A 72,089-nucleotide genomic window follows, 5' to 3' on the forward strand; every position below is an offset into this window, starting at 1 on the left:
GATTGACCTAGGCTGGGGTTCCTCCTTTTCATCCAGAAAAGAAACATGAGTCATAAAGACCACCCTAAGAAAGAGGACCCCTATCTCTATCCACATGAGACAATTTGGCTTGTCTTCCTAAGCAGACAACAAGACTGTTTCAAATCCCTTAGCACAACACACACACACACACACACACACACACACACACACACATTTAGGCATAACCATTATACCTTTTTCCCTGACCAGCTCATCTTTGCAGCCTGGGAATATAGCCTTAGTTCTCAGCCTAAAAACAAAACAAAACAAAACAAAACTGTAGGGTGTCTTGGTAAAATATAAAAGGTAGGGATTGATTATTCTCTCAATCCCACTGTTTAATCACATGTCTGCTTGTGACATTAGCCAGTTTGGCAAACAGAGGCAGCCACTCCCAGACCTTGCCATGTCTGGCTGCAGCCTGGAAGCCCATTCCTGACTCATGATGATTCTGCAGAGTAATGGGTGAGGCTGGAGCTTACAAAGCCTCACACCAGACCTCAGTTTTGCTTAATGTGTATGATCTCCTTGCATCTTATTAGCTCTGTAAATAATATAGCTCTTCTTCTTCAATGGGAATTATTGCTTTTTCCCCTGGGAAACTCTCTAAGGTTTCTCATGTGGAGATAGATGTTCTGAGGAGTAAAATCCTAGAAACTGGCCTTAACTCTCAAGCCAGATCTTAGGGGAGAAGACAACTCTGAAGTCTCCAAATTATCCCCCAAACCTCTCCAATAAATTATGCAACAGACACATGGAGAGTACCTACTAAAATAAGCATACAAAGAAATATGAGCCCATGTCCTAGGATTGACAGAGGGAGAGGACCTGTGGGAAATTTTGACCTGTGGGTGGCTTCTGGAAGGGAGTGCTTCACTAGCCATGGGTCATTCCAAAAGGCACAAACAACTGGAGATGTTTCGTCTCCAACTGGTAACACTCATGCCATTTTCGTTAAGCAATCACACGGGATTGCCTAATTAGCTTCTGCAGAGTAAGAGTATATGGTGAGAGTAGGGTAAACTATGGTAGCAAATAGTCCCAGAATTTCAGTGGCTTATTTTGGCTTTTGTAGAGGAATATGGTGCTGTTCAGTGAACAAGGTAGCTGTCCTTCAGTGATCTGACCAAGGTGTCAGGAAAAGTTTTCTGTAAAGGACCAAATAGTAAATACTTTAGGCTTTGTGAGTCATATGGTCTGTGTGGAAACCGCTCAATCTGATGTTGTAGCAAAAGCAGCCATAGATAACACCTAGGCAAATGGACATGGCTGTGTTTCAATAAAATTTTATTTGAAAGACAAGTGGCAGGCAAAATTTGGCCCAAGGGTCAGTTTGCCAACTCCTCATCAAGGCAGTTTACCACTTTTAACTCATAGTTTCTAATGTTGTCATAGGTGCCAATTCTTATCAGTTGGAATTAAGAGAAGCACAGAGGAATGAACAGGGGGATTGGGCCAGGCCTGGATGTGGCACTCCTCATCTCTACTCACATTCCATTGGAAAGAATGTAGCCGCATGGCTAATCTAATTGCAAGGAAGATCAGGAAATCTGGTCTGGTTGTGTGCATAGGAAACTTGAACAGATTTTAATGGCAATTCCTGCCACAGATAATAATATCTACTAAATCACAAACTTGATACTAGAGATATTTTTCCAACATATAGCAAAATAAATACATAACCATTATGTAATGCTTTAAAGTTTATTTGTGCGCCATCTAAAGTCATCTTACGTAAACTGCAGGAATAAGTTACTATACTTTGGTAAACAATGAGTTTCTGTAGTTCTTTTATTTAAATTGTAATAGTCTGATTGTAAACCTAGTCCCTACTTGTTCAGGCTACTCTATAAAAGTCTCCTTCAGCCTCTTAAGAATAAAGAAGGAAAAAGGGTGAATCAGAAAGACACATAAAAATGGAGGCCCTGGAAAGTTAAGATTGAATTATATTCTGGGAAGGGTCCAGCAAACTCAAATTGTTTTTATAGATTGTGTTATAGACATCTGGGTGCTACAGTGACCTTGAATGAGAAAAGTGTTTTGTGTGTTTTCTTACTCAGAGCACTGTTAGAGTTTATGTCTATGAATCCCCAAACCACCCATGACTTCTGATTATGCAGGGCACTAAGAGATGAACAGGATTTGCAGCAACAAAGAGGAGAGAATGTTAGCACTGGTACAAGATAGTTCTGGAGACTTCTTGAGGAGGTCATTTGGTCCAGAAAGGCAAATGGAGGACAGAAGGCTTAAGTGGTAAGCTAAGGAGAGCTGGCTTTCATGCTGGACAATTCAAAGTCTTTAATCCTGGGAGTGACAAGAGGAAAAGGGTGTTTCCGAAAGTAGAATCTGGCAGAAGCAGGCAAGCCACTGGAGAGGTCAAGAGGGTGCCTCCTAAATATTCACTGGGAGGTGGGAGGTGAGTTCTCTCCAGAGAAGGCTAAATTCTCTGCATGAGAAAGCTTGCCCACTGGGCTCCCATAGGCCTCAGCCAAGAATAACGATAGCAGCATTTCCAAAATGCTGGACTGCACAATGGTTTGCCCAAATCCCAGGATCTACCAAGGCTGGCCCTCGGTTCTCACGTTAGAAGGTCCTGGGGGTCATGAGATCTTCAGAATTCCCAGTGAGCTCATTGGCAGCTGGGGGTAGGGAGATGTAACCCCAACCCCAAGTCACTGTCTGCCCTGTGCCTCCTTGTCTTTCTATGGAAGCAAGTCAGACATCGGGGGTGGAGGGAAGGGCCCAGGGACCCAGATCCCAAGGGCCTTTCAGGCTACACACATGTAAAGTGTCATTTCAACATGTTCCAGTAAATGCAAACATCAAGACATGTAAATTAAAATCACACACTCAGGTGGCCACCATCAAAGTGGCAGGGACTTCTGCCACTGTTAAGCTTAATGGTTGTGCCAAATATTGACAAGAGTATGGAAAAACAAGAATGATTGCCATGAGTGAGAAACTTGGTTCAAGCTTTCTTGGGGACAATTTGGCAGAAACCATCCAAACACTCCAAAGGGGCGTCTCCACTGTCCACACTAGTCTCTAACCAGGAATAATTCTGAATGAGCCCAAAGATGTATACCTCAGATGGTCCACTTCCGTGATGCTGACAGTAGTAAAAACTATGAAACAATCTGAGTCACCAGCTATAGTGACCGGCTGGATAAGTTATCAAGTATCCCTACTATGGAAAGCTACGTAGCTGTGGACAAACATATATTGATGACATCATCATTTTAGAAGCAAGAATGTGGACAGAGGAGTGACAACTGCTTTTAGAACAGAGAAAGGGAAAATCTATGCATGAGGGGGGAACCCTCCCACCCCAAGCCAGACTAATACATTCAAAGTTGAGGCAGTAGAAAACCCTCTGGATCTAGAGCTACTGGGTATCTGTGAAAGCAGGGGTACAGATAGTCCCTAATTATGCAAATTATGGGAGTCCAGCTCTCCCCTCTTCCTATCCCCAGACCAAAGTTCCCATATGTGCTCTGCCTCTGCTAGTCCCAGAATTGATGGCATCTGGGGAATCCAATCACTTGATTACAACAGAAGATCATAAGAGCCTTGGCAACATCAACACAGTGTGGCTTCTGTCCAGAGACTTCAGTGTCAAAAGGAAGATGTTCCCTGAGGATCAAGAAACCTTTGATGAAGCCAATGCCTGGTCACCTAACTAGTGGCCTGGATGGTGGTCAGAGTTGTCCCTGCACTTCTATTACTAACTGACCATCAATGGTCCACAGGAATGCAATTTTGTAAATCAATTGTTGCATTATAGCAAAGCTAAGAAAGGGAATATACAGTAATGAATAAGGATAAATGTGGAAGAACCCTTTAGAAAAATACCAAGTATCGACAACAATATGGAACAGCTGGAAATTTCTTACTCTGTTGGTAGAAGGGCAAGTCTGCACGACCACTTTGGAAAACTTTTTGGAGTGCCTACTAAAGCTGACATACAAAACCCTGGTGACCCAGCAAAGTCACTCCTAGGTAAATATCCAAGAGAAGTGTACGTATGTAGTCATTAAAAGACATGTTCTAAAATATTCACGGCAACTTTTTCCATAATAACTGGACACTGAAAATTCTCCAAATGCCCAATACCAGTAGAATGGATAGTCACACAAATAATGACTATACAGCAGCAATAAAAACCTACAACCACAGGGATGCCTGGGTGGCTCAGTGGTTGAGCATCTGCCTTTAGCTCAGGGTGTCATCCTGGGTCCAGGGATTGAATCCCTCTTCAGGCTTTCCATGGGGAGCCTGCTTCCATGTCTCTGCCTATGTCTCTGCCTCTCTCTGTATCTCTCATGAATAAATAAATATTTTTTAAAAAACAAAACAAAACCTGTAACCACATACTATGTGAATAAATGTCATACACGATGTGAGAATACACCCCCTCCCATCTCTGCCCATCTGTTACCTGCAGCCAGGACCACGGAGCAGGGAGTTGGGCTTTGGGGTTGGCCAGAAAGGTCTGGAGTCTAAAGGGACCTTGATGGAAGAGGAACAGGGAGGCACCAGGAAGGGACCCCACCCCTTTCCTGCCCATTTCGGGTGGGCTCCTCAGATCTTGATGAGAAAGTACAAAAGTTAGGAAAGAAAAAACCTGCTAGCTCCAACCTCTGCTCTGCCTGTTGAGTGTATTCATTGAAATCAGACTTTTCAGGTTATAATTTAGAATTTTCCCTTTTCCAAGTGCCACAGAAAAAAAGGAATAATGATAAATAGAATTGTTTATAATGTAACTATTTTGTTTGGTCTTCTTTACCTTCCAAGTTGTGCAATATCACATCACCAGCACCTCAGGAGCCTCGGAAGGGAGGAAAGCGATTTTTCCCCTTTTATAATGCTGCCCTCTGCTGCACGTTAGGGAGTTCACAGGCAAAGATTTGGTTTGTCTCCAGAGTTGTGTTCGATTTGATTTGACTTAGTGATTCAGGTCCAAGATTGTACGCGGGGGTGGGGGTTGGGAGATTTTCTATAAAAAAATAAGTTGTTTAATTTACAATAATAAAGTAATTAACTATTTTCTGTTTCTATAGTGGTGGGCTGTGTTGCTGATGAGAAGGAAGTGAAGAGACTCTTTGGGGAAGTGAATTTGTAGAACATAAGAGCAGTTTAGGGGCACCTGGGTGGCTCAATGAAGCACCTGCCTTCGGCTCAGGTCATGATCTCAGAGTCCTGGGATTGATCCCCACGTCGGGCTCTCTGGTCAGTGGGGAGTCTGCTTCTCCCTCTCCTTCTCTGCTCTCTCTTTCTCTCATCTGCTCACTCTCTTTCTCTCTCAAATAAATAAACAAAATCTTTTAAAAAACAAAAAGAAGAGAAATTTTAAAAGGGCATGGCCTGTGATGGGTCCATCTTCTGCAGATCCCAATGCCGGGAATAATTTTTAAAAGTAAAAGTACTCCATTCTCAAAGCTGCTTATCAAATTATATCCATAAATGTTCCAGGAGCAGGCCACTGGCTAGAAATGGTGATATCCACATCAGACAGATATGAAAGCTGATTCTTTGATGATCCTCTAGCAACTTGAAACACATACTACCCACCACACTGTGAATACTCAGCAGTTCTTTTTTTTATTTTATTTATTTATGATAGTCACAGAGAGAGAGAGAGAGAGAGAGAGGCAGAGACACAGGCAGGGGAAGAAGCAGGCTCCATGCACCGTGAGCCCGATGTGGGATTCGATCCCGGGTCTCCAGGATCGCGCCCCAGGCCAAAGGCAGGCGCCAAACCACTGCGCCACCCAGGGATCCCTACTCAGCAGTTCTTAATCAAGGGTGTGCATCTAATGCCTAAAAAGTGAAAATATATGTTTCCAGGTTCCATCTAAGAAGTTTCAGGTTTGGCTGGACTGGGGAGTGGCTTGGGCATTGGAATTTTGGAAAAAGCTTCTGGGTGATTTTTCTACTTACACTTCTGATAGGAAACCCTGAATTAAATGGGAAAAAACCCAGGATGCCAAGTGGCATTTACATTTCAACTTTAACTCAGTACAACATCTGGTGGCATGTGGACAGGAATAAAGAGGAAAGAGGGCCCTGTATCTGGATGAGTTAGAAATATGCTCCCTCTTGCAAGACACCTACCAAAATTAGAACCATATTTGAAGATGCCGAGACTGTGTACAGTATATAAATAAGTGTAATGTCATTTAATATGATAGTATTTTAAAAAATGAGTTGAGTGGTGTTTTCTAGCTGTGAGTAGAGCCAAATATCAATGTAGAAATTAGCCTTCTGCAGCTGCAGAGGCAACTGAATTTCCAGCTTGCTTGTGTCTGGCTTGGTTCCTCTTCCTAGAACTAGAAAATGCCCCAAGTATTGTTGATTCAACCCCTTCCACAACCACCTAAGCCAGAGACAATCCAACAGATTTGGACCATATGCTGAGGGAGGCAGGCAGCATGGCAGAAAGAGTCCTGCTCTGGAAAGACAAGAGACCCAAGGCCTGGTTTTGACTTACTGCTAATCACTGAGTGATCTTGGGTGAATTCCTTCACCTCTCCATAGATTTCTATAAAATGAGAGGCCGGGGTCCAAACCTGAACATCTTCAGGGGTTGGGTAATATCAATAAGTGAAATGGACCAAGCACAAGACAAAGGGGAATAGTGAGGACTGTGAAAAGTTGAGAGCTTATGTCTTTGTAAAGGGTGGCCACAACTCAGTTCCTGCAGGTGGTTCCATCGGGGTCACTGAGAACAGTTGTGTAGGTTGTGCACTGCACAAGGGCACTAGTTCAGAGTATGTACTGTTCATATCATAGATGTAGATATTTATCAATGATGATGATGATTTCCTGGAAGATGGCTGGGTTTTGAAGAAAGGATACCTTCTAATTTGCACAAAGGTGTGTATGGACTGTCAGAAGCCCTGGATACCATATGGGAATGAAGCACCAATGTTGCCAGGTTTCTTCTCCCCCGCACCCTTTCTCCTCTTTTCCTTTTCCTTCTTCTCTGGAGGGGCTGGAAATATGGCTTTTAAAGTGAAATTCCCCTAATTTCATATTAACTGAAAATTAACTTCAAAATGTTGTTGACATCATAGGTTAAACAAAACATTTCTGGGGGCCAAACTGAGCCTAGGAATCCGAGATCTCTGACCCAGAGAAACTCTACACCACTGACATTTCAGAAACTCTCCTATTCTATGCACCTCACATGTAATCCTGAGGCAATCACAAAGAAAAATTAATTACCCTGGTAAATTACATGGATAGAATAGGGATTATGTAGTTATACTATGAATTAAATTAAATATTAAATTATATTAAATATATTAACATATTAAATATAAATTATAAATCAATATGTAAATATATTGAATATTAAATTAAATATTAAATTATAATATGATACAAAAAGTGAAAGTGCATCTTTTGAATATTGGTATGTCCTGCATTCTCCCTATCATCTGGTTGACTTTAATTTGTCCTTTCTTCAGAGAGAACTTTCTAAGACTCGCCCCTAAATTAGGTCCCCCTTTTACACTTTCATGAAACACTTTGCTCTCCCTTAGGGAGCTTATCAAATTTTTGTGAATATTCCCTTGTGTGAATGTTTGCTTGCTGTCTCTGCCTACCACTGGTGGACAGCGTGTCTTGTTCACCTCTGTAGCCCCAGTGGGGTTATGCCTGATAAACACCAGGCACCCAGTGTGGTTTACTGAAGGATGGATTGGTCTCCACCCCATCAGGCAAACCTTTTCTCCTTGATGTTCTCCTGACCTGACTTTGCCACCAGGGGTCTTGACCTTGGGGGATCTCTGGTTTCCACTGCTGAGGAGGAGGCTCTCTGGCCTCCTCACCCCTCCTCCCATACATACGTCTTGAGCTGGAGAAAAGACCCAGTTTGACCCATGATGTTCAGGACATCCATGCTTCACTGTGGCTGAAACCTGCCTGGATTGGGAGTTGGAGCACTCATATTTCCGGTAACACACACCGGCAGTGATAGGAAGTCCACCTCGTCTTGGATGCTGGGGGCTGGGGGAGAGTTTTGAGCACAGAATTAAACTCTGTTCCCCTGTACATATTTTACATTCTGATTTTGTTTCCTCCTAGTAACAAGATCATTATGATGCCAACCAATAGGCCAGCTCTCCTGCAGGTTTATTGAAGCAATCTGGTGGCATTCCAAGGCAAGCAGCATTATTTGATATTGAAAAGAAGTCCCCTAAGGATCATCCCCACGTCCATAAAACATCAGTAAAAAGCAGCTTATCCACAAAGTAGCTAAACATAAAAATGGAGGGAGCTAATGATTGCAGGGGAAACTGCAGAAGGAAAACCAAATCACCAAGAATTTCTCAAGGAGCAGAGGAGAAGAAGAAAGGCAGGAGCACAGAAAGGGAGAGTAAGGGGACAGGAGGACCAGGGGGTGCTGTGGACATGGACATTATCAGGGGGAGAGTATCTGACCAAAACTCCACCTCCTGCTCCTTCAGTTTCTGTCCCACGCTTATGTTCAAATCCAGCTTCAGGTACTGCTCGCTCTGACTGTAGGCCGGCCACAGTGGCAGGCCTTCCCCATTAGGGTCCCTGGAAGTGAGGGCGGGGGGGGGGGTGAGATTTCCATCCTCAGACACCTGACTGTGGGGGAGGAGGCTGGTGGGGCGGTGGGGCGAGGGTGGGGGTGGGTAGGGGTGGGGGCTCACTTACCCCGTCCGAGCAAAGTTGGCCCAGTACCTCATCATCTTCCTGCTCAGCAATTTCTCCTCCTCTGTGGCTCCTTCTGAAGGAGACAATGGCACACTCTGGCTCTCACACGGATTCACCAGAAGGCCAAGGTGACTCAGATCTGCTGAATCACCTTCACATCTCCCCACTGGATCCTCTCACCAGCCCACCAATCAATGCATTCGTTTTGCATCTGCACATACTGAGGCCCAGAGCAGCCACGGCTCACGCAAGGAATGATGGCTTCCAATGGCGGAGGAGGCTGTGCTCTTCCAGCTTGAAGCTGTGAAGCTGCAAGTTCCCTGGGGACAGAGACCACCCCCCCTTCCCTTTCCACTACTTCTCCATCAAACAATTATTATATTTCTCTCTTTGAGAAAGTAATATTTGCTCAAAGTACAAAATCCAAAATACAGGAAGGATAATCTAATGACAATGAGTTTCTCTCCCATCTCTTTCCCCCAGACACCCAGTTACGAGCCTCAGAGGCAACCATGGTTACCAGCTTCTTGAGTGTCCTCCAAAGGCCAGCTAGACATGTACAAGGGTTTAAGTGGACACCTTTTTATACATTCAGTATCATATGAACACATGTTCTGCATCTTTTTCTTTCTACTGAAATCATATCCAGGGGATAGTTCCACCCTGTCGCCCATTAACCTTCCATTATTGCCATTTATTGTTATATATGAATATATAATTCATGCATCCAGTATGCTCTTGCTGGATCTTTACATCGTTTTCAACCTCTTCCTGGTAAAAGCAATGCTTCGGTGTGTGCCTATACTTTTGCCTGGGTGTAAGTATAATTGCAGAAAAAGATTCTAGAAGTTGGTTGGATTGCTCGAGAAAACACTATCTGCACTTTAAATATGGTAGAGTCCAAAGATACAGAAGCAATGAAACGCCGGGACACCTGCACCCCGATGTTTCTAGCAGCAATGTCCACAATAGCCAAACTGTGGAAGGAGCCTCGGTGTCCATCGAAAGATGAATGGATAAAGATGTGGTTTATGTATACAATGGAATATTACTCAGTCATTAGAAACGACAAATACCCACCATTTGCTTCAACGTGGATGGAACTGGAGGGTATTATGCTGAGTGAAGTAAGTCAATCAGAGAAGGACAAACATTATATGGTCTCATTCATTTGGGGAATATAAAAAATAGTGAAAGGGAATAAAGGGGAAAGGAGAAAAAATGAGTGGGAAATATCAGAAAGGGAAACAGAACAGGAGAGACTCCTCTAACTCTGGGAAACGAACTAGGGGTGGTGGAAGGGGAGGTGGGGGGGTGGGGATGACTGGGTGACGGGCACTGAGGGGGGCACTTGACGGGATGAGCACTGGGTGTTATTCTATATGTTGGCAAATTGAACACCGATAAAAAATAAATTTATAATAAAATAAAATAAATATGGTAGAGTTTTACATTAATATATCAGGTTGTCTGTCTCCCCACACCTACACAAATGCATTATGTAAAATGTATTGCTCTTCCCAACATTGATAGATTAAAAAGGCTCACTCAAAGTTACTGTACAATCTTCTTGTTATGGGTGAGGTTAAGTGGACTTTCATGCTTAAAAATCACTCATGTCTCCTTTTCCAGAAACTGCCTATTTGTATCTGTTAGCCAGTTTTCGACGGGATTGTTCTTTTCCCACTGATTTCAGGAGCTCTTTGGATGTTAAGGAATTTAACATTTGACACACACGTAGTTCACTTTCTCCCGTTTGGAGAGTCCTGTGCCCGTCCCACAGTATGAGCTCAGTGATGGCTGCTGCGTAATAGTAACAGTGACATTATTAAGCACTTATTGTGTGCCTTAGGAGAATTGTTTCACTTACTCATTGTGATAACCTAAGAGGTAGTCGTTGTGTTATTATCTGCATTATAAGGATGGGAATTATAATTAATTATAATAATTATAAGTGACATAACAAATAAACCTCAGCATACAAACTCAGAGGCTCTGTCCTTGCCGAGGCGCCAGCATGAAGCGGTCAAGAGCCGGTATTGTGCAATTCTTTAATTATGTTAGTGCTATCTATTGCGTGTAGTTCCTATAATTTTTTTTCCCTGTGGATAACCTCATCTGATTGGCTTCTTATTTTAGGCTCTGAATAGGTTGTAAATTCAAGAATCAATGAGCTAACCTCGCCAGTAGCAGTTCACAAGCATCTACATTAGATCACCTGGGTCTAGAGCCCTTTGGGCTGGAATTATGAAAAACGTGTTTTGTTTTGTTTTGTTTTTCTTTTCAAAGTCCTGGGTGGTAGCCTCATCGACAGTTCTGGAAAGGGCAGGGAGGGTGAGACCAATGGTGAGAGAGAAGCAAGAAAGTGGTTCTAATTTAATTTAAAAAATTAGATTGCCTGAGTGTCCCCCAACTGTCCACCACTTTAGGCTTTAGTACAAAGAGAAACACTCATCAAGCAGATGCTGGCAACTCCTTTTCACCTTGGTTTCTAAATAAAAATAAGAGTGGGGGCATTTTCCAAGGAAAGGTTGTGTCTGTAAACCATAGATTAAATTCTAACCACGTCTGGGCTCTTGTATATTGTGGGATGGGAGAGGGACTTCGTGCTGACAACAGGCGAGTCGCATCTTCTCCCCAGCTCATCCCAAGCTCGAGTCCCTGCACCAGCAGAAGTCCCCGTAGCCCATTCCTTACCGAACATGACAATGTTGCCTTTCAGGAAGGCACCTCCAAAGACAAAGCGGATTTCATCAGAGTGATCGGCTTTGACAAAAGCTGGCCTCGTGTCCTTTAAGCACTCGGGTGGGTGTTGAAACTCGTAGAAGTAGACAGGTGCGCCAGCATCTGCACAGAGGTAGGAGAGGGCCTGTGGCCAGTGCGAAATTCAAGGGAGCGGGGGGGGGGGGGTGCTGGCCCCACATCCCTACCCAGCTGGCCCTCCATACCCGTGGGTGGGAAGGCGCAGAGATAACAGTGACTTGAAATGTGCCAACTTCCCTTTTCCTTATCGGAGGCTAGAACTTCCTGGCACAGCAGCCCTTGCACCCCGGGTACCCTCAGGGTAGTCTAAGGTGGCACTAGTTCTTTCCTTCTCTAAAAGCCTTTCTTGCTGAACAAAGATCTACCTCCCTGTGCCTTCCTCTTATTGATTCTGGTTCAGTTGTCCAGAGGCAAACCACATGAAGTTATTCCCTGCTTCCAACATCCCTTCACCTGTCTTCTGCTAAAGGTCTTTGCTTTGTAATCCCCCCTCCCCCCACTGCCCACCTTCCCTACATCATCAATTTTTCTCTACTGGACCACCGCTGTCAGTAGCCAACATGCTTACAAAGTCTCCCGTTAATGCACGTGCACGCGCGCGCACACACACACACACAGGCACACATACTGTTGGTCTCAGCTTCCCCTCTGCTTACTGGCTTATCTCTCTAAATCCCTTCTAACAAGACCCTACAATGCTCATTATCTCTGCTCCCTCGCCTCATTCTCTCCCTCTCTTCCTCTCTTTTAAAGATTTTCTTTATTTATTTGAGAGAGAGAGAGGGAGATAACAAGCAGGGAGAGCAGGGAGGCAGAGGGAGAGGGAGAACCAGGTTCCCTATTGAGCAGGGAACCCGACACGGGGCTCCATCCCAGGACTCGAGCATCATGACCTGAGCAGAAGGCAGATGCTTAACTGACTAAGCCACCCAGGCATCTCCCTCTCGCTTTCTTTCTTAATTGAAGTATCATTTATGAACAATAAAAAAGTATAGATTTTTACGGTTTGGTGAGTTTTTACAAAGGCATACACATTCCTGTAACCACCATGCCAAGGTGTGTCTTTGTAGTCACTCTACCAGGAGACATGAGTGTTTTTATTGATTGTCATCACAGATTAATTTTGCCTGTCCTTGACCTCCCCATAAATGAAACACAATATATATTTTTTGTGTGTGTCTGGCTTCTTTTTCCTCTGTGTAATGTTTTTGAGATTCATCCATGTTATTTCATGTATTAGTTGCTGATTTCTCTTTATCACCAAGTAGTATGCTATTGTATGAATATACCACAATTTATTTATCCACTAACCTGGTGATAGACTTTTGGGTTCTTTTTAATTTGGTGCTATTATGATTAAAGCCACTGTGGATATCCATATATAAGTCATTTGTAAGGACATATGCTTTCACTTCTCTTCAGTAAATACCTAAAAGTAGAATGGTCAAGTAACAGGGGAGGTGTGCATTTAATTTTATAAGAAACCAAGAGTTTCCCAGAATCATTGCACCAGTTTACATTCCCTCCAGTAGTACATGATTCTGAATATTCCACATCCTTGGCAGTACTTCTGGTTTGTGTTTTCAATATTAGCCATCCCAGTAGGTGTAAATGGTTTCCTCATTTGGGGTTTATTTTGCATTTCCCTGATGACTAACAATGTTGAGTACCTTTTCATGTGCCAAAAGGCTTTCATATATCCTGTTTTGTGAAGTGTCCTTTCAAGTCTTTTATCCGTTTGCAATTGGATTGTATTTTCATTATTGAATTGTAAGAGTTCTCACAGGCTGGATATGTATTTTTTGTCAGATACTTATGTTGTGAATATTTGCTTCCAGTCCGTGGCCTGCCTTCTCATTTTCATAGCAGCATTGGTTTTATTTGTTTGTTTTAGGTAAAATACACATAACACAAAATTCACCACTTTAACCATTTGTAAGTATGTAAATCAGTCGCTTTTAGTACATTCAGAATGTTGTACAACCATCTATCTAGACCCAGAACATTTTCAGCACCCCAAACAGAAACTGTGTGGGGAATGACTTATGCAGTCATTCTCCATTTACCCTTCCTTCCTGCCCTTTGGAGACTGCTTTCTGACTGTAGATTTGCCTCTTCTGGACATTTCATATAAATGGAATTACACATGTAGCCTTTTGTATCTGGCTTCTCTCACTCAGCATAACGTTTTCATGGTCCAATCGTGTTGTAGCACACATCAGTATTTTATTTCTTCCTATGGTCAGATGATAACTCATTGTATGGATTCACCACATTTTGTTTATCTATTCATCAGCTGATGGGCCTTTGAGTTGTTCCCACTTTTTGGCCTCCCTAAATAAGGCTGCTATGACCATTCATGTATAATTTTTGCTTGAGCATCTGGTTTTCAATTATCTTGGGTATATTCCTAGGAGTGGAATTGCTGGGTTACATGGCAATTTTTAATTTTTTGAGGAATAGCCAAACCATTTTCCACATTAAATGTACCATTTAGCATTCCCATCTGCAGTATATGAGATTTCCAGTTTCTCCACATTTTCAATAACATTGTTATTTTTTGTTGTTTGTTCTTTTATTATAGCCATTTTAGTGGGTATGAAGTGGTATGTAACCGTAGTTTTGATTTGCATTTTCCTGATGGCTAGTAATGTTAATCACCTTTTCCTGTGCTTAATAGTCATTTGTATATCCACTCAATCCTTTGCCCATTTTTGAATTGAGTTGTTTAGCTTTTTGTTGAGTTAGAAGGTCCTTTACATATTCCAAATAATAGACTCTTATCATATATATGATTTGCAAATATTTTCTCCTATTCTGTGGGTTGTCTTTCACTTTCTTTATATTGCCCTTTGATGCAATATAAGGGATTTTTCATTGTAATGAAGTCCAATTTATCTGTTTTTTTTTTCTTTTTCGTAATTCTAAGAATTTGTTGTCACTTCCAACCTATTTGTATCTTTAGTTCTAAAGTGAGTCTCTCAGAACATAAAGACTCCTAACTCTGGGAAATGAACTAGGGGTGGTGGAAGGGGAGGAGGGCGGGGGGGTGGGGGTGAATGGGTGACGGGCACTGAAGGAGACACTTGACGGGATGAGCACTGGGTGTTATTCTGTATGTTGGTAAATCGAACACCAAAAAAATTAATTTATTAAAAAAATAAAATTAAATTAAAAAAAATAAAGTGAGTCTCTTATTGACAGCATAGAGTTGGACTGTTTTTACAATCCATTCATTCTGTAATTGCTGCCTTTTGAGAGAATCCATTTATGTTTAGTGTAATTATTGATTATGCAGCGCTTATTTCTGTCATTTTACTATTTGTTCCCCATATGTCTTATATCTTTTTTATTCTTCAGTTCTTCCATTATTGTCTTCTTTTGTGTTAGATAACATTTTCTAGTGTACCATTTTGATTCCCTTCTTGTTTCTTTTACTACATATATTTTTAGTTATTTTCCAAGTGGTTGCCCTGGGGATTACAATTAACATCCTAATTTAAAATAATCTATTTCAAATTAATACCAACTTTGTTTCAATAGTATGCAAAAACTTTCCTCCTTTATAGGAGGCCTTTATGTTGTTATTGTCACAAATTGCATCTTGATGCACTGTATGTGAAAACATGGATTTATAATTATTATTTTGTTGTCTTTTAAATCATATAGAAAAACAAAAAACATTAGAGAACCAAAAATAAATTAATATTGACTTCTATAAGTAAACATAAGTAATATGAGTACCTGTAGTGGAGTTTTTTTCTTCTTGTGGATTTGAGATACTGTCTAGTGTCCTTTTGCTTCAGCCTTAAGGACTTCCTTTAGCATCTCTGGTCAGATAGGTTTACTAGTGACAAACTCTCTCAACTTTTGTTTATTTGGGAATGTTGTGATTAATCCTTCATTTTTAAATATATGGAAATCTGGTTGGCAGGCTTTCTTCCTTATCCCCTCCCACCCCCTGCTTTGAATATGTCATTCTATTGTCTCTGGCCTCTGTGGTTTCTGTTGAGAGGTTGGCTGTTAATCTTATTGAAGCTACTTTGTACATGATTAGTTGATTCACTTTTACAGCTTTTAGGAATTTCTCTGTTTTTGGTGTTTGACTGATTATATGTCTTTGTGTGGATCTCTTTGAATGTCTCCTACCTGGGATTCACTGAAATTCATGGACATGAATATTTACATCTTTCATCAAATTTGAGACATTTTGATCATTATTTATTTAAATATTATTTTTACCTCTTTTTTTCTCTTCTCTCCTTCTAGAAGTCCTATCATGCATATGTTGGGATGCTGATGGTGTTCCACAGGTCTCTTGGGTTCTGTTTATTTTTCTACATTCCTTTTTCTTTCTGATCCTCACACTGAGTAATCTCCATGAATTTATGTTCAAGTTCTCTGTTTCTTTCTTCTCTATGCTCAAATCTGCCATTGAGTCCCTCTAGTGAATTTTCCATTCCAGATGTTGTATTTTGCAACATCAGAATGTTTATTTGGTCCTTTTTATAATTTTATAAACATCATTCTTATGGTTTCCTTTAATTTTTTATATGTGGTTTCCTTTAGCTATTTGAGTATATTTAATAGTCGATTTAAAGTCATTAGTAAATCCAATGTCTGAGGTTCTTCAGAGACAGTTTCTATTAATTTCTTCTTTTCCTGTCTGCGGGCCATGCTTTCCCATCTCTTGGCATGCCTTGTTGAAAACTGGGGATTGAGAGGAGGGGCAAGATGGCGGAGGAGTAGGGTCCCCAAATCACCTGTCCCCAACAAATTACCTAGATAACCTTCAAACCATCCTGAAAATCTACGAATTCGGCCTGAGATTTAAAGAGAGACCAGCTGGAATGCTACAGTGAGAGGAGTTCACGCTTCTATCAAGGTAGGAAGACGGGGAAAAGAAATAAAGAAACAAAAGGCCTCCGAGGGGGAGGGGCCCCGGAGGAGCCGGGCTGAGGCCGGGGCGAGTGTCCCCAGGACAGGAGAGCCCCGTCCCGGAGGAGCAGGAGCTGCACCAACCTTCCCGGGCGGGCGGAAAGGGGCTCGCAGGGAGTTGGAGCAGGACCCAGAAGGGCGGGGATGCCCTCGGGCTCCCGGGGACACTAACAGGCACCTGCAAGCGCAGGAGAGTGCACCGAGCTCCCTAAGGGCTGCAGCACGCACCGGAGCAGTTCGGAGGGGCTCGGGAGCGGCTCCAGGGAGGGAGCTGCGGGGCGGGAGCGCAAATCCAACAACACAGGCCCGGGAGCACAGGGCGCCGGGACACAGCCCAGGATCCGGCCTCCCCCCGGGACAGGCAGAGGCCGGGAGGGCCCAGGACAGCAAGGACGCTCCTGCCCCGAGCTGAGCAGATCAGCGGCCCCGCCCCGGAGCCTCCAGGCCCTGCGGACGGAGAGCCGAGAGCCCCAAGCCCCGTAGTTCCTGCGGAGACTGAATCCAGGCTTCCAGAGTTGCCATAGCAACTGCCGCTGATCCTCCTGAGACCTCACGGGGTAAACAACCCCCGCTGAGCCCTGCAGCAGGCAGGGGCAGAGCAGCTCCCCCAAGTGCTAACACCTGAAAATCAGCGCAACAGGCCCCTCCCCCAGAAGACCAGCTGGACGGACCAGTTCCAGGGGAAGTCAAGGGACTTAAACTCTACAGAAATACTCCCCCGTGTTTTTTTTTTCTTTTCTTTTTTCTTTTCTTTTTGATTTCTGATTGCTTCCCCCACCCTCTTTTTTTTTCACCTTTCTTTCTTTTTCTTTCCCTTTTTCTTCTCTTCTTTCCTTTTTCTTTTCTTTTTCTTTTTTCTTTTTCTCTTTTCTTTCCTTCTCTCTCTTTCTCTCATTCTCCCAATACAACTTGTTTTTGGCCACTCCGCACTGAGCAAAATGACTAGAAGGAAAACCTCACCTCAAAAGAAAGAATCAGAAACAGCCCTCTCTCCCACAGAGCTACAAAATCTGGATTACAATTCAATGTCAGAAAGCCAATTCAGAAGCACTATTATACAGCTACTGGTGGCTCTAGAAAAAAGCATTAAGGACTCACGAGACTTCATGACTGCAGAATTTAGATCCAATCAGGCAGAAATTAAAAATCAACTGAATGAGATGCAATCCAAACTAGAAGTCCTAACGACGAGGGTTAACGAGGTGGAAGAACGAGTGAGTGACATAGAAGACAAGTTAATGGCAAAGAGGGAAACTGAGGAAAAAAGAGATAAACAACTAAAGAACCATGAAGACAGATTAAGGGAAATAAATGACACTCTAAGGAAGAAAAATCTACGTTTAATTGGGGTTCCCGAGGGCGCCGAAAGGGACAGAGGGCCAGAATATGTATTTGAACAAATCCTAGCTGAAAACTTTCCCAATCTGGGAAGGGAAACAGGCATTCAGATCCAGGAAATAGAGAGATCCCCCCCTAAAATCAATAAAAACCGTTCAACACCTCGACATCTAATAGTGAAGCTTGCAAATTCCAAAGATAAAGAGAAGATCCTTAAAGCAGCAAGAGACAAGAAGTCCCTGACTTTCATGGGGAGGAATATTAGGGTAACAGCAGACCTCTCCACAGAGACCTGGCAGGCCAGAAAGGGCTGGCAGGATATATTCAGGGTCCTAAATGAGAAGAACATGCAACCAAGAATACTTTATCCAGCAAGGCTCTCATTCAAAATGGAAGGAGAGATAAAGAGCTTCCAAGACAGGCAGGAACTGAAAGAATATGTGACCTCCAAACCAGCTCTGCAAGAAATTTTAAGGGGGACTCTTAAAATTCCCCTTTAAGAAGAACTTCAGTGGAACAATCCACAAAAACAAGGACTAAATAGATATCATGATGACACTAAACTCATATCTGTCAATAGTAACTCTGAACGTGAACGGGCTTAATGACCCCATCAAAAGGCGCAGGGTTTCAGACTGGATAAAAAAGCAGGACCCATCTATTTGCTGTCTACAAGAGACTCATTTTAGACAGAAGGACACCTACAACCTGAAAATAAAAGGTTGGAGAACCATTTACCATTCAAATGGTTCTCAAAAGAAAGCAGGGGTAGCCATCCTTATATCAGATAAACTAAAATTCACTCCGAAGACAGTAGTGAGAGACGAAGAGGGACACTATATCATACTTAAAGGATCTATCCAACAAGAGGACTTAACAATCCTCAATATATATGCCCCGAATGTGGGAGCTGCCAAATACTTAAACGAATTATTAACCAAAGTAAAGAAATACTTAGATAATAATACACTTATACTTGGTGACTTCAATCTAGCTCTCTCTACCCTTGATAGGTCTTCTAAACACAACATCTCCAAAGAAACGAGAGCTTTAAATGATACACTGGACCAGATAGATTTCACAGATATCTACAGAACTTTACATCCAAACTCAACTGAATACACATTCTTCTCAAGTGCACATGGAACTTTTTCCAGAATAGACCACATACTGGGTCACAAATCGGGTCTGAACCGATACCAAAAGATTGGGATCGTCCCCTGCATATTCTCAGACCATAACGCCTTGAAATTAGAACTCAATCACAAGAAGAAGTTTGGAAGGACCTCAAACACGTGGAGGTTAAGGACCATCCTGCTAAAAGATAAAAGGGTCAACCAGGAAATTAAGGAAGAATTAAAAAGATTCATGGAAACTAATGACAATGAAGATACAACTGTTCAAAATCTTTGGGATGCAGCAAAAGCAGTCCTGAGGGGGAAATACATCGCAATACAAGCATCCATTCAAAAACTGGAAAGAACTCAAATACAAAAGCTAACCTTACACATAAAGGAGCTAGAGAAGAAGCAGCAAATCGACCCGACGCCCAGCAGAAGAAGAGAGTTAATTAAAATTCGAGCAGAACTCAACGAAATTGAGACCAGAAGAACTGTGGAACAGATCAATAGAACCAGGAGTTGGTTCTTTGAAAGAATTAATAAGATAGATAAACCATTAGCCAACCTTATTAAAAAGAAGAGAGAGAAGACTCAAATTAATAAAATCATGAATGAGAAAGGAGAGATCACTACCAACACCAAGGAAATACAAACGATTTTAAAAACATATTATGAACAGCTCTACGCCAATAAATTAGGCAATCTAGAAGAAATGGACGCATTCCTGGAAAGCCACAAACTACCAAAACTGGAGCAGGAAGAAATAGAAAACCTGAACAGGCCAATAACCAGGGAGGAAATTGAAGCAGTCATCAAAAACCTCCCAAGACACAAGAGTCCAGGGCCAGATGGCTTCCCAGGGGAATTCTATCAAACGTTTAAAGAAGAAATCATACCTATTCTACTAAAGCTGTTTGGAAAGATAGAAAGAGATGGAGTACTTCCAAACTCATTCTATGAGGCCAGCATCACCTTAATTCCAAAACCAGACAAAGACCCCACCAAAAAGGAGAATTACAGACCAATATCCCTGATGAACATGGATGCAAAAATTCTCAACAAGATACTAGCCAATAGGATCCAACAACACATTAAGAAAATTATTCACCATGACCAAGTAGGATTTATCCCCGGGATGCAAGGCTGGTTCAACACTCGTAAAACAATCAATGTGATTCATCATATCAGCAAGAGAAAAACCAAGAACCATATGATCCTCTCATTAGATGCAGAGAAAGCATTTGACAAAATACAGCATCCATTCCTGATTAAAACTCTTCAGAGTGTAGGGATAGAGGGAACTTTCCTCGATATCTTAAAAGCCATCTACGAAAAGCCCACAGCAAATATCATTCTCAATGGGGAAGCACTGGGAGCCTTTCCCCTAAGATCAGGAACCAGACAGGGATGTCCACTCTCACCACTGCTATTCAACATAGTATTGGAAGTCCTAGCCTCAGCAATCAGACAACAAAAAGACATTAAAGGCATTCAAATTGGCAAAGAAGAAGTCAAACTCTCCCTCTTCGCCGATGACATGATACTCTACATAGAAAACCCAAAAGCCTCCACCCCAAGATTGCTAGAACTCATACAGCAATTTGGTAGCGTGGCAGGATACAAAATCAATGCCCAGAAATCAATGGCATTCCTATACACTAACAATGAGACTGAAGAAAGAGAAATTAAGGAGTCAATCCCATTTACAATTGCACCCAAAAGCATAAGATACCTAGGAATAAACCTAACCAAAGAGGTAAAGGATCTATACCCTAAAAACTATAGAACACTTCTGAAAGAAATTGAGGAAGACACAAAGAGATGGAAAAATATTCCATGCTCATGGATTGGCAGAATTAATATTGTGAAAATGTCAATGCTACCCAGGGCAATTTACACGTTCAATGCAATCCCTATCAAAATACCATGGACTTTTTTCAGAGACTTAGAACAAATTATTTTAAGATTTGTGTGGAATCAGAAAAGACCCCGAATAGCCAGGGGAATTTTAAAAAAGAAAACCATAGCTGGGGGCATCACAATGCCAGATTTCAGGTTGTACTACAAAGCTGTGGTCATCAAGACAGTGTGGTACTGGCACAAAAACAGACACATAGACCAATGGAACAGAATAGAGAATCCAGAAATGGACCCTGAACTTTATGGTCAACTAATATTTGACAAAGGAGGAAAGACGATCCACTGGAAGAAAGACAGTCTCTTCAATAAATGGTGCTGGGAAAATTGGTCATCCACATGCAGAAGAATGAAACTAGACCACTCTCTTGCACCATACACAAAGATAAACTCAAAATGGATGAAAGATTTAAATGTGAGACAAGACTCCATCAAAATCCTAGAGGAGAACACAGGCAACACCCTTTTTGAACTTGGCCACAGTAACTTCTTGCAAGATACATCCACGAAAACAAAAGAAACAAAAGCAAAAATGAACTATTGGGACTTCATCAAGATAAGAAGCTTTTGCACAGCAAAGGATACAGTCAACAAAACTCAAAGACAACCTACAGAATGGGAGAAGATATTTGCAAATAACATATCAGATAAAGGGCTAGTTTCCAAAATCTATAAAGAACTTATTAAACTCAACACCAAAGAAACAAACAATCCAATCATGAAATGGGCAAAAGACATGAAGAGAAATCTCACAGAGGAAGACATAGACATGGCCAACATGCACATGAGAAAATGCTCTGCATCACTTGCCATCAGGGAAATACAAATCAAAACCACAATGAGATACCACCTCACACCAGTGAGAATGGGGAAAATTAACAAGGCAGGAAACAACAAATGTTGGAGAGGATGCGGAGAAAAGGGAACCCTCTTACACTGTTGGTGGGAATGTGAACTGGTGCAGCCACTCTGGAAAACTGTGTGGAGGTTCCTCAAAGAATTAAAAATAGACCTGCCCTACGACCCAGCAATTGCACTGTTAGGGATTTACCCCGAAGATTCAGATGCAATGAAACGCCGGGGCACCTGCACCCCGATGTTTCTAGCAGCCATGTCCACAATAGCCAAACTGTGGAAGGAGCCTCGGTGCCCATCGAAAGATGAATGGATAAAGAAGATGTGGTTTATGTATACAATGGAATATTACTCAGCCATTAGAAACAACAAATACCCACCATTTGCTTCAACGTGGATGGAACTGGAGGGTATTATGCTGAGTGAAGTAAGTCAATCGGAGAAGGACAAACAGTGTATGTTCTCACTTATTTGGGGAATATGAATAATAGTGAAGGGGAATATAAGGGAAGGGAGAAGAAATGTGTGGGAGATATCAGAAAGGGACACAGAACATAAAGACTTCTAACTCTGGGAAATGAACTAGGGGTGGTGGAAGGGGAGGAGGGCGGGGGGTGGGGGTGAATGGGTGACGGGCACGGAGGGGGACACTTGACGGGATGAGCACTGGGTGTTATTCTGTATGTTGGTAAATTGAACACCAATAAAAATTAATTTATAAAAAAAAAAAAAAAGAAAACTGGGGATTGTGAATATTATAATGTGGCAACTCTGAACAACAGATTCTATCCCTTTTCCATGGTTTATTGTTACTGCTTGCTCTGGTAGCTGTCATCTATTTGTTTAGAAATGTTTTTGTACTAATTTTGACTATTTTTGGTCATGTGTGGCCACTGAAGTCTTTCTCCTATTATCTTAGTGGTCAACCAATAATTTTATGGGTCAGCTGAGATTTTCATAAATGTCTAAAACAAACAAACAAACAAAATCCCCCAATCTTTGAAGATGGGCATTATGATTGGAGCATGCCCTCAACACTCAGTCAGACAGTTTACAACTCTTACTTAGTTTCCACCTTCTGTTTGAACAGAGCCTTCAGGTCAGCCAGATTTAAGAGCTTAGGGCATCTCAGGCCTTTTCTGAGCATGCTCCCCACTCTGGACATACACAAGGCCTTCTAAATTCCCAGTAATATGAGGGAGATGTTCAAGTCTTTATTCCCAGAGCATTATATAGCCCAGCTTTTCCTCCCAAGTATTGTCTTTTGTTCATTTCAACTGTTATTCCTTTCCTCTGGTGGCAGCAGCAAATGCATTTACTTTTTCTTAAATTTCTTTAGAGAGAGAGCATGCATGTGTGCACATGTGAGCAGGGGTAGGGAGGTATAGAAGGAGACAGACATAAAGAATCTTAAACAGGCTCCATGCTCAGTGAAGAATCCGATACAGGGGTTAATCTCATCACCCTGCAATCATGACCTGACCTGAAATCAAGAATTGGACTCTTAACCAACTGAGCCACCCAGGTGCCCCAGCAGATGCACTTCCCTTTAAATGTTTATGAAAAATGCCCTCCAGGCAGTGCCTAATCCTTGAGATACTTCTGGGTTAGGTGAAATAAAAGCAAATCCTTTGAGCCTAGTTGTTTAGGGAACCACTAGATAGATCAAAGCAAATAACCATAATTCTTTGAGTATAAAGTCCTTTTTTCTCCCTCCAGTACTAGGAGTCTATACTATAAATGTGGGTTGCCGTCTTTAAGGCCATTGCCTAGCTGGTAGCAGGAAATGGTGCAGGCAACTTAAAATGCCACACTTTCTCACTGAGCCTCAAGGATCTATATCTTGATTAAATGTTTACTTGCTTGCTGTAAACGCTTGATTTATTTCCAGAATTCTGGAAACTGATTCTGACAGTATTTACCAGTTTCTTCACTGCCTTTGTGGTGGAACAGATTTTTGGAGTTCCTTCCTCCACCATTTTTGCTAACATTGTTAACAATGTTTTTTTTGATGAGCAATATATATATATATAATATATATGATATATATATATTAATTTTGCCTAAGTACAATTTTAGCTTTTACATTTGGATCTACAACTCATTTCACATTGATTTTTTAGTATAGTGTGAGTTAGGGTTTGAGGTTCACTTTTTCTACATAAATATCAAGTTATCCCCGCTCTGTTTGTTAAACAGAATTTCCTTTCTCCACTGAATTATCTCAGCATCTCTGTCAAAAACTGGCTATTCTCTGGACTCTCCACTCTGTTCTATTTGTCTGTCTTTCAGCCAATACCAGACTTTCTTAATTACTGTATCTCAAAAATAAGACTCGAAATCAGATGACCTGTAAGTCCCCTAGCTTTGCTATTCTTCTTCAGAATCGTTTTGGCTATCCTCGCATTTCCATGTAAATTTTTAAAACCAATTCTCTCATTTCTCCAAAACCACTGCTAAGATTTTAAGATTGGGATTGTATTCTCAGAAGATTGGTTTGCGCATTTTCTCTTGAATCAATTTTAACCAGGCTTTTACTTACATCACTCTTATCACAATTGTTCCTGTCAAGGTCACCAGTGACATTTGTGTTCCCAAATTCAGGAGTCACTTCTGGGTCCTCATTCCCTTGTCACCTTTGTAGACCTTATGATATAGAGTCCCACAGAACCCTACAACTGCTATCCGCTGCTCTGTTTTATTTCACGTATATTACCAACTAATACATATAGATTCTATCTTTACTTAATTTGGCATCGATCTCCCCAACTAGATTGTGAGTTTCATGATGGCAGGGTCTTTGTTTTGTTCACTGCTGTATCTCTAGAGCCCAGAAGACTGTCAGACACATAGTGGGCTCTCTTGATAAAAAATTGTGGAAATGGGAGGAAAGGGGAATGGAAGAGACAGATAGAGAGGAGAGAAGAGATTGGAAAGGGAGGAGGGAGGAAGACAAGGTTTGTGTCCCCACAAGTAATACTCTCTTCTGATTGCCCCACTATTCCTTATAGCTAAAATGCTTGGGAAGACACTTCTAAAGAGAAAGGAATCTGGGAAACTAGGCCCCCTCCCCAAATTATGGGGAGGCGGGAATTTTCTGCCTGGCCCTGGAGAAGAAACAGAAACATCAGAACGAATCAACATCCCTGAACTCTGAAAGGCACAGCAATTGCAAAGGTCAGCATGCAGGGTTGTATCCAATGCATCCTCGGGAACTCCCTCTCACTGAAGGAAAGTAGGGTGGAGCAGGTGGCCAGTGGTCAGGCAATAAGACTTGCTGCAGCCACTGGACTTGATGGACTGTGACCCTGCTGTGGGGTGGGGGATTGGGGTGCTAAGAGACTCACCTCTGTGGTATCGAGCTGTGACCACCCCAGGGACCACAAAGAACACATCTCCAAGCAAGTCCAGAAAACTGTCTCGAATCTCAACTGGGGAGTGCTTGTTGTAGAAGTATTGATCAGCCACAAGGTATAAGTACTGGTTGGGGATGTGCTGTAAAAAAAATCATGGTCACAGGAGATCCAGGTCAACAACAGCCAACACATTGAACATTTGCTTGGGTGGGCATGATTCTGGGGTCTTTACATGCATTGTCTCATGTTACCCACACAGTGACCCTATGGCACAGATACCAAAATTAACCCCATTTCACAGATGAAGGAACTGAGACTTTGAGAGGGTAAGTGGTTGTCCAAACTGGTGCAACCATGATTCTTGTGCAAGTCTACCTGCACCTAAATCACGGAGTGCATGCCTCTCTGAGATGTTTCAAAATAGTCATCCCTGGGCAGCACTGGCTACATGGTTTGTGGGGTGCAGAGCAAAGTCAACACGTGAGGCCTCGTGTCCAAAAATTATATCAATTTCAAGATGGTGACAACATAACATTCAACCAGGTGTGGGACTTTTCTCAGCATGGACCTTTGTGACTATACAGGTCGCATACCCATGAGGCCAGCCCTGCTTCTGGAAGCAGGACTGCCTTGAGTTCTCTGGGGTTTGATTTGAGCTCGTGGGTCTCTTGCTAGAGTTCCCTCATCTATAATAAGTGGGCGGTTCAGAGGATTACATGAGATATGAAGAAAGAAACATGCTGTCTGGCATAGAGTCCAGTCCTGTCAGTCCCCCTGAGGCCTGAGGCCCACTGCCAGATCCCTAAACAGGGCATTCCCTGCTTTCCTAATCCGGCTCTGGGCTGCCTCCTGGGCTTCAATCCCTCTACTTGCCCAAGCACAAATGCTGGATGGTGCAAAGTAAACTTCATGAGGATTCAGAATCTGCCACATTGGGGATGTTCTTGGGGATCTGGGAAATGCTGGGATCAGTTATGGCACCTCTACCATCACCCCCTCAACCCCGCAACATGAAAACAGGCTCAGCCCTGCAGAAGTTTCTTTGGAATTTGGAGACAGTAGAGAGCACACCAGGGAATGCTGCTCAGACTCATTCATCGCGTCCCTCTGAAGGCTAAGTGTTTTTAATCAGACCTAGAGAAACTCCAGGCTCTGGGGCAAGGGCTCCTGACTTGGATCATATGACCAGCAGACCCCAGGTACTCGAGGTGTCCAAGGCTCTGTGGAGCCTCTGAAGAGTCCCATGGGACACTCACAAGGCAGACTCCTGGGATTCGAAAGCAAGGCTATGCCTTCTGCATCAGAGAACAACTCTGCCACCTAGGAGAAACTATATGCCTTTCCAGTCCTCCTGCATCTTCCTGCAAATCCTACTTTCCATTCCTGGGACCTGCCTTAAGACAACTTCTCCTCTTGAAATGCCCTCTGTTCAGATATTTCCCTTTCCTAAGGCCCAGATCAATCACCTCCTTCTCCATGAGGCCATCTCCAATCCAGCCTGAGAGGTTCCACTGTCTGACTTATACTGCAAATATCTCCCAAACCTTAGTCTCAATTCTCATCACTAGACAGCAGAGACCCATCAAACATCCCCTATAGGCCTGAGGGATCCCCTGCCTGCAGTCTGGCTCACTTTGTGTCCAGAAGGCTCTTTCCAAAATGGGAATCGAATCATGTCACTCTTCTGTTCCCAGCCCCTGGGATGAACTTCATATTCCTTTCACGGCATGTTATAGTTGTGAGCATCCTCCTATGCTGCAGCCAACCCCTGCAGTTGACCTCACCACACTCCTAATTGGTCATCCTCAGTCCTCAGGCTCCCCTGGTCCCTGTTCCTCCATGAGTCAGACAAACCTAACTCATTCTTCAAGACCCTCCTCCCTGAAGGAGCCATCTGCTCCCTCCCATGGGTACCACAAGGCCTTGGACATTCTTCTGCTCTGGTTTGTTTGACAGTATACTGAACTGCTCTCTCCTTCCACCCCACAATCTACAGGTTCTGTAAGCATATAGGGAGTGCCTGCTTCTCATTGTAGCTCAATGCCTAGGGAAGTACTGGGACGTGTGGGCTCTCAACAAATATCCATTCAATGAATAAGTGAATGAAAGGAACATGGCACAGAGTTCACACTGGATAAATGTTTATGGCAAGAAGGAGGGAAGAAGCAAAAGGAATCCATCCCTATATCTAGTGTCTGGCTTAAGACCTAATACTGATATATCTGTATAGTGAGTGAATGAATAAATGATTGAGTAATGGTCCTTGGTCTTGCTAGAACCTAATACAGTGCCTGGTTGGCATATAGTGAATATGGGTCCCTAGTCCCTAGTGTGTTTCAGAATTTAGAACTTCTTAGACTGTAGATAGATAATTCAGTACTGAGGCTGCATAGGTCACATGCTCTGGGGGTGGCCACACCAGACCCTGCTTTACCATGTTCGCAGAGAAGTACATGAGTAGTGGGATGAATGAAGTGATTGGGAACAGTAAGGACCAATGACCACATATGGGCTAGGGCAGATGTGGTTGCCCTATGGGCTGATTTTCAGAACTTCTTGGATTTTGATATTGTGAATAAGGGATTGCAGAACTCTACTTAGCAAAGATTCACTGAATGAGTGAATGGGGAATATCTATAGCCCCAGTCCCTACTCCAGAGTGTGACCCAAGGAGGTTTGTTAGACAGATGACTCTCTGAAAAAAATCACAGTTGCCCATGCTCACTTACCAGGACTCTGTGGATCAAGTGCAGGGCGAGAGACTTGTTGGAGCCTCCAAGGATCTCCGGAAACTCCTTCTGTGGAGAGATATAGGGCATCCCCTGTGAGCACCTTAGTTCACCAGAAGGGAAAGCAGTCTCTATGAGGGCCCAAGCGCCTGCCTTTGAGAAGAGAGGTTGGGGGCAATAGGAGTAGCTTCTGGGTTGGTGAAGCAATGATGTTTCTTCTTCCCACACTTGCTAAAATGCAACCACTCCCTGCCATACCTGTGGTCTTGTTGGGTCCGAGGGGCTGCTCTGTGGAAAGGCCATGTTATGAGCTCACATGCCCCCATCACATTCCCGAATTGAAGGTAGGTTTTTGTCAAGAAGTGATTAAATGAAAAAGAGGACATTAGCTGGGCCCTCATCCAATCTGACTGGTGGCCTTCTATGAAGAGGAAATTCTGACACACAGAGGGACACCGGGGATGCACACACAGAGAAAAGACAACGTGGGGACACAGAGAGAAGGTGGCCACGTGCAAGCCTTCAAAGAGAGGCCAGAACACCTTGAAACTAGTGATTTACTTTCTCTTTCTAGAGATCTTTGCAACCAGGGCCTCTGAGATGCCAGCAGTTTGCCAACAGCCAGCAAGGTGGCAAGGCTGGGGTTAAGAAACACTGCTCTGCTTGGTACAGGGTGTCTCTTAGTAAGAGCTACGGGTAACTATTTGCTAACTGACCCCTCCCTAGCCAGTACTACAGCTTAAAAATATTAGAGGGTAGAAATTCTCTTCACTTGTCAAATGAATTTCCCCTTGACATTTTCTGCTGAGAATCTTGGGATAATAAATTGCTAGGGTAAATATTTAAACATCTCTGTCTCTTGGAATCTGAGGGAAACTCCAGAGTCATTCAATTTACTCACAAGTATATTTCAACTACCAAGAACCTCCCTATATGTTCAGGAGCTGAGATTTGTTTTTAGAGGATTACCCTTGGTCTCCAATGACCAGCAGTGGATGTCATTGCAAGGTCACATGAAATAACAGCACTGATCCAAGTGCTTGAGCTATGCATACCCGGGCACAAAATCCCATTGTGCCACTTGAATGATTCCAACATCTAACATTTACTGAGCACTAACTATATGCCAAGCTATTTGTTGTTTTTTTTTTTATGCCAACCTATTTGATGTGTATTTGTGAAGCAGGTAGTAAGATCAGTCCTATTTCACAGATTAAGGAATAAAAGGTTCAGAGAGGTTGGGCAGTTCACTTAAGGTCACGCAGCAGGCTAACAGAGAATGCAACATTTGACGAGAGAGTCTAAATGCATGAAAAAAAATTCTACTCCATGGTTTTCTCCCCCAGCTGGGAGGCTTTGGAAAGGAACTTTAGCCTTTCTGAGGCTAAGTTCCTTTAACTGAAAGGATTAATAATGCCCGTTTGCAAGCTGTTGCACCAATGGCATACACTTGACACCCAGAAGCACCGAAGGCTTACTTAAGCCTTACTCTTAAGTAAGTCACAATCTGTGACTCAGTTGCCTCATTTACAACATGAGGAGAAAGATCCCTGCTCCCACTTCCCCAAAAAACATTGCTCTGTAGGTCAAATTCAGCATGCCAGAATGTGACTTTGACAGCCCGGGGACCTCTGCATTATGGTTCCAAACAGCACAAACTAGTCTTGATCCCTGACAAACCTCTGTATTTCATTACCTCATCTCCCTCAGCTTAAAAGGAGGAGGTTGGTCTCTATAATTGAGCCATGGTGATATTATGAATTTGAGCAACCCACCCTTCTGAGAACAGATGAAAAGTTTATTTCAAATCAGGAGGGTCTTCTGAAATGGTAAAGTCAAGGAATCCTGGCTCCTTCTCAGCATTTGGCCTGAGCACAAACAACCCCTCCTCAGAAGAGCTTTCCAGAGGAGCCTTCTCCTCCCTGAAGACCGTCTCTTACCAGTTTATGTCCTTCTTAGCACTTGCCCCTTCCTGAAACCATCTATTCAACCTCGCACTTCGTCTGCTCTCCCCAGTAGGATGTGAGCGGGCACAAAGCTGGAGGCCTGTGACTTGTTTACTCATGAACGGTGTTTGCAAGAGTGTAGAGTATGTGGTAAACATTCTGTTCATGCTTGTTGAGTGAATAAAGCGATTCAGTAAGTTTGCAACTCGGACAAGCCTATGGAGCCCTCTTGGAAGTCAAAATGCCAGAAGTGAGGCTGGACATGAAAATGTAAAGGCCTGAAATTTTCCAAACCTGCATGAATTTCATCATGAATTTCATGAATTTCAAAGTCATAACTGTGCTAATTTGAGACAATCATTCATAATGTTTTGAACAAAGCTCAAATGGACCCCATCCTCTCTTACCTTTTTATAGGGTTGTTTCTTTCCCCATAAACCTTATATGAGGAGCAGGGCAGACACTGGCTATGGCTGCCCCAATCCTCAGTTACCCCCCTTCAGTAAGAAGAAAGAGCATCTCTGTGTCCTTGGATGCTGGGCTCCCTCACAGCGCTTGGCGGCCTGGATGGGAGCACTCAGTTTGGAAGCACGCAGCTGCCTTGGTGCTGACGGAGGGACAGGAAGGACAGCTGGGATTCTTACCATGGGCAGCAGGAAGCCACACTCGTGGTTATTGACTCCGATGACAGAAGGAATTGAATTAAATGTTTTCTCAGTCAATAGGTCTAGAGGCTCATCAGGAAAGAAAAAACCATCAACCACTCGAGTGAAAGACTTGGTTTTCTGAAATAAGGAAGAGAAAACTCAGTATCTGTTTCTGTTCACAAAATCTGCTGGCCCTGAACCCCTAGCCCAGCAGAACCAACCCGCTCCAGCAGTGGTCAAACTGCATTATGAAAGGAAAAATAAGCCACATCTGGCCTCTCCCAAGGCACGAATACTGCCTGGCCAGCCCTGCCACTTACTTGGGGTAAAGGGACTCAGCTTCCTGCCTTAGATTCCTTATCTGCTAAATGAGGATAATAATAATTAGTATCTATCTAAGAAAAGCAGTAGCTTACAACAGTGGTTCTTGAGGTATGGGTCCTGGACCAGCAGGATCAGCATATCACCTGGGAATTGTTAGAAATAAATTCTCAGGCCCCAGTCCAGGCCTACTGAATTTGAAACTCTGGGGGTGCAGTCCAGGCAACTTGTTTTGACAAGCCCTCCAGGTGATTCTGAAGCAAGCTCAATTTTGAGAACCACTGGCCAAATGCTATGGGCATTGTGGTGAACTGAGTGGTGGGGGAATAGGGGTGGCCAGAGTAGTGGGGGCTGGGGTGAGCATCTTCCTGAGATGTCCTCCTTGGCATTGTGCCTTTGATCTGGCTGGATATTTCTTGCATCTCAGGAAGCAACACCTGGCTCTGTCCATGGTTTTTTTCAGGTCTCTTTTTAGGAGGAGGGGTGGAAGGGAACACACAGAAGACCTATTTGACACTACATCGGGTCAAAGACTTTGTAACCAGCTCCCAGACTTCAGCACAGCTCACAGCAAACCCTTCATCCATGTCAAATAACTCTTTAACAAATGTTGGAATCTGACCGATAACGACCTCGTGCTTCCAAGGACCATTGGAAGCTCTCAAGATTGGAAGGGACGTAAAAGCTCATTTGGTCCAATGAATCATCTAGTGACTGAAATTTGTCAGCAGTTGTCTTGACTCTGCTTGTATACTTACAGAGGTGGGTGTCTCTCTACCGTCTAATGAGCTGGCCCTTTTGCAGACAACTGAATTTTTAGAAAATCCTTGGTTATACCAAGCCAAAATGGCTTCCTAACAGAATTCCCACTCTTTTAACATTGAATTTAGCTTCTGGCAGCATGTGGAACAGGCCCCTCTTCCCAGTGACTTAGAGATGACCTTTGTATTTTCCTGGACCTTCACTAGGCTAAGCAGCACCCCTGGCCCATCAAGTCCCTTAAATTACCTATCAGGGTTCTATAGGTTCGACCCTGTGTTTTTACAGCCATGACAATGAATCCCAACCTCCATCTTTCCAAGTCCCAGATCAAAGTAAGTGAAGAGAGTGGTGGGATTTGTCTACCACTCGTTCAAAGCACCACCCTGCCCCAAACCCTCTTGCCCCTCTTCACCTTGTTGATGTCCAACAACTCCTCGGAGGATTTTGCCCTCAGGCACTGCAGCAGAGCTACGGAGTCTGATACATTGCAACCACATATACGTGCAATCACCTGCAACTATTTCCAGAGAAGGACTGAGTCAGAGCACATCACTGAAAGCCACCAAAAAAAAAAAAAAAAAAAAGAAAGAAAGAAAGAAAGAAAGAAAGAAAAAGAAAATTTGAAAGAATCCTTGATCCAGCCATAGGCTGGTTCTTTACAAATGAAGGCTGCTGCCCCTTCCCGCTCCCACATAAGTGTAACAGGAGGTACATATTAAGGATAGGCTGGCACTGGACCTCTTTGCTCTCCTGCCTGACCCTCCTTGCCATCTGTAGCAACTGCCAGAACTGGAGGAAGTGGTAGGTCAGCCTGTGGCTCTGGAATAAAGTCAAGCTTCCTGGTCATGGAGACACCAGTCCTAGGTTGTTGGCTCCATTAACACTGGGCCCCACTGAGCCCAGAAGCCCAACTCAGGAGCCCCAAGAGTGAGGAGCACCTTTGTAAGCATGACTTAACTGTCAGGTAAGGCATGGCTCTAGCTCAGTCTTAGCTTGTCAGCTCTGGTAAGCCCCAGCCTCACTGCAGGCTAGAATACTCCAAACATCTTTGCCTATCTCTCACCAATTCCACTCATCCCCACCTCCTCTGACATGTCCTTTCATGAACTCCTTCCTCTGATTTCCAGGCACCTCAAGGATTCCCACCTTCTTTTCCTAGCCTTTCCCTAAACACTGTCATGCCTGGTCATTGAACTTTCCTTGGGAGCTTATCCCTTGAAGCTCTGGTCCTTAAGTGTCCGGGAGTCATGAATGCTCTGGGAATCCAATAAAAGCTACAAAGTATCTCCCTGTAAAAACTCACAAACCCACAGAATCCGCATACAACCGTAGGAACCCGAGGACCACGTCCCAGACTTTTCATGGACTCCAGGTTAAAAAGCCTTGTCATAAAAAGATGATGGTCTTCTCAAGTCAGTGTGGCCTGTCTCCATTTATAAACCCACAGGTCCTAACAAAGCTGGGAAGACAAGGGATACTCAATATATGTGTACTAAATGAGTAAGTATGTGTGCAAACCAGAAGATGATATATGGTATTCTCCAAATCAATATTCTCATTGTATTGCAGGTATCTTCACAATATTACAACTCTATGTCTCTGCTCTTGGTGTACACTGTTATTGTCTATAAGGTGTTTAGGCACTTAAATGTCCCACTTAAATGTACAGTCCCCAGGAGATGACTCCACAGCCCTGTGCTAATATTCATTGACTGAATCAGCTCATTTGTTAACTCATTCATTCAGCAAACATTGGCAGTCACCTACTAGACACTAGGCACTATGCTAGGATATGAAAGATCTAAAGACCTTGGTCTCCAGGTCCTCACTGTCTGGTAGAGCACTAAAACAAGATGACAGATGACAAAAGTCTGGGGTACATGCCTCACCGCCCCCTCACAGTCTCATGCCAGGTAACGTGAATCGGTTACAGTGTTCTTTCCTATTGAACTGGAAACAGCCTCAGACTCTTTCTTAACATATTCTAGGTGGAATGGAGTATATACAGGAGATGAGCTGCATATGACACAGGGGACTGAGTTATATATCTCAGGTGAAGGATAGTGAATAAGAGGTAAGAACTATCACATACACACTCATGTACACACACACACACACATATTCACGCTCACCAGCATATTTCATTTAAGACCTACTTCTTATTGAACCAGGCCTTCCACAGAGCACTAAGATCCACCTTGGCCAGCACCGGATTCTTTGGCCTCAGGCAATGCAGCAGGGCCACAGAGTCTGACACATTGCAATGGCTAAGCACATGGTCTATCAACACCTGACCACATTCTCCCCTGGCCAAGTAGAGGAAGCTAGCAAGGTATTAACAATGTACCTACATCTTCATTCCTCTCATCATCGGGGGCCTGCAGGAAAGGGATGATGGCCACCCCACTCTCCATGATGGCTTTGTGGAATAAGCCACTGGCCATGGGGGACAGTATCTGGAAAGAGAACATAGGAGGCCAGGAAAAGTTATGCAGGGGACCCCACCCATCCACCACACACACCACCCATCCTTCCTTAAAGAAACCTTCCCAGGAAGTCTCCTTAAAAGCTCTCTGCTTATTAAAAAAAAAAAAAAAAAAAGCTCTGGTTTGGGGATTCAAGGACTAGCCATGAAGTTTTGGGCAAGTTATTTAATTTCCTGAGCCCCAGGCTCCTCAGGAACTTTGAGGTCAAACATTCTAGTGAGTGAATACTAGCTCCTTTACTTTCTAACTGGAGAACCTCAGGAAGGTTGCGCTCTATTTCTGAGCATCAATTTACTCCCTGTAAAACTGGAAAGAAAAAAGGAGCCCATGTCACAGAATTGTTGTGTAGAGCAGAAGTAACAAATATAGAAGGCTTTGTACAATGTCTGGTCAAATAGCACACACTCAGGCATTGGTGGCTGTTATCATACATGTAAAACTTGAGTTACTATAATTCATCTTATTGAGTTATTTTGAAGATATTAAAATATCTTATATATTGTCAAGTGCTATACAGCAGAATCTCTCTTAACCCACTTCTGTGATTAATGGATTAGCTGAGGCCCAGGAGATGCCAACCATTCAGAGCCAGTGGGCTATTCTCTAGCCCACTACGTGTTTCTATTCCCACCAGTTTCTGGCCATGAGTCAGGTGCGCTTGCTTTCAAACTTGTTTTGTCAGTTACACTTGCTATTGTGATGAGCTACTCAATGAAATATCATGGGAACCAATGAAGTATGCGTGTAAAAAGAAAAAGAAAAATTATGCTTGGGGAAAGAAACCTTTGGTAAAAGCAAGTAGCTGAAAAATACAGTTGTATTAGGACACCTGGGTGGCTCAGTGGTTGAGCGTCTGCCTTTGGCTCAGGGCATGATCCCAGGGTCCTAGGATCGAGTCCTGCATCAGGCTCCCCACAGAGCCTGCTTCTCCCTCTGCCTGTGTCTCTGCCTCTCTCTATGTCTCTCATGAATAAGTAAATAAAATTGTTAAAAAGACAGCTGTATTAATTAATTTGGTGTGAACGAGGTAAGAATAAAATATGGGGGGGGCAGCAGAGCATTCCATGAGTGCACCTCATTCACAGACTACAATGCAGGCACCTTCAGTTCATGCTTGCTGTGAAGAAGCTAAAGCTGCTATAAGAGGACAATGAGTCGGGTGGGTGGTGTATGCCAGAAAGCCCACATTGGACCTCCAGTCAGCAGGCCAACCCTCAAAACACTGAGGGAGAAATGTACACTTTATGTTGGAAGCTGAAATAAAATGTTAGATGTTTTAGCTGAATTTTTCTATTAAGTAAGTAATTATCAGTCCTGATAATTAGATAACAGGGCTTCTACCCTAAAAATATAAGAGAGTTTTTCTTAAAATTATTACTTACTATGTGATCTTGGGCAGTTTATTTAAACTCTTCCCGATGATGGCTTTCATCCCCGAAGTGAGACTGAGCCCCTAACTCACAATGTGAGGCTTGCGGGAGACGTGTATACAAGTGTTTGTTCAACATGAAAACACCAATCAGCTGCAAGTGATTCATGGTCCTCGTTTTTGTGAGCTCCCCCACTGAGGTTGGTTCAAGCCCCCAAAGAGAAGAACTCACAAGGCCGGAAACACTTATGGCTCCTGCTGACTCGCCAAAGATGGTCACAGAGTGTGGGTCCCCCCCGAAGAACTCGATATTCTCCTGGACCCAGGTTAAGGCGGCCAACTGGTCCAGGAAGGCCCAGTTCCCCGGAGCGTGCTGGTCCCCTGTGCTGGGGCAAGAGGCAGGATGAGAATACTCAATGGACTTCTATCTGTTTCCCGAAGCTCGAGGAACTCGAGGTGGAGGCCATGCGTGGGTGTCAGGGCATCACCACTCCTGCTGGCGGTGAAGGGTGGAAGGTCAGAGGCACAGGGCATTGAGGAGAACTGGGCTTGTTTCTCATCCTCCTGGGATTTGTTTTTGTTTTTGTATGTGACAGTTTGATGAAAGTTACGTATCCCAGAAAAAGGCACAGTCTTGCACGTGCAATTTGAGGGTATTCATAGGCTGCCCTGAATCCATGGATTCCAGAGAGTCAGTCTGCACCAAGGAGCAAGGCCTCCTGGGTCCAGAGGTTCCAGTGAATGACTCCGTGAGTAACAATGCTAATAACAGTGCAGTGGCAGCATCGTGCATGACACTGTCCTAAGGACTTTAAGGTCGATGCTCCTGTGATCTTTCCAGCCTGTGAGGTAGGTGGTGCTGGTTTTTCTCCTTTACTCCTCTGGGTCCTCTCTGCACCCTTTTCTGCCCTCTCCCAAAAGGCTGACACCTTTGAAGTGCATCACCCAGGCTTGCAGCCATGGGCAGTCAGTGGGAGCCACTGGCCCGGGGCTTGGAGGGTGGGCTACTGAGAGACCGGGAAGTTTATTCCACTGCCCCAGGCACCCTCCCTGCTGGGAAGTGCCTTGGCAGTGGCTTTGTTTCCCCTCCAAGAAATCTATGAGCATGCCCTAAGGATACTGCCCAACACACGGTCCTGTCACAGACAGGAAACTGAGGCACAGAGAAGTTAAACCTCTTGCCCAAGAGCTAAAAAGTTTCGGGGCTGGAAGTCAAACCCAACCAGTCTGGCCCCAGAGTCCAAGCCCCTAACCATGCCTGCAAGTTGTGGCCCCTGCAGAATAGCATCTTTCCCAGGTAGGCAGATAATTAATGGGGAAAGCAAGACAAAATAAGTAAGAATCCAAGAAATATCTAGATCAAAACACCCATGTGGTGCACAGCATATGTGAGTAGCCCTGGGACCACATTCTACTCTGCTCCATCCACCCACTCCACATGGCTCCTCAGGCTGCTTCCCTGCACCTGTCCATGATGCCTGCTTCTCTCCCAACTGCCTCATGTCTGCCCAGGAGCCACGCCCTGCCGATTCCACCTCCATCCCATTGTGGCTTTCACCTTGTTTCCTATTCCTCCATTTCTATTTATCCAGATTCACAATCTGATCACTTACGGTCTGGGTGACCTTGGGCAAGTCACTTAACCAGCTTCCCATCAATGTCTCATGTCTAAAACATGGCTGGTGCCTGCTTCGCATGTGGTTGTGAAGACTGACCGTGCAGGCACACCGTAAGGCTGTGTAGGTGTTAGGGATCGCTCTGGTTATTCAACTACCACCCCGCTTTATCCCCGTGGCCGGCATCAAGACTGTGCAGTAGCCTCCTGACCAGACTCCTCCGCTGCAGCCCGGGCAGCCCCAGTCCAGCCTCCAGCTGCTCTGGAGTGACCTTCCTGATACACTGCCCTGAGAAGGGCACCGCTTGGTCCCTCAGCCTCCATGCACGACCTGGCATTTAGGGCCTTTCCACCCATCTCCTGCCATATCCTCACCTCCCTGCCTACTAGAACCTGTATTTTATGAACAGTTTCTGGAGACCTTTCTAGCAGACAAATCTTATGCAGAGTCCCAATGAACCGAGCAGCTGAAAGTGTAATCTCTCTATCTCCTCTCCACCCTCCCTACCTCCACTGAGGCCCCAGAGCCCCAGCCCAGTGCCACAGGCCCAAAGCATAGCTTGCAAGTGTTGTCCCAGGCCTGCCCGCATGTAGATTCATTTCCTTCCAATGTCCTAGCTTTTGCTCTGGTGGCGCCTTTGCCAAGTATACTCTTCTCCAACCTCTCCTCTCAACCCCAACCTCGTTTTGGAGGTGCAATTAGAATGCCGCCATTCTCATGAAGCCTCCCTGATTGCTTACAGCTCCCTTCTCTCTGTGTGTACAGCCCCACTGCCTTGCACCCTCAGAGCATTAATCACATCCTGCCCAGTAGCATGGACACTTGTGTGCCTGTATTATCTCCCCCATAACACTGCTCCTCTTGGCTCACACTGCCCCCGGGCCAAGGCTCAGGGTCTGCTATGTTCTAAGTAGGACAATAGAAGTTGTCAAGCTCTGCTCTGAGAGCTCTGGGAAGTTGCCTCCCCCACCCCACCCCCCCACCCCCGCTGTGTTTCCACTTTTCAACTGCAAGATGGGAATAACAACAATATGTTTCTTATAGGATTACTCTGGGGGCGGGTTGAAATAACATATGGCAAGTGCACAGCACCATGCCTGGCTCCTAGTGAGTGCCTGTTCCATGTCGGATATTACCACAGAGAGGGAAGCCAGCACAATGGAGTGATTACTCTCAGGTGAGCATCCAAGAAGCCTTGACATGGGGCCCTATAACTGCTCACCCATCCTGCTTCCTCAAATTCCAGGGCACACCTCGGGGCTACATTTTTCCACCTCCCTGGTGGTTGGGTGTGGCCATGTGGCTGAGCTCTGCCAATGACATATAAATAAGAATGTTGAACACCACCTTCAGGCTGACCCAGAAAGACCTCCCTTTCATGATCTCTGTAGTTTGTCCATCTGCTGGCCAAATGCAGAGGGTTAGGTCCCTTAAGAAGGGCAGAGCCACAAGATGGAAAGAGCCCGGGTCCCTGATTGACCATGGAGAAAGATCTCTGTAAGTCAGGATCACTCAACTGGACCTTATTTGAGTGAGAAAGGGATTTTTGTTTTAAGCCACCAAGACTTAGGTATTCATCTGTTACAGCTGCAAAAATTACCTAACTCATTTGGGTCATATTTGTTCAATGTTACTGAAGGCTCATTCCTGCTTAGGCGGCGAGGCACTGAATCCCCTATGGCTGTTGCACAGCTGTGCCTTGAGGACTCAGAGTGTCAATCGCTTGGGGATACTCACTTGAAGAAACCAAATATTCCTAGCCTGTACTGGGTTGTCACAATCAGCACATCCTCATAGGCAGCCAGGGCGGACCCATCGAAGATGGAGGCTGAGCCAGTCTCAAAGGCACCTCCAGGGAACCACACCATGACCTGCAGAGGGGAAAGGAACTTTCCAGTCAATATGCCAGCCATTCACATCCCCTCCCCATGCATTTTGAGACCTTCTTTCTTGAGGGAAATATAAGTGTCTCACTTTCTTTACTAAGTAGTATCAGAGGTTTTGTCTTTTGAAGAAAGTCCAGAAATAGGCATATGGGCTCTGGCATCTGAGTGTCTGGGTTTGATTCCCAGCTCTGCCACTGGTGAGCTGTGTTGGGTAGATTACTTAACCTCTCTGAGGCTCGTTTTTCTCATCTGTAAGATGTGAAGAATGAAGGTATCATACTTATGGGTTAGCATGAGATTTAAAGAAGATCCCACATCTAAAGTTCTTAGAACAATTTCGAGTGCTCAGAAAGTATTAACTAAATATCACTGAACTTGTGACCCACAGGAAGTTGGAAATCATTGTAAGCCATGTAGGAGAGCACTTTGGCTGTTTTAACTTAACTCTTTCCCCTACCTACAGAGAGAAGAAAAGTGAGGAGAGATAAAAGGGAAGAGAAGTGTGAAAACTTTACTATATTGATTAAAGAAATTGGGACTGGGAAACATAAAATACTCACATGGTACTATCAGGATTGATATACTTATTTAAAAACTCTTTCCATTCTCTCTTTTTTGAAAGATTTGTTTATTTTAGTGAGACAGAGTGTGTGTGGGTGGGGAGGGGCAGAGTGAGAGAGAGTCTTAAGTCTGAGCATGGAGCCCAATTTCACAGCCCTGAGATCATGACCTGAGCAGAAACCAGGAGTCTGATGCTTAACCCACTATGTCACCCAAGGGCCCCTCCCTTCTCTTTTTTTAAGGCCATATTAGGGACTACTACACTTGGGGCAGGAAAAGAGGATAAAGCCACTGAGAAAAAGAAGGACCAGACAAAGCACCAGACCTGACACTTACTGTTGTGTACAATGTGAATGAGTCATGTAATCCCTGTGCCTCATCTTCTTAATCTGTACTTTGGGTCCAATAATCCTTACCCACCTGTGCCTGGCACATAGTCAGTGCTCAATATATATTGCTACGATCCAACATAGTTTCCCATTGCAGTGGCACATGGGAAAGAGGATAACGGGAGGGTGTAGTTAAAAATTAGCACCTTTCCCACTCACTTATACAGAGATATTTTACATTCTTAAATGAAATACTGAATATTATTACCTGTCCTCATTGCCAACAGAAAAAATGGAGGATGAAATTATCCTCTTTAGAAAAGGATTTCCCCAAAAAACAAGCAAACAGAAAATCAGGGTCCTTTTAAGCAGTGTCTTTCTACAGGTTTACAGACCATTAAATAGTCAACAGAAGGGGAAAACAAAACAAAATAAAAATCAAAGGTCAAGTCACTGCCAACAAAAAAGCAATCAGGAAGGAAGATAAAGTGAATCTGTCATTAGCTAACTTTTTTGAAGAGTTATTGATGCGTCCCTTTTACCCAACAGGGTGTAGGTTTGATTCTAGACACGCAGCTACTCTGCCTGGGTCCCAGGCCAACAGCCTGCAAGCTGGAGTCCCTGGCATGGCAGGCAGCCTTACGGGGAGCTTGGAGCCGGTGTTCGCGTGGGCTGGTGCGTAGATGTTAAGGTACAGGCAGTCTTCGGACACTTCCAAATTGGGGTAATGCACCTTGAGAAAGTGTTGATCTGAGAGCAGCCACGCTGAGTTCTGGAGGCACCTTGGAGGAAGGAAAAAGAGATCTTCAGAGTTGCTGTCAGCAAAGTTGCCTGGGAGGGGCTGGGTCTTGTGATTGCAGGGAGGCCTGGTGGTCTCCTGTGTCTGAGCAGAGGAGGCATATGGGAGCTATTGGTACAAAGTCTAATCATCTCCCCAGCCCCTGCCATATGGCACAAAGAAACAAACTATAATCCTTTTGGATCTGGTTTTTGGGTAGGAAAGTACGTTGTGCAGAATAATTGCACCATTAACTTCCAGCACCCACTCATGCCTACAGCCACTACCCCAATCCAGACATACACATAAATATTCATCATGGCTCAGCAATTCCCCAAACTAGGGCACTCAAGACTCTGGGCTGCATATCAAGAGCTTTGCTCTAGCAGCTCTCTTTTCTGCCCCCCACAAGGACATTCCTGGGCCTTTCCACGAGGAGCCAGTGGAGGTAGATGTGCAGGGAGATTCCTGTATCCAAGGCTTTGCTCAAGCTCGTCCCTATGCCCAGAATGCTGTCTCCTCATATCTGTTTGCTCATGTTCTTCCCTTTCTTTCAGATCTACTCCAGGTCCCACCTCCTCCAAGAAGCCTCCTGAGATTTCTCCAGTTAGACTGCAGCCCTTTAGAAACACCTACATATTTTGTGTTCTTTCCTAGAAGTTCTCCTAGGCTTGTACATGAGTTACCATCTTCCCCAACTCAAATGTGAGCAACTAAAAGCTGTTTTAGTCACCTCGGTACCTCAGAGCCCCTAGCACTGAGCCTGTGACACAATAAGATTGAGACTAACATATGTGATTCCTAACATACTAAGTGCTCAATTACTGTTATTTTTTTAATAGAAGAGTTTACAGGTTACACAGTGGGAAACCATCACTGCAAATCTACCCCTTGACAAGTGCTTATACCTTTTTGCCCCTTTGTATGTAGTTTATGAGCAATCATGCCCTCACTGCTTTCAACAAAGCCCCCAAGGTTAGACTAGGTGGTTCCTTCTCAACAAGGTTGTCCATTGTCACTCTGTATCTTAATTTTTGTTATTATGTATGCCCCTGCAACCCCCACCAGCCTATAGGTTCCTTCAGGGCAGCTGTGACCAGCCCATTATGTGTTCCCCAGGGCCTCACAGAGAGGCAGTGACTGAGTTGGTTCTCGATGGAAACTAGTTGAATGAAGGTATGAAGAAAGGAACAGAGGAGTTTCAGCCTAGTGTTCTTGCTCCCTGGGCCACAGGGGGTCTGCTTCTCTGGCTTAGGGAGCTTCCTGGCACCAGGGTACTCCTTCTGCCTGGGACCCCAAAGCTAAGAACCAAGAACCAGTGTGGCCCAACCTGAGGACTTCACAGAATCTGAGCATCAGAAGATTCTTGGGGATTTTCAAGTCTCACCTCCCAACCTATGTTCAAGTCCTCAACATGATTCATCCACCTCAGCTTGGAAATTTGCAGTGACTGGAGCCCCTGACCCAGGACACATAGGAGGGGGGGTGTGTGACACGGAAACACCTAGACAAAGATGCAGTCAGTCCATCTAACAGTTGTTCCCAAATCTGATGGGCCCTCAAATCCCTAGTCACCTTTCAGTGAACCCAGTTTCCAGGGCCCAGCTCTGGAGATTCTGACTCAGGAAGTCCAAGAAGGGAGCCCAAGGAATGTGCATGCTCTGAACACCACCACGGGGATCCCGCCTGTCAGCCAGCTGGGGAGCCATGCTATTACAGAAGCCTCGTCTACTTCCGCAGTCCTCTTCTTCCTCCTCCTCGGGGCCCCCACCTTGCCCAAGGAGCTGCATGACTTTGATTCCCCCTCAGTGCTCTGCCCCCACGCCCAGGTCACATTGCACCATGGGACCGAACCTGCTCTTACAATTTAGGATAGGACGTGGCATCTCGTGAGTCATTCCAGAGCAATGCAGGCTTGGGTCTCTTAAATCGCAGGGGTCCTAGAGGGGGTGCAGCAAAGGGGATCCCGAGGAACACGTTCACAGGCATGATGCTTCCCAGCACAGTGGCTTGCTTGCCCCGGACCCATCCCAGCCTGGTGCTCCTCACCGGTGCATCAGCAGCTGGCCCTGAGGGAACACACAGGGAGGAATCAGGGGCTGGCTAGGTAGAGAATTAGAATGAGCTCAACTAGGGGCTCCCCTCAGTGGGGGCACTCTTTCTTGGCCCAGAGGCTGGGCAATAGGAAGTATCTAGACTACCTGTCAAGGAACCCTTGCCCACTGCTTCCTTTAAGATTGCCTTAGAAGCCACCCGCATCAGAGCACCGACTTAGTTTCTCCTAGGAGCATAGCATCAAGGCACAAAATCTTCCGTGGTCATCCTGGGGAACAATTAACCCCCCCCCACTCTGCAGTATGGATTTCCTTTACTCTAGAACTGATCGATGCCAGGCTCTGCAGATCCTAGGATCCCAGGGTCATCTGGCCTGGAGTCATTTTCACACCTACCAGCACATTTGCTGGTATGTCTGTGCATACCCTATACGGCTATTAGCTTTTTAATTTTTCTTACAATAAAATTTAAATAAACTTTAAAAATCTTATCTAGAGGAATCCTTAGCAATAACATCTATGGAATTGTGCTTTTGAAGAGTTAGGTATATCTTTTTGAATACACATGAAAATATACATCAATGAAAATAAAAAGTTCTCACGTAGATCCCACCCGACATCAGCTCATCCACCTCTAGGGCTATGAGAATGACATTTTGGGAAACCGAGAGTGCAAGCTTCTCATTTTCAACATAGAATATGGAGTGTCGAGAAGGTCACTGCCCAGCTATTTACTTAGTAGGACTCAGCTGTCTTGGTGCTACCTGCTGTAATATCATTTTACTAGTGTAAGTCCTGTGCAGGAAGGCAGTAGTACAAAGCATGGGCTCCGTCCTATGCCCCTCCCCAGGGCTTGGGACAGAGGGCTCTCCAGGCTCTGACAAGGTGTGAGCAACCCACAGACAGAAGCGGGGTCTTCTGTGCTCTACCCACACCCACAAAGGAGACTCTGGAGGGTTGGCTTTCCGTAACACCAGGATATTGGTCAGGTGCCCTGAGGTTACTACGTGGCCTTTCACGAGCCTTCAGACCCCTGAGAAATATGTTTGCACTAATGGAAAATCCTTCAAGGTAAGGAAATCCCCCTACCCCATCTTCTGAGGGCCCTCCTCTCCCATTGGGTGTCTCACCCTCGGTGGCAGCTGCAAGGACCCAAACAGCCCAGATCAGAGTCTGGCCCAGATGCCCCCACTCCCCGCTCATCCGACTGGCCTGCCTGAACTCCCTGAACATCCACGGCCGCAGCTGGCCTCAGAGAGCTTCGGTCAGGGGCAAGAAAGGGTTCCTGTTAGCAGACAAATGGTGAGCAGGCAGGCACAGGACACAGGGCTGGTGAAGAAAGGCATCGGACCAAGATTTTTGGAGGAATTGGCCAAGCAAGACTTTCCTGTTCTGATTTACATAAGGAGAAGCTGATGATTAACTTGTGGGCTTGGGAAGGATAATGTGGTAGGCTCTGGGCATGCGGGCTGGAACAAATAGAAGGGACATTTGGGAGCAGGTAAGTCAAAGACCTAAACTCCAATGCCTGGAGGGGCCAGGAAGGCAGCAAAGAAGCAGTGGATGAAGCTGGTTGGGAGAGCTCAACAGGCTGTGGTGGGGACTGTGGAACACAGGACAGCACAAGCCCTGTTTAAAGGGGCAATGACTTCTCAACTCCAGTACACATTTGCCTTATGACAATGTAGATACACCAAACAAGAAGTCAGTGATCTCTCTCCATTTTTATATGTGGCTTCAATTTTTAAAATCATGATATGAGCCCAATGGCTTGAGTTGTTTGCAGTTCTGATCTAGACCTAGCCCCCTTGTGTAATATTAAGAGACAAGTCCAAAGAGGTGAAGTAACTATACACAGTTCTGTTGGAGCCTGTCCTTAGCACTCTGGTGGATCATAGAAGATCCACCACAGGACCCAGGAGCATCACCATCCTGCTTCCAGCAGGGTCCACATCGCCCTCGGGGTAAAGGGTGAGGCTTTCCAAGTGCTTGGGGCCAGGTGGGTAGAATCAGAATTATCTGGGATACTTGAAATTGTGTCCTTCAGGTCTGTCTCCCTGGAGACATGGGGGCAGGACTTGAGCAACATCAATGGTGGGCTTGCAAAGCATCAATCTAATGCACAGGTTTCCCAAAGTAGTCACCACCTGAGAGAGGCAGGGTTGTCACGAGTAGGTATTATGTGCCTGCTGGGTACAGAAGTCTGCACAACAGGTAGGGAAAGGCTTCCTAAAGGTCAGAGCAAGGGGATGCTGGATGTATTTTGCTAAAAGCAGGTGCTCTGTAAATCTCTGGATTAGAAGTCTTCCAGTAAATATCCTTCTCCCCAACTCCAGGGCCCTTTCTGATGTGTATCAACAGTGCCAGGAATTATGGAAATAGGACTTGGGTGGAGTCCTTCCTGCAGGTTTGATTCTTAATTCAGCAAAAATCACTTCTGGTTCAAATGGAACCTTGAAAACACCTTGAACTGCCCCCTGAAACCTAGTGAGCAGCTGTGGACAGCAGTCCCTAGGTATGACGATGAGGAGTAAGGGAGAAAGTGATTGCCTGTATCAGAAGTCTAGATGTTCAGACTGCCCACCTTTGAGGTGACCACGAATCCCAGGAGATGAATGGGGGATGGGGTGGGAATTTCTAAAATGTTTGCAGCATGCCCTGCAGACTTTCCTGGTATAGGTTAAATATTGAGCATACCAAAATCCCAATGCATGTGAATAGACATGTTGGGGTGCTGCTAGGTTCAAGTAGTTACTGCTTTTTCAACATCAAAGCCCTTAAAACAAAGGGCTATCAAAACAAAGGCAACTTGTTTTCCTGCCTTTCCCAGCAGGCCATTCCTGGCATGGCTGCCCTAAGCAGCAGCATGCTCTTGCCCATGGCCTTGAGACCATGGATCTATGGAGATAGATCCAGGTTCTATCTCGATTCTTCCTCAGAATCAAGGGTGTCCCTGAACAAATCCTTTCTTTCCTCTGGGCCTCTGTTCCCATCTTCTGATGATACCTGTGCAGACATTTTAAGATTATAAATTCCAGAGACCCAGGCATGAATGAAGTTTCCAGAACTGCCGATGGGGCCAGAATAACTCAGAGCAGGGTGGAGAGTCAGACAAGTTTCCGAGAAGAGAGAGAAGGTTGCTGGCAGGGCAAGTAAGTGGCCCTGAAGGTACAAGCTTTGCCAGCTCAAAATGGCATCATCATGGGCCCTGCCAACCAATGTCTGCAATATCTATTTTGTCTACAACCTTGAAACCTAGACTGTCTCTCCACTCTGGCCCTCCTTAGTTGCCACCAGAAAGTTTCTCCCTGCCCTATAACTCTATCAGAAACAATACGAATTCTGTACACCATTAACTAATTCAACATTGTTTAACATGCCTTCACATGTACTCTTCTTGTTTATTCCCCTCCCCCATACGTGCCAATGTTTTCTTCAGCTTCTTTTAAGGCCCAATTCAACATCCACCTCTTCCAACAACCTTTCTTAGATTCTCCTGAACTCATTAGAACTTGGCTTTTCTGGTCCCCCTTGCTTCCTAATTAGCTATGAATATGATTGCCTTCCTCATCAACACTAAAGGTCTTTTCCATTTATGTATCTACCACAGTTTCTTCTGTGGGTCTTGCTGTTTCCCTAAACCCAGCCATTGACCTTGTAGCTTCACTGTTTGGTGGTGAAGCTACATTCCCACTACTACTCTGATTATCAACTTACTCGATATTTTTCTTTAAATTGACCTTTAAAAAACACTGTCCATGATCAAGAAATTTTTATATATCAAATGCAATGGAGGTAGTGTTTTGAAAAGAGTAAACCTCTTGTCTATACTGCAAAAATCCTCCCCCCACCTCTAGCAACCATTAGAGTAAAGCTGTAGGGTATGGTATAGAGGACCCCAAAATAGACAGAGTGGAGAATCTGCCCTCTCCTGCACCATGGATCTTGGAAAGGAGAAGGGAATAGCAGTAGAGAATCGGGGAGTGATACAAGGTGAACTGAATCCCCCTCTTAGACTGAAGTCCCAAAGTGGGAGGTGTGCTAGACAGAGGAGCTGAAGGCAGCCGTGGTTCTCCAGGAGGAGACTGCCACAGGGGTCCCCCAAATCCCTAAACCAGCCTGTGGCAGTCACAACCATGTGGAAGGGGGTTGGGCAAGAGAGATCTCAGGTGATGCTCCTGCTTAGCCTGAATCAGCTATTCCTTGGGAAGGCCACAAACATGGCCTTGAAGGGAATTCAGAAGTAATTGGGACTATGGTTGGGAGCTGAATAGGAAGGAGGTCAGGGGACCCACAGAGGTGCTTCCTGGGCTTGAGGACAAAGTGGAACCACAACTTGACCTGGGTGAAGCATGGTGCTGACTGCTGGACAGAGCCAAAGTGGGGGCACTGAGTCCCCAAGGAAAGATCCATGGGCTTTGACCAAGGCAACAGGATAGACCATGAGCTCATCATGTTAGAATTCATCATCCTCCCAGGAACCCAGTGCACAGGGAAGTTGCTGCAGATAGCCCAACAATGCTAGGAACTTTGCAAGTGAGTCTAGGTTCCCACTACCCTTCTACTGATATGGTCATATAAGCTTCCTCCAATTCATGAACCCAGACATCATCTTGGAGAGGATGGGAAGTAAATCTGAGAGGCTGTGCATTTATTTGAAAAAGCTTATGTTACTTAAAGAGACTTTAAATTATTGAATAGGGCTGAGTTTACCAGAGGAGCTCCATGTAAATATCATCCATTAACCATGGCAGTGGAGTAGGGTGGGGAAAGTGTTCTCTCCTGGTTAAAAAGAAAAATTAGTAAGTGTTATAGATACATATAAGAAACACACTATGGCCAGACTGGGTCTACCTTTTCTACAAACTGAGCCCTGAAAGAGAACTGTGGAGGGTGTGACTTCTAAGTGCTTATCTGGTATTTGCTCTTCAAGGCGCCACTTCTGCTTATCTCAGGTGTCCCCTAATGGACAGACTCCCAACTCTGGGAAACTGACATGGCAGGAAATAATAATGATACTAGCTTTCATTCACTGACTGCTTTGTAGGTATCACAGCCTGGACTAAACGTTTTGCAGCCATTACCTTATTTAATGCCATTATTCTTATTTTGCAGAGGAGGACACTCTGCAAGGTAGGATGAATCGTCAGATACCACAGGCCTGAGGAGCCAGCACATCTGGGACTTGAGCCCAGACTTCTGCCTCCAAGCTGCAGTCTTTGCCATTTTGGGAGAAGGAGCGGGAATGAGGAGCAACAGGAAGGTCAGGGAGCATGGGCTGACTTCTGCAGTTTTTGGGCCATTAAAGATCATCTAATCTTCTAGGAAGCCGAGGAACCACCTGACATCACCTCCTTGGACCTTGCTGTTCCCATCAGTAGTGCAGACCAGTGGCCTGGAGGGCCCCCAAGATACAGATGAGGTCTCTGTGATGAGCTCTCTCTGTTCTCTGAGACTGCTCTACTGAAACCCTGAGGGAGAAATCAGAATGAGAGAGGACCTCAATCTGAGGCTTGGCTTTGGCTTAGAACATAGGCTTATCTACCCTGCTGCCAGTGGCCTGAGGGTGGAGACTGGCCTGCAGGTGGAGAGAACAATGGGAGGATGCTCTGGGGATGGGCTCAGGTAACCGGGAAATGCCCCTCTACCCCAGCAGGGGTCCAGAGCTGGGCACCCTAGAGCTTCCTTCCAATGACCTTTCTTCAAACCCACCTCATTCTGCTGTTCAACTCAAACACTTCAACAGGATGTTTAGATCTTTTCCCATCCTGCTCCATTCTGCCTTGCCAGATGGATGCCTCACTGAACTCCATTGGTGCACCCACATCACTGCACCCCCATCACTGTGCTCCCATCACTGAAACCCCATCCTTCTAGCCCCATTGCTGCACACCTATAACTGAGCTCCCATCACTGCACCCCAACCCTAAAGCCCCTTACTGAACTCCTGTCATTATATCCCATCCCTCTAGCCACATCACTACACCCTCATCACTGTGTTCCCATCACTGCACTCCATCACTGCACCCCAACTACATCCAGTCTTTGTTAATTACATTTTCCTTTCCTGGAATGTTTTGCCTTGACTTCTTCACCTGGCAAAACTCTACTGGTCTTTCAAGATTGCACAGAAATACCATCTCCTTCATGCAGACCTTACTTATTCTCAGGTGCTAGGATCATTTTCTCCTTTCCTCCTATGCACTTTGTTGATGTTTCTATTATACTATTTACAATGTTCCATCCCAGTTCGATGGCTGGTTTAGTCACAAATGATGATGATGGTGATGACCATGTTGACATTGCTTGTCTCCTGGTCACAGAATCTGAGCCCATTTCTGCTTTACATCACAGCGGCAGTGGACAGTTCTGTGCAGGCTCAGCCTCACCTTGCACTGACTGCACACCACCTGAAGCATGGGTAGGCCACATGACTTTCTGTTGTCTGCCCCAGGGCCTTCTCCCCAACACAAATATCCCCTGAGACTTTGTTTAAGCAAGACTGAATTAGAGTAACACAGGAGTAATCCTCAAGAAAGGGAGCATAAGACCTGGGAGATACACGCTCCAGCTTCTGGAGGCATTCTATATGCTGCTCAGGAGGCAGAAGGTTCTAGAAAAATTGTTGCTTACAGCAGCAGTCTCAGTAATACCACCTATCTTGTCTTTTCTCCCTCCCCTCCCTGCCCCAAGCCCTGCTCTCAGGGAAACAATCTAAATGAGTGAGCACCAGAAGGAGACCTAGAAAGTAGACTGCCAGCAGGATTCCATAACTGGATCACTCACTATTCAGACAGGATCACATGGCAAAGATTCTCAGGGGTGGGCTGGGATGTGGTCCAGCTGGAGGGGCACCAATGAAATATGCCTTAACCCCAGACTCTCTAAGGTATAGATGGTAACTATAAGGGCTATGGTGTTGGCTGGATTTCATTAACTGCCTTGGAAACCTTGAAAAAAAAATGACAATCAGCTATCAACACAGAGTGAAAATTAGAAGGCTTCCTGGCAGCTTTTAAAGATAACTTTATCTCCTTGAACCACAGTGAGATGAGACCCAGGATTTAACAATAAGAGTCAGAGAGCTCCAGAGGAGGTTGAATGTGTAGCCGTGGAAGAGTTCTTTATGCTAAAGCCAGCCCCTAGGTAAGATGATTAGGACCCAGAGACATAGGATGAGACATTTGGATGGATGCATTTGAGAACCATGGACACTCAGATTCTCCTAAACTCTCCAAACTAGCAGGGGCTGCCTTCTTCTACTTACTAGAGGAGAGCAGACTTGATTTGGGATGTGTATCTCTCACGAAAATGGTTTTCCTCGTCGAGGTCACCCTATTTCATACAATGCCCCTGGTCAGTCATGAGATCCAGGTTTCAGCATAGCTGGAGCAAGGAAATATAGTTTATTCTCCAGGAGGAAATGGCTTTCTCACTGAATTAATTGAATAACATGGCCAATGTGTCCTGGCAGCAACTGAGAAAAATGTGTGGGAGTGAATCCTGAGGGCAGTGGACCTGAGGGGTGGGGCAGAAGATAAGATTGGGTAGGAGAAAATTTATTAACACAAGAGTACATTCCCATGATTCAGGATTTATTGTCCTGAAAGAATGCCTTGAGCTGTCCTAATATGCTACAGGGATGGTTCCTTGAAGCTTGAACACAATGACAACTTACAGTAAATGAGATGGAGATATTAGAATTGCCATGGCCGAGTACTGATAAAGGGATCAGAAGGTTCAGGAAGTGGGTCTATTAGAGTGATTTTATTTCCTAGAATGAGGGAACTCACAACCTAGTGATGTTTACTAGGAGCACCCATGGGCTCTCTTTACTAGAGTAGTGAGGAATGAACCAGTGTAGAGGATACCTGCATCTTTGAGAAGCCCAATGGTGACAATTCTTGGTAAGTTGGGTTTGACAGTAGGCAATGCTACCATGAAAATGGGCTTTTTCCCAAAATCTATAAAGAACTTATTAAACTCAACACCAAAGAAACAAACAATCCAATCATGAAATGGGCAAAATACATGAAGAGAAATCTCACAGAGGAAGACATAGACATGGCCAACATGCACATGAGAAAATGCTCTGCATCACTTGCCATCAGGGAAATACAAATCAAAACCACAATGAGATACCACCTCACACCAGTGAGAATGGGGAAAATTAACAAGGCAGGAAACCACAAATGTTGGAGAGGATGCGGAGAAAAGGGAACCCTCTTACACTGTTGGTGGGAACGTGAGCTGGTGCAGCCACTCTGGAAAACTGTGTGGAAGTTCCTCAAAGAGTTAAAAATAGACCTGCCCTACGACCCAGCAATTGCACTGTTAGGGATTTACCCCAAAGATTCAGATGCAATGAAACGCCGGGACACCTGCACCCCGATGTTTCTAGCAGCCATGTCCACAATAGCCAAACTGTGGAAGGAGCCTCGGTGCCCGTCGAAAGATGAATGGATAAAGAAGATGTGGTCTATGTATACAATGGAATATTACTCAGCCATTAGAAACGACAAATACCCACCATTTGCTTCAACGTGGATGGAACTGGAGGGTATAATGCTGAGTGAAATAAGTCAATCGGAGAAGGACAAACAGTGTATGTTCTCATTCATTTGGGGAATATGAATAATAGTGAGAGGGAATATAAGGGAAGGGAGAGGAAATGTGTGGGAAATATCAGAAAGGGAGACAGAACATAAAGACTTCTAACTCTGGGAAATGAACTAGGGGTGGTGGAGGGGGAGGAGGGCGGGGGGTGGGGGTGAATGGGTGACGGGCACTGAGGGGGACACTGGTCGGGATGAGCACTGGGTGTTATTCTGTATGTTGGTAAATTGAACACCAATAAAAATTAATTTATTAAAAAAAAAAGAAAATGGGCTTTGTTCAGATTCAGTCAATGTGAATGAATCTGGACTAGCAGAAGCCAGGTAGTGTTCCTTAAGAACCAGAGATAAGGTGGGAATAACTCCCTCGTTGGGCAGCAAAGACAGAGTGGCAATCAGGGCACCTTGTCCCACTGAAATCTAGGACAGTGACTAACAGACCATGCTATTCCTAGAAGTAAGATAGGTAGGCAGCCAACTTGAATATTGCTTCACTTGTAAAACCAGAAAAAGTCAAGAGCTGGTGAGCAGAAGTTTCATGTCAGCCAAAACAATGAAAAATCACAATGACTTACCAGATGTTTCCAGATCTAAACCACTTCTCAAACTTATTGACCCCATTGATTAGAGGATACTGGGTCCTCTTAAAGAAGAACTACGCAATGCCACTACAAATATATGTATATTTGCATATATGTGTGTGTGTATATATATATATATAATATATATAATATATATAATATATATATAATAATCATTCCCTCAATCCTTCCCTAAAGGACTTGGTAGCTAGGACCTGTCTAATCATGGGAAATTCCAGATGCATGCTCATTTGGTGCCCATTGTTTAGCATTTCTTCTCAACAAGGACCCAGTAACACTCTAGGAGATGCTTCTCAAACGGCATGTAATTCTCCATTTTCTGCTGCAGTTAGCAAGGACTTACTCCAGAATTCCCGGGACCTATATCATGATTCTCCCACTGGAGTCTGCCATAAACTCCACACTGCATCTTTTCCCATCTCTGACATCTCCAATATCATAGGGCCCGCCAGATCCTATCACTCAGACAGCAGGGATAAGTGCTCCACAGTGCCACTTCCTCTCCAGACCCCACTCAGACCTGGCAGCCTTTCATGTCACCTGGTACTTGGGCCAGCTGAATATCATGTACAAATATCCTTATCAACTAGGCAGTGATTGAGGGGTCACATTTAAAAAGTCACGATATATAACACTCAGGAAAAGAATATGACATTGAATGGAGGTTTTATCCCTTCTATAGCCTGCAAGTAGCAGGGTTGATAGAATGAAAGAATGGAAATTTAAAGCAGTAAATTAAATTACTAACAGGTAAACCACATTTGTCAGATGGACTAATGTGGCTTAAATACATTTAAATAATCAACCAGTAGGTCCTGTTGCCCCATATACCAGACTGGGGACTCATGCTCAGATGCCCAACAGTGACAGGGAATAGCCATTGCCCTGGCTTTCACCAAGAATCAATGTGCTATGCTGCTGAGAACATCAAGCCCCTTCATGCCTGAGAAAGGTGTCATCTACTAGAACTTGCAATGGGACATCCCACTGGGATGGGCAAGTTACTTCACACTCCTGGGTGAGGGGCAACTACTCCATCTCCACTGGGATCCTATTCTCCTGATACAAACCAGACCTGTTGAAAGCACTAGGCCTGTAGCAGAACACACACCATTGAGAGGGGAGGGAGTCCTGATCTGGCCTATTCTACCCCGAGTCCGTCTCCTTGTGCCTGACAGTGCTGCCCCCACTAGCCAACATGTATGGTACGCACATCCAGGTAAAGTGAGCAAGTTCTGTTTTCCACTGGTATGATCATTTGGCCACCATCTTTGTTTTCTCCATTGGTCTAAAAGACATTATAACATACATAAATGTCCCTACTAAATTCACCCAACAAACCCTAAATGATAGCCAGCCAAACATTTCCTTACCCAACACTGAAATGTCTCTCATAAGAAAAATTGCCTTGAGGTATCTGGATGGATCAGTCAGTTGAGCACCTGACTCTTGATTTCGGCTCAGGTTGTGACCTTAGGGTCGAGAGATCAAGCCCTGCCTCAGGCTCTGTGCTCAGTGGGGAATCTGCTTGAGTTTCTCTCTCCCTCTCCCTCTGCCCCTTCCCCAACTCATGTGCACACATTCTTTCTAAAATATATATAAATAAATAAATCTTTAAAAAAAGAAAAGCTATCCTGTAAGATAGGATGGCCTTGGATATTATTACTGCCTCCCAAGGAGACACCTGTGCTATTATCCAAATAAAATGTTATCTGTTCATACCTGATGAGTCTGCTAATGTATCATCTTTATTAAATTATGTGAGGACACAAGTGAATGCCCTGAGCGATCAACCTCCAGTCTAGAGGACTTAATAAATCAGTGGTTTGGCTGGATCATGGGCTGTTAGAGGAAAAAATTGATATTTATGTTGGAAATTATCTTGATCTGTGTTTTCTCTTGCATGTACTTCTATTGCTGCTGTAGTATCTGCCTCCAGTGCAGCCAGAGAGCCACCAAACGAATAGCTTCCATGCTAGTGAAACCCCTTGAGGAAGGGCACACAGAGGAAGAGGTTTGTGTGTAAGAGTGTGAGAGCCCGTCACAAGGGGTGGAACATTAGTGGAGGTCATTGAGAAGATGTGACCACCAGTTGACCCAGGAACTGGACCTGGACAAACAAGAGGCTCCTCGCTTTCTCCCCCGACTTTGAAATGTACATTCTCCCCACCAGTACCACAGTGGGAGCCATTTTAAAGGATGGAGCCCAGAGGGAATGAGGTGTTGTGGAGACCATCCGGATGACATATAAATATAAATTTGCAAGATTCTGGTGAAGGGTTGCTGAGACCTACTCATTTTGTGGCTGCCCAACACAAGCCTTACAAGTAAGTAAGTTCCCTTGTTTACTAAACCTGCCACCCACCAATCTGGAGTAGCCTGCCTCTTTCTTCGGTCTTCCCTTGCCTTCTGAGTACAGGAGGCAGCTTGTAACCCAACACCAACTAGACCTAACAGACATGTGCAGCATGCTGCGTCCAATAACAGCAAAAGATATGCTCTTCTCCAGTGCACAAGGGATATTCTCCAAGGCATACCATACCATATTGAGACCACAAAACAAGTCTCAATAGATTTTTAAAAGCTTGAAATCATATAAAGCATCCCTCCTATCCCAGTGGAATGAAAGCAGAAATCAACGGCAATAGAAAATTCAGAAAACCCACAAATATGTGAAATTTAAACAAGACGCTTAGACAACCAACAAGTCAAAGAAGAAATCATGAAGGAATTAAAAAATACTTTGAGATGTTCTATGAAAGTATACACTCTTGACTTAAAAAAAATTACTCTGAGATGAATGAAATCAAGATACAACATAGCACAACTGATTTGGTGCTATGAGAACAGTGCTATAAATGCCTGCATTAAAAAAGAAGAAAGATCTCAAATAAATAATCTAAACTTCCACTTTAAGGGACTCAATAAAGAAGAGCAGACTCATTCTAAAGTAAGTGGAAGCAAGGAAGCAAGAAATGTCAGAATGTAGATAAAGCAGAGAATAGAAAAACAAGAGAATCAATGAAAACAAAAGCTGGTTCTTGAAAAGATTAACAAAAATGAAAACAAAACTAAACTTTTTTCCAGATTGAACAAAACGAAAAGAGAAAAGGTTCAAAATACTAAGGTCAGTAATTAAAGTGGAAACATTACTTTCAACCTTATGGTATGTTATTCAGGCTAAAATGACATGATAAATCAAATATAATTCAAATGTACCATAGGGCTCTAAGATACACGGAAGTAAAATCTATGACATGGGAGGAGCAGGTAAAGGGGATTCTATCATATTTAGTTCCCTATACTATGAAGCCAAAAAATGCAATAGCAGAGACCAAAAAAGAGAATCATGGGAAATATTCAATTAATCTAAAAGAAAATAAGAAAGAAGGGACCACAAAGAGTACAAAAGAGGAGCACCTAAGTGCCTCAGTTGGCTGAGTGTCCAACTTTTGATTTTGGCCTGGGTCATGATCTCAGGGTTGTGAGATTGAGCCCTGTGTCATGCCCCATGTTGGACCCTGCGCTGGGCATGGAGCCCACTTCAGATTCTCTCCTTCTACCTCTGGCTCTCCCCCCTCGCCTTCTCTAAAAACAAAATAAAACAAACTACAAAAGAACTGTTGGAAAGAAATACAAAACTAATAGCCAGATGATAAACTTCAGCCTACCTGTTTTAGTAAACACATTTAATAAAAATAGATTAAATGCTACAAGTTAAGACAGAGATTGTCAATGAGTTCAGTATAGTAGATTTCAAGATAAGAAATATTATCAGAGACAAACAGGAGCATTTTTTAGTAACAAAAAGAAAATACAGTGATCAGAAAGATAAAACAGTCCTAATTGTGATATGTCTAACAACGATCCTCAAGACACATAAAAAAAAAATCGAACTATAAGAAGAAATGGAAAACGTTACAATCATGGTTAGATGTTTTAATTCATCTTTGTTCGTTTCCCAGAGTTAGAAGTCTCTCATGGTTTGTCTCCCTCTCTAATTTTTCCCACTCAGTCCCCCTCCTTTTCCTTATGATCCCTTTCACTAACAAAGGGTTGCAGAAGGGGAGGTGGGTGGGGGGATGTGGTAACTGGATGACGGGCACTGAGGAGGGCACTTGATGGAATGAGCACTGGGTGTTATACTATATGTTGGCAAATCAAACTTCAATTAAAAAATAATATAAAAAAAGAAGTTTTAATACAGGTATCTCCATTTAGCTAATTGAATAAGCCGAAAAAAATCAATAAAGATAGAAACTTAAACAATATTAATAATCAATTTGATCTAATTGATATATGCTAGACTAACAACTGAAAATTACACATTCTTTTCAGAGGCACATAGAATATTTACTAACAGAGACCATATTCTGGGCCCTAAAGCAAGTTTTAATAAATTTTAAAGTATTAAAATAATTAAAATAAGTATATTCCCTGATAATGCACAATGCAGAAGTTGATAATTAGAAAAATTCCAAACACTTGGAAATCAAGCAGCACTCTTTCACATAATAAGGTAAATTAGACAGTGGAGTTCAGAGACTGGTGGACTTTTAGATATCATAAGTGGATTGACATCATCTGTGGAAGCATGCTCACTCAGGTGAGACTGCTGTTGACCAGTCGCCCCTCAGAAGTGTGTTTATTGAACTCAATTTGTCCCTGGTGGCTGATTTTCAAAAGCGAGCAGATAATGATGATTTGTAGTTTGGAAAAGCATGTTCACTGAAGCAAGTTGTCATTGATCAATTGAATAAGTTTAAAGTTAGTTCTAGTGGCTACTTGTTACCATAGCTACAGAACAATCAGTCTATCAAGTCTGTGAGAACATATTTCTTTTCAATATGAAAAATCAATCTTTTCTACTATCAGAAAATTAGAAAATAAAATTATAATAGCATAAAAATATTACATACTAAGTTATATACTTAACAGGAGATCTAAAAGACCTCTGACTTAAAACTACAAAACACTGCTAAGAGGAATACATAAATAAATGAGGAGATAAACCATGCTCATGGATCCAAGGACTCAGTATTATCAAGACATCATTTCAACCCGAATTGATCTATAGAGTGAATTCAACCCAAACAAAAACTCCAGTAGGCCTTTTTTTTTTTTTAATAAATTGAAAAAGCTGATTCTAAAATGTAAAACCTTGAAAAAATTCTGGAGGACTACCAGACATCAAGACTTACTATAAAAGTAACTTGACCCCTACCTCATCATACACAGAAATTAATTTAGGACACATCAAAACCTAGATGTGAAAACATAGAACATTTTTATAATATTAGAATAGGCAAAGATTTCTGAGAGGATACAAAAGGCACTAATCAGAAAAGAAAAAAAATAAATTGGACTTCATTAAAATTTAAAATGTCTACTTGTTGAGAGTCACCATTAAGAACACAAAAAGACGAGACACAGACTGAATGAAAACATTCACAATACATACATCTGACAAAGGAATCATATCTGGAATAAGTAAGAATTCCCATACCTCAACAATAAAAAGAAAAATGACTTAAATAAGAATTGGCAAAAAAGAGTTGGGGGGGTGGACAAAATGGATGAAGAAGGTCTAAAGGCACAAATTTCCAGTTGTAAAATAAATAAGTCCTAGGGATGTAATGTACAGCACGGTGCCGTAGTTAACCATACATATTGCATACCTGAAAGATACCAATAGGGTAAATCTTAAAAATTCTCATCACAAGAAAAAAATTTTGTAACTATGGGTGGTGATGGATGGTGTCTCAACTTACCATGGTGATCACTTCACAGTGTGTACAAACTGAATCATTATGTTGTGCACCTGAAACTAGTATAATCTATGTTAATCATGCTTCAATTTTTTAAAAATGAGCAAAAGACTTGAGCAGGCATTTTATAAAAGAACCAAGTAGTAAAGAAACACATGAAAGGGTGTTCCATATCATTAGCCATCAGGGTTATGTGGGTAACAACACAGTGAGTACCATGATACACCCACCAAAAGGGCTAAAAGATGATTAATTTGAAGCAACCCGGCAGATAGCCACCTATTTTATTTTTCACCCTTGCACTCCTGGCTGTTGATCAATGGCTTCAGGTCTCTTCATCAGGGAGCTCTCTGCTCCTAGCCCAGTCCTTCCCACATCCCTCGGGCCAGTTCATACACTATCCTCCCTCCTCGAACTTAAAACTGTAATATCTAATCCAGGGCTATATCAAGGAGAAAAAGAGTATTTCAACCCCTATCAGGAGGGGGAAAGGAGCCAGAATGAGTTCTGGAAAATTGTTGCAGGAAAGGCTCAAATTTGTCCAAACCTAACTACATCTATATCCTTGGTTTTGACTCTTCTACACTGACGCTGACCTTGGTCATGTGACTTGCTTTGGGCAATGAAACAACAGCAAATGCATGCAAAGAATTGTAAAGTACTTGTACAACGGGCTTGGCTTCTCTTGGTGCCCTTCGAAGCCTGCGATTACCATGTGTGAACCAGTCTGGCTAGCCTGCTGTATGATGGGAATCAGGGAGTCAGACCCAGTGCCCCCACTGCTCCAGCTGACAGCCATCCAACCCATACAGGCAGGGTTTCCTAGCTGAATGGCAGCAGACCACAGATGTATAAGTGATTCTAGCTAAAGCCAACAGAACTGCCTGAGTAAGCCCAGCCCAAATTGCTGACCCACAGAAACTTGAGCTGAATAGATGGTTATTTTTTAAGCCACTATGTACTGGGATGGTTTGTTGCACAGCAATATATAACTGAGACATAAGTTGGTATGTAGATGTTAGATGCTGCCTAAAAAAAAAAACCTAAAATTTTTAAGACAGAACGTTGTATCTTTAGTGTGCTCTTAGCTGCCGCTGATAAGATAGAAAGCATGTAGCAAGGCAGAAAAAGAATAGACGCCTGGCAAAAATTTCAGTTCCACACTATTGTTTCTCGAAGGCCATATTCCAGGGGAGACAGAGAAGAGTGGAGGAGAGCGGAGAGGAGCAACCCATGAGTCCAGAACAGAGGGGATCTGCATCATGCTCCTGGCTGGAGAGGGGGTGAGTCCTGCATCCCAAGTCAGAATGGTAACATGTACCTAAGCACAAGACCCTATAAACCATCATACAGATGGCCAAGTCCTCCTCCCCAATTGTAACCCACAAAGGGCATGGATCTTCTGAGCCTGTACCACCACTGGATGATAGATGTGGGACCCTATATGAACTAATTATTGAGAAATTGGTGGCCCTCCAAATCTCTTGCCCCTAGCCCATGCCACGGCACTGACATCCAGGGATTACGACCCAATCTCCAGAACTGGGGAGGGCATTAGGGAACCCAGAAAAAAGTTAAGTTAAGCTTTCCCACCACATGGAGTGAGAGGTCTGCATCCTAACTTAGCATTATTAACAATCAAGAATATTATACTTTTATTCTAAGTTTGGGGAAGTTACATTACCACACACTCCTTTGCTCCCTGTGATTGTCTTGGGAGTCAAGCTTTAAAAGTTTAACTCCTTGCAATTGGAGGAAATACTTAAGTTAATTATGGGTAATATTGATATGACACAATTATTATGTAATATTTACTGTTCTATATTATTATCATGACTTCCACTGTGCTAAGTGCTTTACATATGTTACTTTGTTTATTCTTCCTATGGCTGTATGAAGGGGTATTATTACTATTCCATTTTATAGATGAGAGAATTAAAGATTAGGGGAACTAAGTATTTAATTCATTCCCCAACTTCTAAGTCTGTTTTACCTACTCCTCTACACTGAAAATTTGTCTTTGGAAGCAGCAATCATGGCTGCACAGATGCCAAGAGAATTACAAGTAGGAGGGGTCCAGAGATGACCAAAGCCAGCCTGCTCGTCAAAGCGATAGGGATGCCAAGAGTTAGAGGGGGCCGGGCTCACACCAGGACCATGGATCCTGACTCCTGACCACTCTTTTCTGCATGGAAAGTAGAGGATTCTCACTTTCCTGCCACAGGGTGCTGACCTGACAATGTGCAAACACTGTTTATCAAAAGGGTGACATGCACTGTCTCATTTCATCCTCATGACAACTCTGGGAGATAGGGTTTATCCTCATTTTAAATGCAACAAAACTGCAGTTTCAAAAAGTTATTATCTTATCCAAGGTCCTGGATGCCTGAATGGCAGAGTCAGCATTTGAAAGTGAAACTATTAGAGATGTCTGTTTTTTTAACTCCTGATCTGCCTGCTTGGGGACCAGTGATCATCCCGGGGAATGAATTTACAAAGGGAGATATTGTTAGTTGGGGGCCTTGGGATCATTCCCACATGCCTACACTAGCCTCCACCTCTCCGGGCCTCACCTGCTCATGTGTGTGCCAAGAGCCCTCATTCTGCTCTTCTCTGGACTGCTAAGTGTTCCACCAGTCTAGGCCCATGCCAAGAGTATCTAACCGCTGGGGGCCATTCCCTGCTGTCCTCAATGGGAAATAAACTACTTTGTCTGGAGGTATGGGAGGGAAGAGCCAAGAAGCAGTGGGGAGGAGGGGTTAGAGGTCATGATCTATTCATTGGTCTGACCAAAAGGCTAAAACACCTCCAGGGCTGGGAGAGGAGGGAGGGGGTTTTCTGGAAGGGGAAGAAATGATCCTGGGACCCTCTAAGTGACCCAGGTTAGAAGGGGGCCAAGATGAAGGTTTGCTTTGTTTTACTTAGGAGATGTGGGTCAATACCCAAATGGAAGGGATGGGTCCTTGAGTGAGCCTGCTGTGATGGTTAATTTTATGTGTCAATTTGAAGGGATGAGAGGATGCCCAGATAGCTAGTAAGACATTATTTCTGAGTGTGTCTGTGAGGGTGTTTCTGAAAGAGATTAGCATTTTAATTAGTAGACTGTGTAAAAAGATTGCCCTCACCAGCGTGGGTGGGCATCATCCAATCTGTTGAGGGCCTGAATAGAACAAAAAAGTGGAGGCAGGGCAAATTTGCTTTTTGCTGGAGCTGAGGCATGTATCTTCTCCTGCCCTCCCAGCCTTTGGACTCAGACTGGGACTGAAACCACCGGCTGCCCTAGTTCTGAGGCCTGTGGACCTATATTGAATTACACCACAGACTTTCCTAGTTCTCCAGCTTGCAGACAGCAGATCATGGCCTTCTAGGCCTCCATAACCTATAATCATCCTCCTCATATATATATATATATATATATATATATATATATATATATATATATATATATACTATTGGTTCTGTTCTTATGGAGAATCCTAACTAGTACATCTACCTTCGAGTAGAGAAGGACCAAGGATGTGTCTGGATGTGAAGATGCATTCCCCAAACCCCCTCACGTTCCTGTTGGAAGAAGCTTGACAGACCATCTCTTCCAAGCCTCTAAATGTATAATAGGGAAACCAAAATCCTACATGGGGCAGATATTTCCATGTTTCCTTTTTGCTTAAGAGGTACTTACAGATAGATGCCAAGTTGTCTTTACCATCAGGGCTTAGAAAACTAATTTACCATGCATAGGAGCATTCGTTCTTAATAGTCAAAAACTGGGACCAGGGATCCCCGGGTGGCGCAGTGGTTTGGCGCCTGCCTTTGGCCCAGGGCACGATCCTGGAGACCCAGGATCGAATCCCACGTCGGGCTCCCGGTGCATGGAGCCTGCTTCTCCCTCTGCCTGTGTCTCTGCCTCTCTCTCTCTCTCTCTCTCTGTGACTATCATAAATTAAAAAAAAATAAAAAAAATAAAAAAAATAAAAAACTGGGACCAACTCAAATGCTCAGCATTCATAAAATAAATGTATTAGTAGGATAAATAAATGTTATACAGCAATGAAAAAGAATGAAGCACTACTATAGGCCCTGAAATGAATGACTCTCCCAATGTCAAACTAAAAAATCCAGACACAGGGGTGTCTGGGTAGCTCAGTTGGTTAAATATCAGACTCTTGATTTTGGCTCAGGTCATGATCTCAGGGTTGTGGAATCGAGCCTCATGTAGGGCTCTGTGCTCAGAGCAGAGTCTGCTTGAGATTCTCTCTCTCCCTCTCCCTTTGTTCCTCTCCCACTTGTGCACACATGCTCTCTCTAAATAAATAAATAAAATATTTTTTAAAAAGCCAGGCACAAAAGGATATATTAACTGCATAAGTCCCATAATAAAGTTCAAAAATAGTCAGTATAATGTATGATGACAAAGTCAGAATACTGGTGTGATGGGTTATCTCTACAAGTGGTGTTCTGGGAAATGCTCTGTATTTTGATCTGTGTGGTGTGTCTGCACGAGCAGAGATTCATAAAGATTTGATTCGTACACTAAGGATTTGTGCACTTTTCTATATGCATGTTACACATTATACTTAAATAAAAAGGTAAAAGCAGTGAATATTCCTTGAGTGCATGCATGTGAAATCATGTGTAGGTGCATCCAGAAACTCTGAAAGGCAGGCCACAAGATGTCAAGAGTGGGAAGATCTCTGAGACAAAAGTTTGAGTCATTTTTACTGTTCTCATACTTTTCTGTATTGTTTGAAACTATATTTATTATGAGCATGTACTATTTTTATAATCAGAAAAAAATGGTGATTTTTATTTGGGGAAAGACATAATTAAAGTAAAATAAAAGCAAATAACCCTTAAGAGTAAAGAAGGGAGGCTCCAAATAAAAGTATCATGCCACCTTATAAACCCTCAGTAAATACCTGCAGAAGGGATGGATGTATGACCCTGCAAGGTTGTGTCACTAAACCAGGCAATTGAAGTCTAATGAGCAGAAGTGCTTTGAAGATTCATTTCCAGTTATGGAAGAAAGGGTTTGTCCTCATAAAAGGTATATCCCTGGGGATGCACTTAGAACCCAGGAATATCTGCCCCAGTCTGGCCAGTTCTCTGTCACCATGAGAGAGGCTGGGGGCTTCTTGGGATGACAGCCTGACCAGGGAGACTGATGCCAGCATCAAAATCTTCACAGGAATCACAAACTCACGATTGTTTCCCGAGACCGATGTGTGCCTGGCACTGTGTAGGTATTTAAATAGGTAATCTAAATTTATTCTTCTCAATCATCATGTAAAAGAAGTCTTGATGGCTGCATTTTGCAGATGAGGAAGCAGAGGTTCATCCAAGGTCCCCCAGCTGGTGTGATAGAACGAAGTAGAGGCTGAGATGAAGGTCCTGTTGTAAGGGCTTTAGAGGCACGGCATATGACTCAGCATGGATCCAAATACACCATAGATTCGTTTCCTGCCAAGCCCCAAGCCTGAGCAAGCACATCAAGTGCCTGGCCTGCCTTTCTGGACTTCCTCATGCTCAAGTACCTGCCCTAGGTCCTAATGCCAACATCTCAAAGAGTCTCCATCCCTGAGTCTGCAGAAGGGAAGGGCAGCTCCGTTTGGTGGAACAGGAGAGATAGGTCCCTTCCAGAACACATAACAAGAGTCAAGAGCATGTTCTCTCATTGTTGTTATGATGGAAGGCTTCCTGGAGAAGGTGTTCAAATGAAGATTCTTAGGAAAAGCAACTTGTACTGTTATACATCCTTCCAAAATGGAAGCTGAGTGCACCAAGGATGCTGCTGGCTATTCCTTCAGAGCCCAATCCTCTGCCTTTCCAATGAAAAATCTGACCTAGAAAGAGGATCCTGGATTCATCTGGGAGTTTTGAGCTGAGAGATACTCTGGACTCTGTTTTTAAACTTTGTCTCCTAAAACAGTGGTGTGTCAGAAGAGCCTCTGGAGCTACAGAGAATGTATCTGGGTAACACTCCTTCTCACTTGCCTTCAAAGGAGACTCTCACCTCTTAATTATTTTGTTAGATTAAAACATTGGGTCTCAATCAGGAGCAATTTTTCCCCCTTCCAGGAAACATTTGGAAATGTCTAAAGACATTTTTGATTGTCAAAATCTGAGGAGTGCTACTGGCATCTAGTGAGCAAGGGCCAAGAATGCTACTGACCACTCTATTCAAGACAACCTCCCATAATTATCTACCCCCAAGGTCAAGAGTGCCAAGGTTAAGAAATGCTGGGATAGGAGTGCCTGGGTGGCTTAGTCAGTTAAGCATTCAACTCTTGATTTTGGTTCAGGTCATCGCAGGGTTGTGAAGTCAAGCACTGCATCAAGCTCCATGCTAGGCGTGGAGCCTGCTTAAGATTCTCTCTCTCACTCTACACCTCTTCCTCCTCTTAAAAAAAAAAAAAGTAAACCCTGGGATAAGCCATATGATACACTTGACATTTTTGACCTACAAAAGCAGTGGTTTTATATGATTCATATTGAGTTTCTATAGCTTTCAATTCAAAAGAGGTTTCTAAAGTAGTCTTAAACATTGTAAACCATATCAAATCCAAATCTCCTGTTGTTGAAGATAGTCTGAATGTGGCTCAGAGGGGATAAGGGGATTTCTCAAGGTCACACCTAGTAATGAGCATGGATCCAGACCTGACCATGGGCTCCCTTAGCCTCTGTTAACCCTACCTGTCAGCACAGGAACCTGACCCCCACTGCAGGACAACCGCAGAAAATGGCTTCTTCCCTACGTGCTGCTCTAATGCTCTGCCCCAGGAGAAATTGTTTCTGAGAGGGCTGCTTCCCACCAAAAACTTGGAAAGACATTCATCCAGAACTCAAAAGAAAATCTGTTTGCCTAAGAAGAAAGAAAAGGGGAACAAAAAGAACCTTATCCCCAAACAGCCAAGCAAAGTGAGGCCAGCTGCAGGGAATTAAGTGAGATTAATACCCGCTCACGTTGATGAAGAGAGAAAAGGCGGACGAGAAGCACATTGAGAATGACAAGGCTTTTCCTCTCAAGGAATAATAAGCTTTGCTTCAGATGGACAGGGAGTCTTTCACTTGGAAAGAATGAGCCCAGTGCCATCCCATAATAAAGCCTTTGCAGAGGCCTATAGGAGTGCAAGAGAATGTGTCCTCCAGGAAAAATGCGATTGTGATGCCACAGCCACTTCTAGAGGCCGAGAACACACAGCCTCCAGCAGAGCTCTGCTTGTCAGAGCTGGAAAGAATCTTGGAGATGCTCCGAGGGAAGCAGATTTGGGGTGAGGAGTAAGAGTCAAACAGCCAAAAGCCAGGGGAGCTGTATGGCAGCTTCCATGCCAACTTGAATTTAACCTGCACATGCTTGTTGTGATACTAGGACACTTAAGCCCTCATCCACCCAATGCCTCGCCCAAGTTTTGTTGACTTTTCTGAAAAGTGCATCTAGGGAGCACTCATCTCATCTCATGTCCTCATGGTATGATGGGGAAACTGAGGCACAGAGAGGTGAGGGGTTTGCCTGAGTTAGGGGAAGAGCAGTTTGCATCACCCCTACCCAAGCTAGGGTTCTTTCTCAGAGAGAAGAGAAATAAAGTCAGCAAGTAAATACTGGTAGGCATCCTGTTCAACATTTTTGGTTTGCTATAAAAAAAAAAACAAACAAACAGCTACAATATAAAGTCAAAATATACCCTAAACTACCCACCATAGAGTTTGGGACACAGATTCCCTATCCTCAGTGACGAAGGAGGAAGACTTCCCCTTACGAAATGCATTGAGCCTCACGTATAGCCTCTCCAGATTTCCTATTTATCAAGGCTTCAATTATTTCCCCCTGGTGCACTGGGCATCTGAAACAAGGGCTGAAACCACCTACTAAGACTTGGGTTCCCTCATCTTCCCTCTGAAGGTTTCCATGGCAAACACTTCCACGTTCCATTTTACACCTAGGATGTAAGCCAACCCAAGTGCTCTTGAAAATGGTTTTTCTGACCCTGCTAGTGCTGACCCTTTTTCCCTCTTATAAATCAGTGGATTTTATTTTAATTTTAAGGTTTACAGTTAAATAGCAGCTGTTCCAGGATTTTCTGTCAGCACGTGGCTTCAGCAGCCGGCCGCAGCCTAAACTCCTCATCCTTGTTCCTTTCAACAGGGAATGATAGAAGCCTTGGCAAGGACTGTAATGAGGAACAGAAGAGTTCACTCTCAAATGAGGCCCTTCCCCTTTGATCTTGGCCTTTTTGATTGTGCCTTTGGCTGCTAAACACCGCTTTGATCCTTTGCCTGCCAAAAGCCACCAAAGATTTTCCACATCCTCTGCTCCCTTTAGAATGAAACAGAAACTATGCCACCTGGCAAGTCAGGACAGCCAGTGGTAGGGAATGAGAAACATGAATATCCACTTTCTAACAGTGGACATTTGGGGAGGCTATGATCTATGAGTCATGAAATGGATGGTAGAAATTTTCTTACATGGTGCTTTCTATCTGGTTTGGCCAAGCCCCCAGGAGGGCTGTCCTCCACCCTCAGGCATAAAGAGATGGTATAACTTCTTCACTGACCATTAGGATGGACCTCTTAAGGACCTGCCCATAGAAAACATGAAGCAAATGAAAGAAGAGATCACTATGGTTTCTTCTGACCAACATCCTGTGAAATCATTGTCTATTTGAACCTTCCCAATAAGATATTCACAATGATGTAGGGTTATCAGAGACAGCATCCACAGCTGTCAGAGTCCTTGGTCCAGCTTAGTTCAAAAGGGACTCAGAGAATGCAAAAGTGTGGTCCCTGCCAGTTACGACCCTATGCCCCTGGGTTTATATAAAAACATGAAGACTATCATCCAAATTCCCATCTCCATCTGTTGCCTGAATTGTCACTATTAGTGATTTCTTCTTTACAACACAAATACCTTGGAGGAGCATAAGGGGTGGTGAAGCTCAAGGCTCTCAGATGAGGGGGTTGAGTTTTTCATTTCTGGACAAGAAGAGTCTGGGTCAATAAAGAAGTAGTGAAAGGAGAGGGGAAATGAAAGAGGAAAGATGGAAGAAAGAGGAAGCTATAAAAACTAACTCTGCTTCTTTCACAATTCTGACAAAAGGTCAGTCTGGGAGAAGCCATTTTACTCGTTCTAGTCATCAGTCTTAAACAAGACCCCTTTGAATATAGATCACTAAGCTGGACCTATTTTAAAGATATGCAGAGAGAGAGAGAGAGATAATAAAGTTATGCAGACCTGCTCTACTCCCAGACCTGAAACAAGCAGCAAGTTCAAATCCTGAAGACTAAGATGGATAAGGAACTCTTCATGCAAGGTAGGAGGCCACAGCCAGGCTCCCAATCCTGTATCTGAGCTAGGGAAAGCTGTTCTTCCTGCCTAGGACTGTGGCCCATTGTAAGCTAGTTGTCTGAAATGAGTCTGGACAGGCACAGAAACCCTGGCAACATGGACTTCTCTAAGTTATTTACTGGTTCAGTCATTTAAGTTTTTAATATTCATATAGAAAAAGACCACACACACACACACACACACACACACACACACACACACACCAACATAAAGCCTGAATCTGAAAATCAAGAGAACTGAATGGAAGCAATACACACACACACACACACACACACACACACACACACACATGATCAGAGGGTGATAAGCACAGAGAGAAAAAAGAAAACAAAAGCTCTCATGAAAAATGTGAACTCACAAAACAGTATCATGAAAAGGTAGCCAAGAAACAAGAGAATTTATATTGGCAGAGGAAGGAAAAAGGAGAAACAAAGAAAATACTAACAAACAAAAGGCAGTAAAAGGAGAAAAAAAAAGCAGGTAAGGTAGGAAATAACAAGATTATAAAAATAAAACCAAATATACTGGTAATTACATAGACATAAATGGCTTAAACTCACTTATTAAAAGTTGGAAGTCATTAAAAAATGTTAGTGACATATATGTCTACATATACATTACAATGGAATATTATTCACCCATGAGAGAGGAGGATATCTTGTCTATTTGCAACAACATGGATAGACCTTGAGACATTATATAGATGAGTTAAATCAGAGAAAGACAAATATCGTATGAAATCACTTATTTTTGGAATCTAAAAAAGTTGAACTTATAAAAAATAGAGCAAGGGGTGCCTAGGTGGCTCAGTTGGTTAAGAAGCTGTCTTCAGCTCAGGTCATGATCCCAGGGTCCTGGGACTGAGCCCCATTTTGGGCTCCCTGTTCAGTGGGGAGTATGCCTCTCCCTCTCCCTCTACCCCTTGCTCATTCTCTCTCTCATTCTCTTTCTAGCTCTATCTCCCAATAGATAAATAAAATATTTTTTTAAAAAAATAAAGCAAAATGGTGGTTATTAGCAGGTGGAAGGGTTGGAAGATAAGACTGATGTTGTTTAATGGTACAAACTTGCAGTGAATAATAAATAAGCTATAGAGATCTAATTCATAGTACAATGAATGGAGACAGAAATATTGTACAATTATCAAACTTTCTAAAAGACTAAAACTTAATTAATCCCAACCACTAAAAAGGAAAGATAATTATGTAACATGACAGAGGTCATACATATTGCTACAATAGAATCATATAACAATATATAAATGTATCAAATTAACACATTGTACCTCTTAAATTTACCCATTATATGTAAAATACATTCAGTTTTTAAAAGTTGGAGGTCACCAGGTTGAACTTAAATCTACTATACATAGTTTACAAAGAAACATTCCTGAAATAAACCAAGAAGAGGGTTGAAGATGAAAAGATAGAAAAATATATTTCCCCCCTCTCTTCCTCAGCGCCGCCTGCGGAGGTGGCAGCTATCGATTGTTGTGCATCATGGCTGCCCTCAGACCTCTGGTGAAGCCCAAGATCGTTAAAAAGAGGACCAAGAAGTTCATCTGGCACCAGTCAGACGGATATGTCAAAATTAAGTGCAACTGGTGGAAACCCAGAGGCATTGACAATAGGGTACGCAGAAGATTCAAGGGCCAGATCTTGATGCCCAACATTGGTTACGGAAGCAACAAGAAAACAAAGCACATGCTGCCCAGTGGCTTCTGGAAGTTCCTAGTCCACAACGTCAAGGAGCTTGAAGTGCTGCTGATGTGCAACAAATCTTATTGTGCAGAGATTTCTCACAATGTATCCTCCAAGAACCGCAAAGCCATTGTGGAAAGAGCAGCCCAGCTGGCCATCAGAGTCACCATTCCCAATGCCAGGCTGCGTAGTGAAGAAAATGAATAGACAGCTTATGTGCATGTCATATTTGTGTTAATAAAACCATAAAACTACCATATATATACATATATTTCATAATACTAAAATCAGACAAAATGGAATTTAAGTAGAAAAATATGAGTAAGGATAAGGATGGACACTATGACTAAAAAAAATCCACTAAGAATTTACAATCAAGAATTTGTAGGCATCCACTAACAAGCTTCAAAATGTATACAGCATAACCCGACAGAAAAATAAGGGAGAAAACAACTTGTTGACTGACAGAAAAAATATAATGAAGTTGAAAAAGTCTATACTCATAGGGAGATAATTTGAACAACATAGCACTGCTAAATAAGGAGTCCAGACTAATACTTGGTCACCCCAGAGGGCAACTTATAATGGCTGAAACTGAGGAAAATAAAACACTGAGGAACAGAAGCCTTCTGGACTTTAGTTTCTCTGTGGAGATGAAAGACTTGATGAAAGTCCAGTCCAACTCACTGTGGCTTCATTGGAATTTGGGGCCAAAGCCCAGGTGAACAATCAAATCTGTGTTTGTTCTCTGTGACTCTCTCTCTCTTACTAGACATGCCAGGGAAGCACTGGGATGACGGAAGGTCTAAACTGAATTGAGGTAGAGCTAGCCAGTTCTTGATGGAAGAGGGGGAAGAGAATTTATGAGCTTCATAAAAAATATCAGAAGGCCAAGAGAAAACGGGTAACACACCAACCTCACATTCACTTTGAGATTCTAGTCCTCCATTCCTCAGCTTCTCAGGGTAAAATCACTACCACCATCACCAGCAGCAGCTATGGGTGATTACATAGGCACTGTGTTAAGTGTGTTATATGCATGGCCATTATTGATCTTCACAAAAAAACATTTCAAGTAGGAGTTGTTTTTTTTTTCTTTTTATCACTATCCTCATTATACAGAAAAGAAGCTGAGGCTCAGAAAAATTCAGTGACTTGCCTATAGTAACAGCTAATAAATGACAGACTTGGGACTGAACCCAGGTTGGTATGACTGCTCTTAACCATTACTTGATCTGTTTTTTTGGCTAGTGAACTGAAAACATTCACGTGGCACATAATAATTGCAATAGATCCCTCATCCTTCAAATCTGAGGTCAGGTGTCCCCTTGCCTGCAGGTAGAAGTCAGCACTCATGTTTCTAGTTCCTACTTTCCCACAGACCACTCTAGAGGCAAGCTGTCTTTCCTGGATCCCCAAATCTTACCACTATGTTTGACCAAGGAGACCATCAGGATATTTTATTAGATTGAGTTGAACAGATTGGCAAAAAGAAGCTGAGTTTTACCACACTCGAGCACCAACCATGTAAACAGCCACTTGGCCACTTGAATGTTAAGTTTTAGAAACTTTTTTTGGCAAACAGGTGGCTAGATGAGCCAGTGGCCCAGGACAAGTCCTTCTTCCTGCAGCATGGTGCTCCCAGGCCAGGCCTCCATGGCACAGGCAACTTCCTCTGCAGACAAATCATGGATGGTTCCGAAGGTGGTGGTGTCATGTGAGGAAAGTTTCATGGTTAGGTCTTCTAATGCCCTGTTTTCCTTTTCTCCAGAATACCTTAGCACCTTACAAAAGATCTATACATTTTATTTTAAACATGATTCTTCCTCCCATGCCCAGATCAAGCCCCTCTTGCTCCAGGAAAGCTTCTCTAAGCTGGTTATTCTGTGTTCTGCGAGGTTTGAAATGTAGATAGGTTTGGAACTTCACATCTAGCTGCTGTTGCAAAACCCTTGTGATTACAAAACCATACCTCCAATAAAGAACAAAGAATACAATGATTAATTAAGAAGTGGGAGGAAAGGAAAGTTTTTATTTATTAATCGCCTGGGAAATCTTCTGATGTTTTAACTGCACTATCTCATTCAATCATTGCAACACATTTCCAAGAAGTATTATTGACTTCATGTTACCTATGAGAACACTGAAACTCAGAGAAGCTAAGCCCCTCATGAAGTTCACAGGGAGAGACAGTGACTGGCAGGATTTGAATTCAGGTCTGTCTGCCTCTACAGGCCTGTAATCTCAAATGATACAGGCAGTATGTTCTACAGACTCAGTTAGAGATGGTCAGTACTTGGCGACCCTCTGAGTACCACACCCTCCCTAGGCACCAGAAAAATGCTTCAGCTTAAACAAGAAAGCATCTTACTGAGATCCCCTGTTTCCTGGTGAGAGCATTTGAGGAGAGGGATGTTGATTGATGCGGGTTGTAATAATGCTTATTTGTCTGCAATTACTCCTTGAATCCCAGCCAACATGGGCCATACTGAGCTGCAGCTGTACAAGATGTGTCTGGATTCTCCCACACAGCATAGAGTCAGGAACAGGGTGGTCAGGAAAGGAGCTGAGTGGGGGCAGAAAGACATCTCTATTCAATGAATATTTACTGCAGCCCTGTTCCACACCAGACCTCGACAGGAAAGGGAGAAGGAAGGCATGAACTTGAACAAAAACACAGTTCCTTTATATGTCAATGAAACATTTACTTACAAAATGCAAATGTGTATATATATATATATATATATATATATATATATACACCCTGTTTTCCTTTTCTCCAGAATACCTTAGCATGTTATAAAAGATCTATACATTTTATTTTAAACATGATTCTTCCTCCCATGCCCAGATCAAGCCCTGTGTGTGTGTGTGTGTGTGTGTGTGTGTGTGTGTACACACATACATATGGGTGGTTTCTTCCTCTGAGGGAAATAACAAGAACACGAACAAAAAACAGCAGCATGATGTGATCGACACTATAATCAGGGTGTGCTGGGGGAGCTTAGAGAAAGTTGTTCCCTGGAGGGCTGGGGAAGATTTTCCAGAAGGGATGACTTTTAAGCTAAGGTCTTGCAAGCTAGGTTTTGTGTGGCTGTCCATCAAATGGATGAGAAGCCGAGAAGTGGGAAGGCAGTCCAGGCATGAGGGAAAGGCTGGGGACATAAGTGTGCATGGTATGCAAGAAGATGCAGTGCTCAGGCACCTGGGTGGCTCAGTCAGTTAAGCATCTGCCTTTGGCTCAGGTCATGATCCCCAGGTCCTGGGATTAGGCCAGTCATCAAGCTCCCTGCTTAGTGGGGAGCCTGCTTCTCCATCTCCCTCTGCCCCCACCCCCCACCTCATGCTCTCTCTTTCAAATAAAAATAATTTTTTTTAATCTAAAAAAAAAAATGTTCCAGCGTCTGGTATACCCATTGTCCTGCCACATTCTGGCTTAGAGACCTTGGGCAAGTTCCTTTCTCTGTGCCTTTGTTGCCTCTTTTGTGGTTTGTGAGATGGAGACACTAGTTCCTGCCCATTGGGTTGTCATAAAGATTAAATGTTACTATATGTTTAATGCTTAAAAGAGTTCCTTGCACAT

General features: G+C 43.6%; 2 protein-coding genes across 3 annotated transcripts; one reads left to right on the forward strand and one right to left on the reverse strand.

The window, feature by feature from the left end:
• Window positions 1–8,291: 8,291 nt before the first annotated feature.
• CES5A (carboxylesterase 5A) lies at window positions 8,292–43,684 on the reverse strand. 2 transcript variants are annotated; one of them, XM_055332235.1, is made up of 13 exons: window positions 43,612–43,684; window positions 42,292–42,496; window positions 40,293–40,431; window positions 38,611–38,744; window positions 35,490–35,643; window positions 33,754–33,858; window positions 31,815–31,919; window positions 30,317–30,457; window positions 27,727–27,795; window positions 24,989–25,136; window positions 11,407–11,556; window positions 8,710–8,782; window positions 8,292–8,589 (listed from the first exon to the last, which is right to left on the reverse strand). In XM_055332235.1, the coding sequence occupies exons 1-13, from the start codon at window positions 43,682–43,684 to the stop codon at window positions 8,358–8,360; spliced, it is 1,728 nt and encodes a 575-aa protein (XP_055188210.1). In that variant the 3' UTR covers window positions 8,292–8,357. The 2 variants fall into 2 exon arrangements, with proteins under 2 accessions (XP_055188210.1, XP_055188211.1); XM_055332236.1 differs by lacking the exon at window positions 11,407–11,556.
• A 24,621-nt stretch (window positions 43,685–68,305) lies between these two features.
• Window positions 68,306–68,713, forward strand: LOC129514020 (60S ribosomal protein L32-like). Its single transcript, XM_055332547.1, has one exon. The coding sequence runs from the start codon at window positions 68,306–68,308 to the stop codon at window positions 68,711–68,713; it is 408 nt and encodes a 135-aa protein (XP_055188522.1).
• The last annotated feature ends 3,376 nt before the right edge of the window (window positions 68,714–72,089 follow it).

The sequence above is a fragment of the Nyctereutes procyonoides genome, unplaced genomic scaffold (assembly GCF_905146905.1).
Source record: "Nyctereutes procyonoides isolate TBG_1078 unplaced genomic scaffold, NYPRO_anot_genome, whole genome shotgun sequence".
Taxonomy (NCBI): domain Eukaryota; kingdom Metazoa; phylum Chordata; class Mammalia; order Carnivora; family Canidae; genus Nyctereutes; species Nyctereutes procyonoides.

What these genes read in the sequence shown, in the direction of transcription:
- CES5A (XM_055332235.1), bottom strand. Translation starts at nt 43,684, where the DNA reads ATGAGCGGGGAGTGGGGGCATCTGGGCCAGACTCTGATCTGGGCTGTT. An exon ending in ATGATGAGAGGAATGAAGAT is followed by an intron (nt 31,920 to 33,753) that starts GTAGGTACATTG and finishes CTCTGGAAATAG; the next exon opens with TTGCAGGTGATTGCACGTAT. An exon ending in AGTTGTTGGACATCAACAAG is followed by an intron (nt 30,458 to 31,814) that starts GTGAAGAGGGGC and finishes TCCTTATTTCAG; the next exon opens with AAAACCAAGTCTTTCACTCG.
- LOC129514020 (XM_055332547.1), top strand. Translation starts at nt 68,306, where the DNA reads ATGGCTGCCCTCAGACCTCTGGTGAAGCCCAAGATCGTTAAAAAGAGG.